This window comes from Electrona antarctica, assembly GCF_951216825.1.
Source record: "Electrona antarctica genome assembly, chromosome: 9".
NCBI classification, from domain to species: Eukaryota; Metazoa; Chordata; class Actinopteri; order Myctophiformes; family Myctophidae; genus Electrona; species Electrona antarctica.
The window spans coordinates 55,327,525-55,382,461 of record NC_136790.1 but is presented as its reverse complement, the minus strand read 5'-3'; the positions used below and the strand labels follow the sequence as shown (position 1 = coordinate 55,382,461).

Genomic DNA, 54,937 nt, shown 5'->3' with positions numbered 1-54,937 from the left:
CTAAAAAAACGTCTCGTCCCATCTCGAACCTTTGGTTTGGTTTGGGAACTTTGTTGGGCTGAAGACATGACGATGATACCCAACATTTGGTGTCTCCAAATCTCCACAGGTGGAACTGAGTGAATCTGAGTCTGATTGGAATTCATTCCAATGTCCTGTAAAGTTCATTCAACAAGAAAACTATGACTGGGACTTTTGTTTCTCTATATTCCATGCATGTGCCAAACAAATTGCGGTGCAAATATGAGTCCATAAATCAGGATGACATCACATGTGCAGTGTTTATTGACAGTAGAATTAGTAATAAAGACAGACATTGGTGGAAGCTTGTGTAGTTGCTCTACTATCACAGAAAACATTTAGAAATATGCGAAATATGCGTGCATGACACAGACAGAGAGAGAGAAAGAGAGAGAGATTATGTTTCATTTATTTAGTTTTGCTTTCATTCTCTTTTCCTCTCCTCGGTCCAAACGCTCGTTCTGCTTGAACTAGGGACGCCTCACGTTGCGAGGCATTGTGGGCTTGTAGATCAGCTATTTTCACAATCTTTGCCTCTTTCTTACAATTACATTTATTTGGCCAATGTTTAATCCGTTTTTAGTTTGTTGATTACTGCGTTGATGCAGTCACGTTTCTCTTTTTTACGGTATTAAAAAGTCGTTCAATTGTCACTTTACTGTTTAGCCCCCCCCCAACATAAGGGTCCCGACCCACAGGTTGAGAACCCCTGGGTTACAGTGCCGGTCGGTTACCGTGGTTACTACAGCGCCGGTCGGTTACCATGGTTACTACAACACCGGTCGGGTTACCAGGGCGGTAACGGGTACAGTCGCCCCTTTTCCATCTCGCAACAAACATAATTCATGTTGGTGATTATATGAAAGGTATTATCATTAATTTATCATTGTTAAGTTCACTCTGTATATCCACGGGCGTAATAGCATGATGATGCCATTACAAAACATGGGCTACATGGAAGAAATGTGTTTAATAAAACTGAATTAACTGCTAGAAGGTCCTAAATTAACTTAATTAAGCAGTCACCGTCTCTGTGTCATGTTATTCTTTCTTAATTTTAGAGTATATAATATAGAGTATATAGAGATCGACTAGTATACAATCAAATACATCTGTATACAAGATAATTTCAGAGAGGGAGGGAAATACTAAATGAACTGTTAACTACATTAAAACATTTTGCGGGGGGCGAGTTGGTAAAGGGGCGAGTGGTTTGGTATTCACCACGGCTACATGGCGTAGAGCAGGTAGCCGCTGAACACGTTGTGGTTGTGGGCGTCGTCCGACAGCCTGTAGCGGTCCCAGCGGCCACTAGGGGGCAGACGCATGTCCACCGTGTCGCCGGCGTCCAGCTCCAGGATCAGGCCGTTGGAGATGTAGACGTACCAGCTCTTATTGGTGGAGCCGGTGGGGGGCGGGCCGTCGCCGGGCCGGTTGTAGGCGTAGTTGTTGACGAGCAGGCGGTCGTTGCGGTACATGTTGATGCTGACGGCCTCCGGCTCGCTGGCCGTCGCCTTCTGCGCCGCGGTGAACCTGAAGTGGTACGCTCCCTTCACTGGCGCCGTGAACACACCTGTTACGCAGAGAACACACCTGTTACGCAGAGAACACACACACACGCCACGCCACGCCACGCACGCACGCACGTTTGAATTACCATGTTAGCCCATTTAGACCTGAGGGACGATTCTACAAAATGTCTTCTAAATCCTAGACAGTTTTCTGAAAAACCTTGTGTTTCTAATGTCAGTGGTTCTCAAACTGTAAACATTTGTTGTTTAACGTGATTAACGTGTGGCAGCGGTGGCCGAACGGATAGCGGCGCGGTCTAGATACCGGAAGGTTCCCAGTTCGAATCAGCCGTCCGACACGTTATTATTACCACCGCTGAAATGCCCTTGAACAAGGCATCAACCACTACGATGAAATGTGTTCTATGAGCAGGGCCTGGCTGGAAACAAGTTCTTGAGCTTAGCCCAGATACCCTGGGTAAATATAGTTTTCATTTCATTTCATTTCATTTCATTATTGCCACTTCAGTGATGCTTACGAAACTCGACTATACGTCTCGTTCCTGACCGCATCACTGTTGTGGCAATAATCATGTTGAACCACACCCTCGCGTGTAATGTTGCTTAAATAACCACCCACCTGAGGTGGGGTTGTATGCTTTGCCGATGTTGGTGATCACCCTCTTGTAGACCAGAGTTCCCCGGGACTTGAACGGCCCGACTAGACCGTCGTCACTCAGACCGGCAGAGAAGGCCACCTTGGGTCTGTCTGTCGACACAGGAGCACAACCATTATGATGTCTGTCTGTCTGTCTGTCTGTCTGTCTGTCTGTCGCACGCACGCACCACAACGGTTATATTATTATAAAAGGCATCAATTATTCTACAGTACTCAGTGTAATTTCGAGAATAAATAAAACTTGAATGAATATGAAGGGTGATTGAAAATGGTAAAAAAACAACGTAAAATTACCTCCGCTAGTTTTCTTCAACACGTCCAGCATGTTCTCGCTGGTGCTCAGTCTGTTCTGGAGGACTTGGACCGTTTTCTCGCTCACACTCAGTTTAGCTGCAATTTCTGAAGGAAGAAAATATATATAATGTGTATTTGTATCATAGAGATATGTGACCGCTTCTGACCGATTTTTCATGTCATATATATATATAAAAGCAGGGAATCATAGCTTCAAATTGACATATTGGTTGTTCAGTTTGACCCACCAGTTTTGGAGATATGGCTTATAGAGTAAATGTCTTACAGAGAAACAAAAAGCGAGTTGAGAAAACAGGCTTGAAAGGTTCACTTCTGTGGTCTCTAACATTACACCTAGCTACATGTTTAAGCATTTATTTCATATTTACATTTCAGCTCTGACCTTTATTTCAGACATGCTCTAGTATGTGAAGAGTCTGCCTGTGCTATTAACTCATTTTGGATAATAACAATAATAAATAAAATCAGTCTTTCTCATCTCCTGAACAGTTAGTCTTTCCGCCATGACTGTCTCTGTATCAAAAAGAGTCACATATCATTGTTAAACTGTAAAGATACAATGTGTATTTGTATCATAGAGATATGATTGTTAAACGGTGACACACTTTAAACAGCATGTGTTACAGGAACGGACGTTGGAATACGCACATCGACAGGCTGCATGGTGCTGGGCTGAAGAAACTTCACTATATATTGGATGGAGCCCTGTTGCACACCACAGGTACAACAAGAAACACCTTCTTTATTGAGAATTCTGAAATTCTCATTTCATAATTCTCAATAAAGGTATTTCGTGTACCGGTGGTGAGCAACATGGCTCCATCCAACGTCAGCCTGTGTTACATTCACAACTTCTTGGAGCTCTTTTTGAATGGGGTTTATTTTGTACAGCCAGCGTAGAGCAGCGTTTACAGTCCACATAGTTACATAGTCCATGAGCCCGAGCTCCAAAATTAGAACGTTAATTATGAATTGAGTGGGAAAAACCATACCTATATTAGATTGTTATCACCATGACACTTCCCCAAATGATTACTTACACGAAGACAATGATTTATTTTATTACAAATTTTACATTTTTAAATATGCAAATGAGGCATTATGTAGGAAAATATGCAAAATAATAGAAAAAGCTACTGCTGTGGAAGAGTTATAATTTATTAATTTACTAGGTCTAGTTTTTCCGACCAATTTTGGAGCTCTGGCTCCTGGACTAAGAACCACAAAGAACTGAACCGGTTCCCATGGCGTGGCCTCCAGGTTGTTCTAACCCGACCTCTGACCTGCGTTGTGATTGGCCGTGGGCCTCCAGGTGGTTCTAACCCGACCTCTGACCTGCGTTGTGATTGGCCCTGGGTCTCCAGGTCGCTCTAACCTGCGTTGCGATTGGCCGTGGCCTCCAGGTCTTGCTTGGCGGCGGTGAGTTCGACCCTCAGGTCACTCAGCAGGTCAGTCTGCTTGCCGGCCTCTCGCTCCACGCCGCCCAGCACGTCCTTCTGGCGCCCCACGGTGGCCGTCAGCTGCTGCAGCAGCTCTCTCAGGACCTTCATGTCGCGCCACACAATGGGCAGCGACGGCGTGTCTGAGGGGGGGGGGGGGGGACCGACATTAGTCCAGTCACATACGTTCGTAAGTTTGCTTGTCAGTGACGCTGGTGTGTACACTGCACTGTCACTGCAGTACACCATCTTCCATCTCTCTAAGTACTATCTTTGACATGTCACAACTCTTCTACTCTATGGCTCTGGATGATCAACAGTGGTATTATTATTATTCGCAAAAATGTTCGGGTGTTCTGATCTGATAGCCGCCTCCCATGCATCCCCTCACGTCAAAACAGTTCTCAATGTTTACATCTTACTTGATGAGAAGACGTGGACATATCCTTACGGAACCAGGGAGAGAAGACATGTGGACATATCCTTACGGAACCAGGGAGAGAAGACATGTGGACATATCCTTATGGAACCAGGGAGAGAAGACATGTGGACATATCCTTATGGAACCAGGGAGAGAAGACATGTGGACATATCCTTACGGAACCAGGGAGAGAAGACATGTGGACATATCCTTATGGAACCAGGGAGAGAAGACATGTGGACATATCCTTATGGAACCAGGGAGAGAAGACATGTGGACATATCCTTATGGAACCAGGGAGAGGGGGAAAACACCACGAGAGTGACGAGTGATCAGTCAAAACAGTTCTCAATGTTTACATCTTACTTGATGAGAAGACGTGGACATATCCTTACGGAACCAGGGAGAGAAGACATGTGGACATATCCTTATGGAACCAGGGAGAGAAGACATGTGGACATATCCTTATGGAACCAGGGAGTGAAGACATGTGGACATATCCTTATGGAACCAGGGAGTGAAGACATGCGGACATATCCTTATGGAACCAGGGAGAGAAGACATGCGGACATATCCTTATGGAACCAGGGAGAGAAGACATGCGGACATATCCTTATGGAACCAGGGAGAGGGGGAAAACACCACGAGAGTGACGAGTGATCAGTCAAATGTGTTCTCTCCGCAGTAAATAAATAATCTGTCTGTATGCAATCCATTATTATTTTGATTCATGCTCGTTTGAGGACAGGTAGAGAGCAGAGCATACATGTGTTTGGGAATGTTGCTGAAGGTTATGTTATTTTGTCAGCTGACAGTGACACCCAAATCAAAGAAACCATACAACGTGTATTTAATTATTTTATATCGCCGACAGTCACTCAACGCACTGCAAGGCTACACTGGAAGCATAATTCTGACGGCCCGCGGTGGAATGGACAAGTTAATTAAGAGTATGAAAACGGACAAGGCAGACCCATTACTGTTGTGGATCAAGGTTATGTTATTTTGTTATCTGACACCCAAACCGATCGGTTAAGACACATGCGTGGCCGGTTAAGACACATGCGTGGCCGGTTAACACACATGCGTGGCTGGTTAAGACACATGCGTGGCCGGTTAAGACACATGCGTGGCCGGTTAAGACACATGCGTGGCTGGTTAAGACACATGCGTGGCTGGTTAAGTCACATGCGTGGCTGGTTAAGACACATGCGTGGCCAGTTAAGACACATGCACGGCCGGTGAAGACACATGCGTGGCTGGTTAAGACTCACCTTTGGCATCCATGTGAGGTTAGGTGGTTGAAGGACGTCAGTGTTTTGCACCATACAGTTATAAGTACAGAACAAAGAATGTTTGCTTTCGCCATCTTTGTTGAAGAAGAGTCTGGGAAATTATGTTTCTTTCCTTTTATGCCCGTGTTCATTTTTAGTTGGCAAATCTAAACTAAAGCTAAACAGTTTAAAGGTATATTCAGTGATTTCACTTAATTCAAATATCACTTATTTGTTCTTATTTTTTGGATAATCCTCCCTACTATAAAGTGTGCTGAGCTCCTCCCTGTCCCCAGTGAGCCCCTGGGGTCAAAAACCCCTAGTTTCGGTTTGAGCTTTGGGTGGCAAAGCCTTCATCCAATCAGGATGAGAGGGGCCTTCCTCCAATCATGATCGAGTGGGGCGGGCATTGGTGCACGTGCTGTTGGTCTGTTGTACTTCCCCCACTGTAGAGCGTGTGCATGTGCACATCTTGTTACCGGGTGGACCAGGTTTTTTTCCAAATCACCCAAATCACTGAATGCTCCTTTAAGCAACCTAGGCAGGCCATTCAATGTTTAAATCAGAATGTCCTACTAAAAGTAAAACTAAGCTTATGTTGCTAAAAATATTTAGTTTTACTGTAATTTATACTAAAGGTTTCTAGTCTCTGAGGCTAAATGTCTGAGGTTACTGGAGGTCAGATGTTAAGGTGTGATTACCTTTGAGGGGATTAAATATGTTCATCTACAGCCCTTAATGGGTGTTGATGGTCTGATTCTTTAATCTAAATGGCTCTTTGTGTTTATATTATTGCCCTGGGAGTATCTGCTCTAATTTAGAGCCATTTAGAGGTTAGGGTTCAATGGACTTAAAAAGGTACATTTGTTTCCTCCCCTGTTTTCCATCTTTAGGATTTGTATTGTTCAGACCATGTGGAACATGTTTGATTGATTGATTGATTGAAATATGTATTAACAGTTTGCAGAATTACAGTACATTTCAAGCACAAACTCAATACAAAGACTGTTAACTGTGAGTGGACGATCCACTTAAGCATTACACTTGTTTACAAGAGGGTCCACCTTGTTCAATTCATCAAAACATTTAGAGACGTACAAATAGACACTTCTATATACCGGTAGTCAAAGAACAGAACAGGAATTCATCATAAAGGAGGTAAAAAGGGAAAAGAAACATATACAGTGAGGGGAAAAAAGGGGGGCGGTGGGGGGGGATTCAGATTCTACGGGGGCCAGTTTCGAATTGCAGCCGTCCGTAGGTGCCCCTTGAGAGCGGTTTTGAAGGAGTCAAGGGATTTGCATGTCTTAATGACTGTTGGTAGGGCAGTCCACATTTTGGTGGCATAGGAGCGAAAAGAATGTAGTCCCTTGTTTGTGCCGAATTTGGGTTGTACATGGTTTGTTGCACTCCCTCTGGTGTTGTGGGTGTGGACTTCGTTAACATTAACCCCATATTGTTCAGTCCATGTGGAACATGTGGTGTAGCCCCAGGCTTTTGTTCTGTAGAAAAGCTCTGTCAGGGGTCAGGGGTCACCAACATGTCCTACAGAGGTCAGGGGTCACCAACATGTCCGTACGCGTTCAGATTTTCTGTTTTTCACACCATTATAATGTTCTCATTTTGATCATAACACCCACTATACTGAATGTCAATCTCCAGGTTATGAGTTGAGATGTAGTTATAACTGTATATAATGAGTTTTACACTATATCATCAATCAAAGTAGGCTATATACCACTGCCGATCTACAAGCTCACACCTCGACGAAGTTTTGCGTCTTTTGCTAGTGCTGTAATCAATTAATCATTGCGTTCACACGGGAAGATTGCAGTCTACCATTCATTGTCAAAGGAAGCCGCTAGTGGATGATCATCAGCAACGGAAAACACGGTTTGTTGGTCGCGTCTGTAAACGGTCAAATTGTCACCAAATGGAAGCATAGGATTAGGAGACACACACACACTCTCTCCGCTCTAATTCCGCTGAGTTCTCGTCTGAAAAGCAGGGCTGGACTGGGTCAAAGGGCTAACATTTGGCCCAAAAACATATTAAAGCAATGTGGGCGTCCCATTCTTTGGGCGGCCCATTGCCCACTGGACATAACGTCAGTCCAGGCCTGATAATCACTGACGAGTTTGCAAAGCAGTGCTTCGAACGCTGATGTCATGTTGTCCTGTTTAACTTCCAATGTGATATATCCATGCCGATCGTGTTTACGTTTTCAACTCTTTGTCCTGGCAGAAGTGTTGTCCTCTTTCAAGAACTCTACCTCTTCGCTAGAACAACATATTTTCAGATGGGGGTCGGCGGCCAATTACATATCATTTTTGGGGTCCCTGACATGAAACAGTTTGAGAACCACTGACATAGAAACATGAGGTTTAACCCTGTGAGAACCACTGATATAGAAACATGAGGTTTAACCCTGTGAGAACCACTGATATAGAAACATGAGGTTTAACCCTGTGAGAACCACCGATATAGAAACATGAGGTTTAACCCTGTGAGAACCACTGACATAGAAACATGAGGTTTAACCCTGTGAGAACCACCGATATAGAAACATGAGGTTTAACCATGTGAGAACCACTGATATAGAAACATGAGGTTTAACCCTGTGAGAACCACTGACATAGAAACATGAGGTTTAACCCTGTGAGAACCACTGATATAGAAACATGAGGTTTAACCATGTGAGAACCACTGATATAGAAACATGAGGTTTAACCCTGTGAGAACCACCGATATAGAAACATGAGGTTTAACCCTGTGAGAACCACTGATATAGAAACATGAGCTTTTTCAGAGAACTGTCAGGATTTAGAAGACATTTTAGTCGAATCTGGTCTGGTCTCAGTCCTAAATGGGTTAAGTAAAGTACTCGAGTAAATACACTCAAAGTTACTTTACACAGGCCGGTACAGTATGTGTACGGTACGGTACCTGGTTCGACCTCGCCCTGTCCCTCGTCCTCGTCCAATCGGCTGTCTCCCTGAACGCCACACATCACACACAGCAGGAGAAGGAGCAGCGCTCCGCGATGGCGAGCCGTCATTCTTGGAAGTCACGTCGTCGACGCAGAACAATGTTCTGACGATGTTCTGACGCAGAACGATGTTCTGACGAGGTTCTGACGAACGCCGGACCGAAGGAATGAATCCCGGAACGAATGAATCCCGGAACGAATGAAGTCAAGTCGATGCCCACAACGATGTTCAGAATGAGTTCCCGGAACGAATGCGACTCAATTTATTTACTTCCCCCTGCATGGAACAACACTTGTCTTTTCATTGGACGGAGTTTCTGCACCTAGCATTTCATTGGTCGGTTCATGGGGAGGGGACAGGAGGGCAAAGCACACAAGGATTAACTTTGTTGTGTTTTTTTGGGGTGGGACTAGATATTTTGGATCATGCTTCCATTAGACGAGGGATTAGGGGATTAACCCATTTTGGGCGGGAACCCCTTTTGGTGTTTAAAGCATTATATTTATATAGTTATACTTTAGCTATTGAAAAATAGCAGATCTATAAGCTCATAGCGCGGCACCGAGTGCCGCGCTACGAGCTTGTAGGTCTGCTATTTTTGAAAAATCATGAAAATGTGGCACTGAACCTTGAACCTTGAATATTCTTTCAGAGCGAACGTTTTTTTAACTCAAATCTTTGCTTCTGAGGGGTTCCCTGGAACAACATATTTTCAGATGGGGGTCGCTGGCCGCCAATTACATCATTTATCATTTCTGGGGTCCTTGACATGAAATATTGAGCACCACTGAATATAGAAACATATATAGGTAATAGACATTTTTAAATGTCGACGTCGGGCCTAAATGGGTTAAACGGGATTAAAAAAAAAAGAAAAAAAGATTAATTTCTGTCTAGATTTAGCTCTGCCGTTTTATTATTGTCTTCTGGGAACACTGGAAAGTGATCGTACAGCAGAATGCAGGAATGGTTATCGTGCAGCAGAAAGCTGGAATGTGATTCGTGCAGCAGGCGTATTATTATTATCATAAGATCATTATTAACACTATTAAACATTAACATAAGATTATTATCATAAGTCTAAAATGACTACGTTTTTAAAAATGCCTTATTTATTTCTGTTTCCTTTGTATTATGTTTATTTTCTTTGTATACATTTTGTATATTTGTTTCTTTTCTTAAAGGCTAGGCAAAATAAGCTTCGGCTTCAGCCTAGACCTTTTCGGTGCTACCCCTTTGTAAAAAAAACTTTAATGCAAATGATGAAACTTAACATGTAAATGTAAAGCACCGAAATAAACTATTCATTCAATGTAGATGTGACGTTGTCAAACGGCACATGGAATGTCCTGCCATTGACAGTTCAGTAGATTGTCAGAACATTGTCAGTAACAGAACACCGTCGGAGAGAAAGGGGCGGGGCATTTGATATTAATTCTATTCAGATTCCCTGAACAGATAAATAAGAGTTCCTCTGATGGACACTTGCTTTCAGTAGCAAAGCAGTAGAAATAAAAAGGGAAGAAAAATAAAAACATGCATTTTCAGAAAGAAGAGATCAGCAAAGCGTGCATGAACAGATTACAACTAGCCTAGTGTTGTACAGTAAAATACTTATTTTTATTTTCCACTTAAATGTACACTGTATGATTAAACTGCCACATGCAGTGCAAAACAACAATGATAATACTGTATGCCATTTAAAAAATAAATAACCATCTATAAGCAATAAGCATAATTATCTCCCTCTAACTTACACACACAAACATTCTCCATACTGTACTTCACATCACCGATGATGCTGCAATAAGAGCTTGTTCAGAATATGATTCATATTTATTTTATATGAAAGGACAATTTCAACCTATCTTCATATAATTGGTCCTCACTAATGTTCATGATAAAACAGCACATTTGTTTTTCCTACTCAGTCTGTGTCATAGGAGGGCTGTGGGCAGTTCAGAAACCAGTCTGTGTCTCATAGGAGGGCTGTGGGCAGTTCAGAAACCAGTCTGTGTCTCATAGGAGGGCTGTGGGCGGTTCAGAAACCAGTCTGTGTCTCATTGGAGGGCTGTGGGCAGTTCAGAAACCAGTCTGTGTCTCATAGGAGGGCTGTGGGCGGTTCAGAAACCAGTCTGTGTCTCATAGGAGGGCTGTGGGCGGTTCAGAAACCAGTCTGTGTCTCATAGGAGGGCTGTGGGCGGTTCAGAAACCAGTCTGTGTCTCATAGGAGGGCTGTGGGCGGTTCATAAACCAGTCTGTGTCTCATAGGAGGGCTGTGGGCAGTTCAGAAGCCCGTCCACCAGTGGCATCATCGTTGAGCAGATTTGTTCTTAAAACAATATTTAAATACCGTATATATTTGGATTTGTATTATCGACAGAACGATGGCTTCCATTATAGAATTGTAACCTTTCAGGAATAGAAAGCTTGCGGTTTCTATTATGTGCTATTTTTTTTGTTTAGTTGTTTGGTATTAATGAGTACCAATTATAATGAAGATAGGTTGAAAAGTGGGTGAAGTGCTCCTTTAGATATGTGTCAATAAAAGAGCATCAGGTCCAGAACAATTTATTTTCCTCCAGGGTAGAACCGCTTCTGTTCTGTTTTCCCCCCCAATAGCAACATCGCATTATATCCAATATATAATAATTCGAGGGCCTAATATTCCCACATATATCGTATCGTGAGGGACGCATATCCAGAGCCATCTAATAGAAGAGTTACGATATTGAGGGGGCAGATACCGAGCGCTCAAGCGCTGTTCATGCAGCCTGAAAGGGGGACAAGCTGGAGTTGGAACGCTGTTCATGCAGCCTGAAAGGGGGACAAGCTGGAGTTGGAACGCTGTTCATGCAGCCTGAAAGGGGGACAAGCTGGAGTTGGAACGCTGTTCATGCAGCCTGAAAGGGGCACAAGCTGGAGTTGGAAATACATTGTTTTCAACGAGGGCGGCGCAAATAAGAGCTATTTTAGGCATGTATGCAACACGACAACTGTTTTAAAGATATCCGATATCTAACACCTAATTTCCGATACCAATATCATCCGATATCAAGCGATACCGATGTATGCCATCATGGAATTAACACATAATGCCTAATTGTTTTGTGCGATGTCCCCGGTGGATGCATTCATGAATGTAACAAGGTTTTCCCAAATAAAAATGAACATTATTATAAATTCGGGAGAAATGAACATTAATGAAAACCGAAAATAAAAAACGATAACGGTATTTTCCGATTTTATGCAAATATCGGCAGATAATATCGGGAAGACATCCCTAATTCTATGAATACCGCAAAGCAGTGATCCTATGAATACAAAAAACATCTGGCTTGTTCCGAAGCAGTGATTCTATGGATACAAAAACATCTGGCCAGTTCAAACATCTGGAAAAGCAGTGATTCTATGGAAACTGAAACAAACAGAGCAGTGATCATTAGCCAGGTTATAATAGTACAGTAGCTAGCACACAGTAGGCGATAACATTTTCACTAAAAAACACATTTACTGTCTTCTCATCCACACTAGAAAACACCTCGACCGTGAAGTCAATGCCCAACATATAAAGTTAAAATAATACTACATTGTGTGTCAAATAGCGAAAATGAAAATGAAAATAGCAAATCTCAACAAACCAAAAAACACAAATAAAAGCCAATGCACAAGCTCACAATGCGTTGCAATGCGTTGCATTGTAGATCAGGCTATTTTCAGTGATTTTAGAACATGGTTTTGTGTCGCTATTATTTGGTGATCACATGCCCAGAACAGGATGTTTTTAACATTGTGTCCCGGTATGGGAATCTCCCTGTACTGTACTGTACTGTACTGTACTGTACTGTACTGTACTGTACTGTACTGTACTGTACTGTACTGTACTGTACTGTACTGTACTGTACTGTACAACCTCTCGTCCCTGGCCTCTGTGTCTGTGTGTTAGGCTGCACAATAGTGACACTTGGTGGTGACAATATGCTATTTCCGTGCTCGGACCCAGGTACCCAGCCACACACATAGCTGTCTATAGGAGTGGTTGCACCACTCAACAAGGTCATCCAGGTAGTCAACCAGGCTAGTAAAATCACTGGAGACAATCAATTGCAACTTCAGGACATAATTATACAACCCGCTCCATAACCAAAAACAACTCCAGGACATATTTATACAACCGCTCCATAACCAAAAAAGGCAATTCAGATTTAGAATATAGACTATACCGACCCTCTTCGCTCTGAATTTGATCTTGAGGCTTAGGGGCGATTCATACTCCTATTTTAGAGCCGAATAAAAGTGGGTTCGTCTCTGTAGAGCCTACAATGTGGCGTCATTTGAGGTTCGGGGGGGGGGGGGGGGGGGGGGGGGGGGGGGCGTCCTAAAGTCGGCTCTTCGGTGCTACTGAAACTTTCTGACGAGCGGAAATCATTTCGGCACTACAGCGGTAAAATAGGAGTATGAATCGGCCCTTAAAGTGAGATTAGCTAAACAGAACGGTTGATACGAGACGTCGTTTGTGCCAATACTGCTGTGGACGTTTTAAATAAGAGAAAATGTTTCAAATAGTTCCACCTCCTGATCCCCACAGACCATGCGGTCACTGTTTTATTATGGGAATGCATTTTACAGTATCTGAATGCCTCTGTGTATTTTATGTAATGTTTTTACATAAAATACATAAAATACCTATATATTTCCACCTAGTGTTCCTTCTCATCTTTATTATTAGCTTCTCTGCACTGGCTCACTGGCTCCTGTGAGCCAAAAACAAATACAGAGTACACTTTAACATCCTTCTATTCACCTACAAAAAAACGCTTTATCAGTAGCTTTGCGGAGTTCCGTCTCTCCGTCCGTATGAAATGCATGTCCTTAATCTACTGTATGCATTCATATCTGCTCTACTGTATGCATTAGTGTACATATGTCACTAACTTTCTTCTTCTCTCTCTCCCCCCCCCCTCTCTCTCTCTCTCTCTGGTCAGGCTTCTTGACCCTGCTCTGTAACGTAAGGTTTCGTGAGATAAACTTTTGGTTCTGAATTGGGAAGACAAAAAAAAAAAGACTGCCAAAGCAGACAACCAGCAACACTCCACGTTGGAAGGATATCCTTATAATAAAATGCCTGCACTCAATAAATGTCCTTTTCACTCATGTATTGACCTCTGACGAACAGACGGCGCTGTCTGTTTCATCATGTGAAAAGGACATTTATCGGGTGCATTTTCTGCTTTTCGTTATGATTTTTGGGAAAATTGGTTTCACTTGACGTGTCGACGGTGTCGTGATCCTCAGACCTCCACGTTTGTCTCATCGTCAATGTTCCGTGTAATATTGAGATTATACAACAGTTACCCTTAAAACTAAGACAGTCGCTAAAAATCATATTGGGACGTATCATTCAAAGGTCTTCAGATGGTTGTAGAGGGCCTAGTAGTGTATCATTAGATGGTTGTAGAGGGCCTGGACGTAGCGTATCATTCAAAGGTCTTCAGATGGTTGTAGAGGGCCTGGGCGTATCATTCAAAGGTCTTCAGATGGTTGTAGAGGGCCTGGACGTATCATTCAAAGGTCTTCAGATGGTTGTAGAGGGCCTGGACGTATCATTCAAAGGTCTTCAGGTGGTTGTAGAGGGCCTGGACATATCATTCAAAGGTCTTCAGATGGTTGTAGAGGGCCTGGACGTATCGAATCATTCAAAGGTCTTCAGGTGGTTGTACAGGGCCTGGACGTAGGTGAACACACACATGGGGTCTGGCTTGTTTCCCATCTCCAGCATGTCGTCCACCTCGATGAGTCGTATGCAGTCTGCCTGGACCCTGCAGGACGACAACAAACACCGCCGCCGCCGCCGTCGGGAGAACAACAACAATGTGAAACTGGGGAGGGATTTTAATCCGCTCCACGTTTTTACATGCGTGTGTGTGTGTGTACGCGTGTGCGTGCGTGCGTGCGTGCGTGCGTGTGTGCGTGCGTGTGTGTGCGTGTGTGTGCGTGTGTGTGCCTGTGTGTGCGTGTGTGTGTGTGTGTGTGCGTGTGTGTGTGTGTGTGTGTGTGTGTGTACGGGCTTCCGTCCAGAGTTCAGACAGATGTTAACAGGTGCGTCTTTACAGAGCCAAACATAACGGCCCTCGTTCATCTAAGCTTTCGATCACTTTCTGTATAAATCAATCAGGTGGCATTTATCAGATTGATTAATTGATTCATTGATTCATTGATTGATTAGACAGAAATGTAAAATCAGCAGAGTAGAGTCAGGTGGTATTTATCATTCAGGAGGCATGCAAGTTACTATAGTAGGGGTGTAACGATGTATTAACTGCATCGAAAAATCGATTTTAATTTCAAGAATCGAAGTATATCAAAATGAAAACGGCAACATTGACTATGTATCGAATCGTTTTGCAATGCAAATAATTGATTGTATCAATACTACATTTTTGTGCGTGGTATTTAGTATTTTTTAGAAGAAAAAAGAAAAAGAGGGTTTAATTACTTAATTTAAAATAATGTCAATGTATTTAAATAGTTACTGTATCGATTTCAAATCATTGAATCGTATCGTATCTCCATAATGAACCCATATCGTCCATGTATCGTATCGTCAACCATGTATCGTATCGTCAACCATGTATCGTATCGTCAACCATGTATCGTATCGTATCGTCAACCATGTATCGTATCGTCAACCATGTATCATATCGTCAACCATGTATCGTCAACCATGTATCGTATCGTCAACCATGTATCGTGATACGTATCGTATCGCTGTTAAAATGTATCGTTACACTCCTACAAGTTACTCTACAGTAGACTAATTTAGATTAGATTAGATAATTAGTGGAGAAAGCCATCTATAGGTTGTGTTGTTGTTGTTGTTGTTGTTGTTGTGGTTATTATTATCATTATTTATCATTATTATTATGATGATGATTAACTTACTCTACGGTAGAGAAGCCCAGCTCCAGGTTGCGTCTGCGGTCAGCAGGGTTCAGGTCGTTGTAATCGAACTCCAGAGGGAAGAAGGAATGGACCAGAGCACAGAACGCCATGCCGTCGGCCCAGCTGGACGAGTAGTTCTGGATGTCAATGTTCTGGAGGAGGAGGAGGAGAGACAACAGAAGTTCTGGATGTCAATGTTCTGGAGGAGGAGGACAGACAGACAGACAGACAGACAGACAGACAGACAGACAGACAGGGGACTAAACATAGTCCATGCTTTCAGCCTCTCAGAGACAGTAAAAGCCAGCCCACCCTTCAGTGACCTCACTCAGCTGCGTACCATTTAGGCATTTAGCTAAATGCTCTCATCCAGAGAGATTTACACGTGTAAGGCCAAGAGTGAGCAGAGCAGGCATGATCCCTCCAACACAACAACAACACAGTCACAAAGAGCAGAGCGCACACAGAGAACACAACACTGTGTCTTCAACGTAACTAGGATACCATGCAGGCAACATCACAATGCTCTAGTATGTGACGAGTCTGCCTGTGCTATAAACTCAACAGTTTTTTCCTCTGGTGACAAGCTGGAATTTGTGCAATGGCAGGCTCTCAGTCAAATCTGGTCACATATTATAGGAGCACAGTAGACTGCATTGTGACAGTACCGGTGCGTAGTGGAGGGTGAGGTTTGGCACTGTGCAGTGGCTGAGAGTCGTTTACTATAAAAGGACAAAGACTTTTTCGTGAGTTTGAAAGCTAAAAAGGAGAAAGACACAGCGAAGCAGGCGAGTGACTTGATACGCAATACCACCAACTACCACAATATTTCACTTTTTTAAGTAAGAACAATGACTTCCACAGCTTGCCAAGTTTCCAGAAATGGAAAACCTGTTATATTTGATTCCCCTTCGATGATGACACTGGTAGGCAGAGAGAGAGAGAGAGAGAGAGAGAGAGAGAGAGAGACCATTCCAACATGAAGTGACCTACCTGGTAGCCGATGGTCTTGGAGCGGCACCATTCCAACAGCATCTGTTTGATCCCGCTGGCGCTGGAAACCCCGAAGCTCTGCGAGCGCTTCAGTTTGGGCTTCTGGCCCGGCTGGGTTTTGGGCCTGTTGTTGGAAGACAAAACACAAATCTGCTGCCTTGACCTGGAATACCGACGCACCGCCATTTTGACACTGATCTCTAACCATTCTAACCATAACCCTTACTAACCATTATTACATGGCTTGGTTGAATGCTTGATTCTGATTGGTCAATCGCTGAATTCAGCGGTGTGTTATTTCTTGAGAACAGACCACTCCGCTCTATAACAGACCTCTGCCTAATCAAACCCTCGGAGCACCAGCTGCGCCCAGCTTGATTTACTGCCGTTTCCAACATGACAGCCATGTACACACACACACGCACGCACGCACGCACGTTTAGCTGTAAATATCATTTACAGCTAAACATTGCTCTCAAAAATGTTTTTGAAAACATTTGAGCGAGAAATAGACGAAGCAGTACCCGAAAATGGATTCTATTTGATCAACTCACTTCCTTGTTTTCTGACAGTGCTGCAGCCCTGCAGCTGTGCAGACGCAGCCAGCGCGACACGTCTTATGGAATACTCGTTTTGTTGTGTTTTGGGTCAATGTATTAATTTTTGTTAGGTAGCCATGTAATAATTGAGTACCACAGACGAATAACAGTCTAAGTCCACACTATTGATCCATAATATATAAATGATAGATAAGGGTTCAGGACAACGAGGCCTTTTCGTGGAGGGGTCAGTCTGAAATTTGGACTTAGACTGTTTTTCGTCTGTGGTACTCAATTAAGCGGGACAATATTTGGCTAGGTGGTCGTTGTCGGGACATAATTGGGGAGTTTAACCACTCCAACTCCCGACAATGAACGTCACCACCTAGCCAGATATTATCTCTTACTTACTAACCATTACTAACCCTGCCCCCTAACCCTAACTAGGGCTGTCACGATTACAAATTTAAGTTGACGATTACTTACAGTCCAAGCTCTGTGTTGGCTCTCTCAAACAGAGCCCGTCGGGCCTGGGTTCCGTTGGCGCGGGGTAGAGTCTGGGACTTCCCTCCTACGTCCAGACTGTCAGCCTTGTTCACCTTTCTGTTGACAAGTTGGCACAAGGAAGTCAATGCCAACAACAGCTCTGATGCATGTGTGATGCCCGGGCTTCAAACTCAGGTCTCCCGCATGAAAGTCCAACATCTTAACCAGGTTCAGGTTAATTTATTTGTTCGTCCCCGGGGATCTTAACCACTAGACCAAAGGGATATCCTTATATGGACTGGGGGAGATATTAGACTTTTGAGGCCATCAGACTGAGGCTAAGGCTAAAAAGATCACACCCGTGTGAACTGAGTTTTTATCCTGGCTAGTAGACCTAATGTCCTGTCAGAATCACCCTGGCTAGTAGACCTAATGTCCTGTCAGAATCACCCTGGCTAGTAGACCTAATGTCCTGTCAGAATCACCCTGGCTAGTAGACCTAATGTCCTGTCAGAATCACCCTGGCTAGTAGACCTAATGTCCTGTCAGAATCACCCTGGCTAGTAGACCTAATGTTCTGTCAGAATCACCCTGGCTAGTATGTCCTATCAGAATCAGTTGAGAAACCAAATAATCCAATTTTGTCCAACCTGAGAGGAATTGTTTTACTTTATTTACTGGACTAAATGCATCTTACTGTAGGATTCATTATGTAATGCATCTTATTGTAGAATTCATGATGTAATGCATCTTACTGTAGAATTCATGATGTAATGCATCAGGATTCATGATGATGTAATGCACCAGGATTCATGATGATGTAATGCATCAGGATTCATGATGATGTAATGCATCTTACTTGTCAAAGCTGGGGGAGAAAGATGTCTTCACCGGCGTCTTAGAGGGGAGTAGATTCATGTCTGCAGAGAAATGTAAATACAGAGAGAGAGAGAGAGAGAGAGAGAGAGAGCAAATTTAAAGGAGGAGAAACACTAAAACTATGACGACAATGTGCATCGACTAAAATATCACTGCAGAATATGAAACGAGCTCCCGCTTCAACCTGTGACATGCGCGAGCGAAGGATGCGTATACTGTAGGCGAGTCCATGGGATTCAACCAGGAGAGAAGGATGTGTGTATACTGTAGCCTTAGATATAGACAGAGTTACGCAAACTGCGTTCACTTCATGGGGCTTCAGTCCAATGGAGGCTCTCCTACATAGACTTCTATTGGTTCACTTCATGGGGCTTCAGTCCAATGGAGGCTCTCCTACATAGACTTCTATTGGTTCACTTCATGGGGCTTCAGTCCAATGGAGGCTCTCCTACATAGACTTCTATTGGTTCACTTCATGGGGCTTCAGTCCAATGGAGGCTCTCCTACATAGACTTCTATTGGTCACTTCATGGGGCTTCAGTCCAATGGAGGCTCTCCTACATATAGACTTCTATTGAGAATGGGGACAACCAACTGGGACAAGTCCTGGACCGGAAGTAGGCAGACATGCATTGGACTCAGGGCAACAGCCCAGCTTTAATGATCTTAAATCCCTTCATTTTAGATTGTTTTGTAGTAACAGTAAAACATAAACATTAAAGAGACTTTAGTTGTTACTGTACACTACTTTAAAACAGTTGTCATGTTGCACACATGCTTAAAATAGCTCTTATTTGCGCCGCCCTCGTTGAAAACAATGTATTTCCAGCTCCAGCTTGTCTCAGTTCAGACTGCATGAACTAGCCTGGCTAATAAGCCAGACTAATATCACACAACACTGTCGCGGTATATCAGTCTGGGCTGGCTCCACTTGGATTTCATTTCCCGGGGAACATTTTCTCTTCGATGCAATTGGTCAGAGCTACTGTCAGTCAAAGGTCTCAAGCATTGAACGTCACTGTACCAAAGCCCGCCTATATTGCATACCGTGTCCCGATTGGTCCGACCTGTTCTCTGCTGTAGGAAAGAGGCGTGCTACTGAGCCTCGCCAGACCGTAATCCGCTGGTAGGCAACTTTTTTTTGCCAACGGCTGATTCGGTCTGGTTTATTAACCAGGCTATGCATGAACAGCACTCGAGCGCTCTGGGTTTCTGCCCCCTCAATGTCGTAACTCTTCTGTTAGATGGCTCTGCTGTAGACGAGTCCATGGGATTCAACCGGGAGCTTGTTCACATGCGCCCAGGCGCCTATGCACAACTTATAGCTTTTTAACTGCATTTTTTTCTATTTTATGCATGAGCCCCTCGGTCGATCGTTCAACTTTGACTATAGTTTCTTACCCGAGGCTTGTGGGAAGCTGATGCTCCTCTTCAGTCTGGGGCTGGGTGACGACGCTACAGAGACCACAAAACACACACACGGTCAACAGTAGCTCAGCCTAAACCTAACACTATAAAAACACACACACGGTCAGCAGTAGCTCAGCCTAAACCTAACCCTAACACACACGGTCAACAGTAGCTGAGCCTAAACCTAACCCTATGAAAACACACACACGGTCAGCAGTAGCTCAGCCTAAGCCTAACCCTAACACACACGGTCAACAGTAGCTGAGCCTAAACCTAACCCTATGAAAACACACACACGGTCAGCAGCAGCTCAGCCTAAATAACCTAACCCTATACACAAAACACACACACGACTTTAAAGAGATTTTTAATACCTAAATAAAATAAATAAATACAAAATGAGACCATTACTGTGTCAAAAGTAGTCAGCAAACTATAGGCTACATACATTTTGGCCAAAATGTCAAATATATGAAAGAGGCAACAACTGTGAAAATAGCTGATACGCTTCTCGTCTTGTAGATCGGCTGTTTTCAAATGTAACGCCTCGACTACAATTCCAAGTGCTTGTCAGCGTGGGGGGTCCCCAGTTCAAATGGGATTATTTTGGGGGGGCTCCCCAGTTCAAATGTGATTATTTTGGGGTGGTCCCCCGTACAAATAATATTTTTGGGGGTCCCCCACACATATGATACTGTTATAGCTGACAGGGTTTAGGCAAATTTTACGTCATTATATCTTTTCATATAATAATCAATTAAACTGATTATAGATGGATTATACCTGATTTAAACGGGTACTCCCCAGGTTTGACAGGAGGGGCTTGTTGTGATGTCATGTGGCCAGGGGAGAGGGGAGGGGCTTGTTGTGATGTCATGTGGCCAGGGGAGGGGGAAGGGGCCTGCTGTGATGTAATGTGGCCAGGGGAGGGGGGAGGGGCTTGTTGTGATGTCATGTGGCCTGCAGGGGAGGGGGGAGGGGCCTGCTGTGATGTCATGTGGCCAGGGGAGGGGGGAGGGGCTTGTTGTGATGTCATGTGGCCAGGGGAGGGGAGAGGGGCCTGCTGTGATGTCATGTGGCCAGGGGAGGGGAGAGGGGCCTGCTGTGATGTCATGTGGCCAGGGGAGGGGGGAGGGGCTTGTTGTGACGTCATGTGACCACCGGGAGAGGGGGGAGGGGCCTGCTGTGATGTCATGTGACCACCGGGGGAGGGGGGAGGGGCCTGCTGTGACACCTTGTGTGCCAGGGAGGGAGACAGAGCTGGCATGATGCCACCAGCAGGGGGTGCTGTGGTGCTGGGTCTGGTCATGGCAGTGAGAGGCAGATAGGGCTTAGAGTCACTCTGATCTGAAATGGGGAAAAAAAGTACTCAAATTAATGTTTTACTTAAAGCTGTTATAAGCAATATTTTTGAGTGGTGTAACCACTCCTACAACTGGCTTTTTTGTGCAGAAAAAATGAGCATGGTTGCTATGTTCACCCTGTTGTAACGATGTAATGAAATCACACCCGGGTGAACAGGGTGAACATAGCAACCATGCTAATTTTTTCTGCACAAACAAAGCCAGGTAATGAAATCACACCGGGTGTGATTTCATTACGTCAGACATGATTTCATTACGTCAGACAGACCTTACACCACTCAGTTCACACGGGTGTGATTTTTTTCGGTATTTCTCAAAATTGTAATTCACCTACAGCTAAGCCCCGCCCTCTCCCACTTGGACACTTTCGGCCGGACTCATGCTCGATAAGAACCCGGCTCGATATCAAAGAAATCACACCCGTGTGAAGTGAGGGGCGCTCATATATTAAAGTCTAACTCATGTTGATTAGGTCATGTAAAACAAACGGTGCAAACACAAACATTTAATGTCATTAACAATAAAGAGACAATTATGACGTAATGAGGCACATTAGGACGTAATGTTTCCCTTTCAGTGCCTTTTTCAAAACAAACATTGAACTAAAGACAAACATTAACCTGTATATAGGAGGGGCTAAGCGCCCCTCAATAATAATAATAATGGCCTGGGTCAGCGGTCCAGGCACCTTGGCTGGTAATCCAGTCTGGCAGTGTGCCACGGGTTCGACTCCCGATCCCGACGGCCTTTACTGCATGTCACCCCCCCATCTCTCTCCCCATTTCCTGTCAGCCTACTGTCTGTCCCTCCATAAAAAATATAAAATAAAGGCGAAAGCCACAAAAACATTTAAAGGAATTCAACTTTTTCAATTTCTTTTGTGTTTTTGGGGATCTCATATGTGTTTTCTATCCCCACAAATAACTGATCAATCAGGCTTTCATATCATATATAGGTGCTTTAATAGAAATCAGCTCAACTGATTTTGTCCTCATTGTGATGTCATCAATGTCACCCTACTTTGTATAATTCCTCCTCTTCTTCAGTCTTCAGTTCCAAATTTGCATTTCCACTTTGTTTACAATGTCCACCATTGTTGAATTTCCAAGCTGGCATGGAATGGAAACAAGCCTGGTTTTATCTAGCATCAGTATTATAATGACTCAAATATTAAATAATCTGCATATCAGCACCCCCACCGCCTCAGGACATTGTGGTACTGCAGCTAAAACTGCTTTCAAAGTCCAGAAAGAAATTACAGGGCCTGGTTATATCAGAGTGGTGATTGAGGCTCAAACCATTAGAAATAACTTTGAGGGACATAGACAATATGATATTAAATATTAAAAGCAGTTTTAAAATGCATGTTATTTGCGCTTAAAGGTATATTCAGTGATTTGACTTAATTCAAATATCACTTATTTTTTCTTTTTTTCTGGGTAATCCTCCCTACTATAGAGTGTGCTGACCATATAAGGAGTTCCTCCCTGTCCCCAGTGAGCCCCTGGGGTCAAAAAACCCTAGTTTCAGTTTTGGTGGCGGGTGGCAAAACCTTCATCCAATCAGGATGAGTGGGGCCTTCCTCCAATCATGATCGAGTGGGGGTGGGCCTTGGTGCACATGCTGTTGGCCTGTTGCACTTCCCCCCACTGTAGAGCGTGCATGTGCACACTTTGTTACCGGGGCGGACTGGGTGGTTTTCCAAATCACCCAAATCACTGAATGCTCCTTTAAAACAAATAATAATAACAAACTCCATCCCTAGTTACAACCCATGTTTAGACAGACGTCTTAATATCCGACTACTGCTCCAGTGTCTTGCGCTCTCGTAGTTGTTATTAGCTGTCATGAATGGATGCTAACGGGATGTGATTTATTGCGGCGCATGCCCCGCGCCTCTGCTCTGAAGACCTGGGATGCCGTTTATACCACTGTGCTCTGCGCGTTTATGACCAGTCAACTTTATAGCAGTCAGCGTTGCATTCTGTACAGTACAGTACGTCTCTGTCTGAGAGACAGTACACTCAAGTACCGTGCTGGATAAGGGCCACAGGCGTAAAGACGACCTTACCTTAACTCTGTCCAAAGCTTGCCAGAGCCGTAAAAGGCGAGTTTTGTTTAATCCACGTTAATCAGCGATTGATTCGCATCAAATTTAACATGTTTTTAGCTAGCGCCGCCAGGCCGTGACCACGTAAAAACGGCCAAAGTACAAGCCGTCTTTATATGCATTATGGCTCATAATCTGCAAAAAATGCGATATTCGTGCTAAAAAAAAGCGATTTGCCAAATGGACCTGGGGAGCGGGTGGACACTCCGGCCCGGGTTTGGTGACTGCCGTGAGGGGGAGATGGGGCAGGACCCCGGGGGCCTCTGGGGCGGAACGTTCCTGGATTACTTCAGACACCGGCTCCTCGAGTCCAGATGGGTCTGCTGAAATGATTGATTGAGTGATTGATTGATTGATTGATTGATTGATTGATTGATTGATTGATTGATTGATTGATTGATTGATTGATTGATTGATTGATTTGTATGGACCTTTGACGTAAGAATACCCAAAAAAAAAAAAATATATATATTTCACGTGGAAGCCAAAAATAGCGAAAATAGTAAAAATAGCGACCGACGCACCGTCCCGCGTGTTTGACGTCGACACCGTTGCCTGGGAGACACTGGCGCTGACAGGGGCGTGCACGGCCCCAAGAGGGGCGTGCACGGCGCCGACAGGGGCGTGCACGGCGCCGACAGGGGCGTGCACGGAGCCCACAGCCTCAGATGTTCTCTGTTCCTCCTCACTCCCGTCACAGTCTAGCTGGGAACCCTGCTGTGCACTGGAGGAACCACCTGCACACACACACACACACACACACACGCACACAGATGCACGCACACACACACACACACACACACACACACACACACACACACACACACACACACACACACACATATCCATAGCCAGTCAGTGGATGTGTGTACTTGCATATGTGACCCACCGTGAATGGGAGACATCCAACGTCATTGGATTTGTTATTCATTTTCGAATCTCAGAGTGTGGTGCCATCCAGTGCAGTTTAAGCAACATGATCACAACATGGTCTTTATACCCGTTAAGAGTCATAGATTTGTTTATTGTCACTCAACAATCAAACGCAGATCTATGAAACACTGCAGTGACCTTTAACCTTTCAGCTGCTCTTGAGAGAATGGACTGGACAGATGTGACTGTTTCTGACCCAGGCTAATTCATTGATTCTCATGTCATGTGAAAGCAGGGAATCATAGCTTCAAATTGACATCTTAGTTGTTCCGTTTGACCCACCAGTTTTGGAGATATGGCTTATAGAGTAAATGTATTGCAGAGAAACAGCGAGTTGAGAAAACAGGCTTGAAAGGTTCACTTCTGTGGACTCTAACATTACACCTAGCTACATGTTTAAGCATTCATTTCATATTTACATGTCTTCTGTGGACTCTAACGTACACCTAGCTACATGTTTAAGCAGCTACATGTTTAAGCATTTATTTCATATTTTCATGTCGATTTCAGCTCTGACACTTATTTCAGACATGCTCTAGTATGTGAAGAGTCTGCCTGTGCTATTAACTCATTTTGGATTAAAAAAGAAAAATATGAATTCAGTTATTCTCCTCTGGTAAAAAGCTGGAGATTGGACGATGACAGGCTCTCAGTCAAATATCTGGTCATGTATGTAATATGTATGATATATGTATCATATATGTGACATACTAGAGCATGTCTGAAATAAGTGTCAGAGCTGAAATCGACATAAATGCTTAAACATGTAGCTAGGTGTAATGTTAGAGTCCACAGAAGACATGTAAATATGAAATAAATGCTTAAACATGTAGCTAGGTGTAATGTTAGAGTCCACAGAAGTGAACCTTTCAAGCCTGTTTTCTCAACTCGCTGTTTCTCTGCAAGACATTTACTCTATAAGCCATATCTCCTAAACCTCAAACTGAACAACCAATATGTCAATTTGAAGCTATAATTCCCTGCTTTCATATGACATGAAAAAACGAAAATTAAAAAAATCCAATGGCAATCCCTCAGTCAAATGTAGTCGCATATATAGAGGATGTGTATGGGATGTGTGTACCGTGCTCTCTGCCAGTCCCGTTCACTGTAGCGTCTTCTCTTCTCACCTCCTTGGCCTCCACACCCTGTTTAGATAAACACACCCTGTTTAGATAAACACACCCTGTTTAGATGAACACACCCTGTTTAGATGAACACACCCTGTTTAGATAAACACACCCTGTTTAGATAAACACACCCTGTTTAGATGAACACACCCTGTTTAGATAAACACACCCTGTTTAGATAAACACACCCTGTTTAGATGAACACACCCTGTTTAGATAAACACACCCTGTTTAGATGAACACACCCTGTTTAGATAAACACACCCTGTTTAGATAAACACACCCTGTTTAGATAAAGATAAACACACCCTGTTTAGACAGACACACCCTGTTTAGACATACATGTATAATCGTCCTCAGGTCTAAATGTGTTAAGACACTGTTAAGAGGTTTGACCTGAATTAGGCTACATAGGTATATATTGTAAAATCAAAGTTAATTTAACCCTGAGAGTGTACAACTATGGGTCCATTTGGTTCCATTTGTATACACTCTCAGAGTTAACAGACCCATAAGTAAGTAAGTAAGTAAGTAAGTAACAATCAGCTTAAAACAAAGTAGTAAAATAATGCAAGAAAAAATATATATAATCAATACTCAAAGATTAAAACAGAAACTAAACGAACAGACCTGCAAAGGAGATCAAGTGACAACATGGGAAAAATGTTTACGGAAACAAAAAACGTTTTTAAACTGTTTCTCAGAGGCAAGGGCAGAGCATTCCACAAGGTAGGAGCAGGCACTGCAAAGGCCCTATCACCTTTTGTCTTTAACTTGGTCGCCGGGATTTTTAAGAGACCTTTATCCGAGGACCTGAGGGGTCTCACGTTATCCTTAGGGGTTAAAAGGTCGAGGATATAAAGTGGGGCCAGTCCATGAAGTGCCTTAAAAGTGGTTAACAGGATTTTAAAATCTACTCTGGCCTTGATGGGTAACCATGCATCAAGGCCAGAGTAGGCTAATAAGGGTCCATTTGGTTCAAAACTATATCATTTAGCTGCATGGGGACCCCCTGGAACTCCCCTCAAGGACCCCTGCAGGGGGTCCCCGGACCCCACTTTGGGAACCACTGGTTTAGGATTTTAGAATGTCTCCCCGGATGACATCACGGATACGGATGACATCACGGATATGGATGACATCACGGATACGGATGACATCACGGATGACATCACAGATGACATCACGGAGGGAGGGCGGTTCCCAGTGCGTGCGACGGAACAGCTGCTCTGCCCTTTAACAGGCAGACAGGTGACGTTATGCGTGTCGGACCGTGCCCCCCCCATCTGGGGAGCTGGGAGGGCTATTTTGGACGTCCACATAAAAGCGCGTGGGGCTCTTTCCGCTCCGCTCCGCTTACGTCCCAAGATAGACACCACCCCCCGCCCCGGTAGACCCTAAATATAAACTGCACCCCCCCCCCCCCCCCCCTGAGCCCTGAGCCCAGTAACAACACCCTCCTCCCCCTAGCCCAGCCCAACCCAGCCGCTGCCCTGCAGTTACCCCCGCATGGAGGAACACAACATCCATCACCATCAGAGAGTGGATTAGATTAATACATGGAAATAGTTAGGACAGGCAGGCAGGCAGGCAGGCAGGCAGGCAGAGAGAGGCAGGCAGGCAGGCAGGCAGGCAGGCAGGCAGGCAGAGAGACAGGCAGGCAGGCAGGCAGGCAGGCAGGCAGGCAGGCAGAGAGACAGGCAGGCAGACAGGCAGGCAGGCAGGCAGGCAGGCAGGCAGGCAGGCAGGCAGGCAGGCAGACAGACAGACAGACAGACAGACAGACAGACAGACAGACAGACATCACACCTAGCCGTTAATAGCAGATTTGAGAACGGATTAATCACATTATAAATATCATCAGTTGTGCCGATTAGTGATTAGACAGAGTTTTGTCAGAGCAGCAGCATTATTGGCTTATAGGCAGTGGTTCCCAAACTGTGGTGCGTGGCGTGCACCCCCTGTGGTGCGTGGCGTGCACCCCCTGTGGTGCGTGGCGTGCACCCCCTGTGGTGCGTGCACCCCCTGTGGTGCGTGGCGTGCACCCCCTGTGGTGCGTGCACCCCCTGTGGTGCGTGCACCCCCTGTGGTGCGTGGCGTGCACCCCCTGTGGTGCGTGCACCCCCTGTGGTGCGTGCAATATAGCCTATCCAGCATATATATGCCATATTCAGGTGTGGATAAATAGGAAATATATGTCTCTATATAGCTTATGCAATTTATATCTCCATGTTGGGGGGTGCATCAGATAGGTCGGGAGGTAACAGGGGGTGCGTCAGATAGGTCGGGAGGTACATGGCCAAAAAGGTTTGGGAACCGCTGGCTTATAGGGATGGAACATAAAGGGCAGGTGTAAGCTCCTTTACACACACACACACACACACACACACACACACACACACACACACACACACACACACACACACACACACAGTCACACACACACACACACACACACACACACACACACACACACACACACACACACACACACACACACACACACACCTTCAGGTCACGCCACAGGGCCATTACGCAGAAGGCTGCCAGAGCAGAGGACCGCAGTATGTTATGAGGGATTAGCGCTGGATTGATGGGCTGTCCAGTAGCCACTTTATCCACTTCAATCAGCACATCACAAGCACAGAAGACGCGCACGCTCGCGCGTGCGTGCGTGTGTGTGTGTGTGTGTGTGTGTGTGTGTGTGTGTGTGTGTGTGTGTGTGTGTGTGTGTGTGTGTGCTTTCACCTCTAGTGACTTTTGAGGGGCGCTAGCCCCTCCTATATACAGGTTTAATGTTTGTCTTTAGTTCAATGTTTGTTTTGAAAAAGGCCATTGACAATGAAGAGAATATTTACGTCCTATTGTCTCTTTATTGTTAATGGCGTTTAATTTGTGTTTGCACCGTTTGTTTTACATCACCATTACATCACCTAATCAACATGAGTTAGACTTTAATATGTTACCGCCCCTGACTTCACACAGGTGTGATTTTTACTAGTCGACTAGTTGCCTAGTTAACTAGCCGACCAGTCGACTATGTTGTATAACTACCTAATATGCAAAAATAATCTTTGTATATTTAAAAACTGTACATTGGTGACTATAACTTTTAAAATAATGTAATAAACAAATAAGCTCTGTTGTAAAAACGAGTTTCTTCCAACTTAGAACTATTGCTAAGATTAAGTCGTACCTCCCCCCCAAACAGCTCGAGATGGTCATCCACGCCTTCATTTCCACACGAATTGATTACTGCAATTCTCTGTACACTGGTATCGACCAGGCGTCACTTAGGCGCCTGCAGTTAGTGCAGAACGCAGCTGCCCGTCTTCTCACCGGAACCAAAAAACGAGACCACATCACCCCCAGTTCTGGCCTCTCTCTCCATTGGCTCCCTGTTAAGTTCAGAATAGATTTTAAGGTGCTTTTATTTGTTTTTAAATCACCTCACGGTCTCTCTCCCTCCTACCTCTCTGACTTAATTGTGCCCTACGCCCCATCTAGAGCGTTAAGGTCTATTAAGGCTGGTCGAGTTCACGACTAGTAAGAGGAGCAGGGGTGATCGTGCTTTTGCGGCTGCGGGCCCCAAACTCTGGAACATGTTGCCCCTCCATATTAGATCTGCCGAGTCAATTGGGGCTTTTAAATCCCTCCTCAAAACTCATCTGTTCTCCCTCGCCTTTAACTGCACCTGATTTACCTGTATATTGATTTCCTGCTCTGTGCTATTGTATGCTCTGTTTTATATTTTATTGTCTCTTTTCATTGTTTTATATTGCTATGCTCTACTGTCTTGTTTCACTCTGTTCAGCACTTTGGTCAGCTTTGGCTGTTGTAAATGTGCTATACAAATATATATTTTTGAGTGGTGTAAACCACTCCTACAACTGGCTTTGTTAGTGCAGAAAAAATGAGCATGGTTGCTATGTTCACCCTGTTCACCCGGGTGTGATTTAATTACGTCAGACATGATTTCATTACGTCAGACAGGCTATATTACACCACTCAGTTCACACGGGTGTGATTTTTTTATAAGTGCGTCACTTAAGGGGGGGGAAAGCTGCCGGACCGGGGTGACATCATCGGGGAGGAATGCTGGCTGGCAGGGTGTGTGTTTCAGAGCGCTACTGTTGGGCCAGCAGCAGCGTGGTGGAGCCCACACGGAACATGACAGGACAGGACAGCTGCTCTGGGACGAGCCAAGGTATTACTGGAGAGGCTTCATCTCCACCGTGGGGCCTTTTAGATGGAACTCTAACTTTCCATCTGCACCGTGGGGCGTTTTAGATGGAACTCAACTTTCCATCTGCACCGTGGGGCCTTTTAGATGGAACTCTAACTTTCCATCTCCACCGTGGGGCCTTTTAGATGGAACTCAGCTTTCCATCTGCACCGTGGGGCCTTTTAGATGGAACTCAGCTTTCCATCTGCACCGTGGGGCCTTTTAGATGGAACTCTAACTTTCCATCTGCACCGTGGGGCCTTTTAGATGGAACTCTAACTTTCCATCTGCACCGTGGGGCCTTTTAGATGGAACTCTAACTTTCCATCTGCACCGTGGGGCGTTTTAGATGGAACTCAACTTTCCATCTGCACCGTGGGGCCTTTTAGATGGAACTCTAACTTTCCATCTCCACCGTGGGGCCTTTTAGATGGAACTCAGCTTTCCATCTGCACCGTGGGGCCTTTTAGATGGAACTCAGCTTTCCATCTGCACCGTGGGGCCTTTTAGATGGAACTCAGCTTTCCATCTGCACCGTGGGGCCTTTTAGATGGAACTCAGCTTTCCATCTGCACCGTGGGGCCTTTTAGATGGAACTCAGCTTTCCATCTGCACCGTGGGGCCTTTTAGATGGAACTCTAACTTTCCATCTCCACCGTGGGGCCTTTTAGATGGAACTCAGCTTTCCATCTGCACCGTGCGGCCTTTTAGATGGAACTCTAACTTTCCATTTCCACTGTGGGGCCTTTTAGATGTAACTCAGCTTTCCATCTGCACCGTGGGGCCTTTTAGATGGAACTCGGCTTTCCATCTGCACCGTGGGGCTTTTTAGATGGAACTCAGCTTTCCATCTGCACCGTGGGGCCTTTTAGATGGAACTCAGCTTTCCATCTGCACTGTGGGGCCTTTTAGATGGAACTCTAACTTTCCATCTCCACCGTGGGGGCCTTTTAGATGGAACTCTAACTTTCCATCTCCACCGTGGGGCCTTTTAGATGGAACTCAGCTTTCCATCTGCACCGTGGGGCCTTTTAGATGGAACTCAGCTTTCCATCTGCACCGTGGGGCCTTTTAGATGGAACTCAGCTTTCCATCTGCACCGTGGGGCCTTTTAGATGGAACTCAGCTTTCCATCTGCACCGTGGGGCCTTTTAGATGGAACTCAGCTTTCCATCTGCGGAACGGATCAGAGCCGAGCCGCAGTGACGAGTTTCTTCTTCTTCTTCTTCTTCTTCTTCTTCTTCTTCTAGTTACAAATATAGTTCAACCAGTGACGGGGGGCCGCGGGAACCAATGGAACCAAATGGACCCTATAAACTCTCAGAGTTACAGACCCATAATGGTCCATTTGGTTCCATCTCAGAGTTACAGACCCATAAGGGTCCATTTGGTTCCATCTCAGAATTACAGACCCATGATGGTCCATTTGGTTCCATCTCAGAGTTACAGACCCATAAGGGTCCATTTGGTTCCAAACTAATATCATTTAGCTGGGGGACCCCTTGGCACTCCCTCAAGGACCCCTGGGGGTCCCCGGACCCCACTTTGGGAACCACCGCCTTACATGGTGCAGTCCAGTCCCATCCGGCCCGTCCGTCCATTCCTGGGTTTATTTCCAACCAGACTGTATTCATGTAATGGCTATTCTTAACTGCAGTGATATCAGTGCCTTGCATTCACTTAAAGGGACACTTCACCCGTTTTGCAAAAAACAAATATATATGTTAATGCCGTTTAGAAGATTTTTATAATATGTGGTTTTAGATATTTTAGATTTTAGCAGTGAGCCCAGTGTCTCTGATGTCATGGACTTCCTGGACTACAATTCCCATAATGCTTTGGTGCACTGCTCCTCCATGTGGATAGGGGGGAGGGGCTGTCTTACTGAGACAACATGTAGTCCAGGAGATGTTTAGAGAACCACTGATTTAGGATATAGAAGGAAAAATCACACCTGTGTGAACTGAGTGGTGCAACTCCCCTCTCCCCCTGCCTCTCTCTCTCTCTCTCTCTCTCTCTCTCTCTCTCTCTCTCTCTCTCTCATTAGCAGGCAACAGTGCAGCAGTATCTACAGCGCCACTTTTGCCCCTACTGGTACTCTAAACATAGTAACATAGTAACATAGTCCCATAGTCCCATAGTCACAGTGCTGTTCCTTGGAGTGGTTGCACCACTCAAAAAAACCAACAACAACAAAAAAACGTGTGGGATTAAATGACTCACATTGACCTGCAGGGCGGCGTATCGCTTGGTCCTCCAGGGTGTGGGGGTTCCGGAGTCCGCCTGGGTGGCGGCAGGACCCATAGAACCGCTAAATCCAGTGGGACCAGTAGTGGGGACACTAAATCCAGAGGGACCAGTAGTGGGGACACTAAATCCAGCAGGACCGGTAAGTCCAGTGGGACCGGTAGGACCAGTGGGACCGGTAGGACCAGTGGGACCGGTAGAACCAGTGGTACCACCACCACCACCACCAGCAGCAGCAGGACCTCCAGAGCTCAGACTGGACTCCGTGAGCGAGGCAGACGCACCGGAGCCGGACAGAGTGACCCGTGGGCCGCTCTCCTCCTCCTCCTCCTGCTCGGCGCCGCTCCCTCTGGCGGTGCTGCGCACCTCGGCCTCCTCGGACGCTGCCGCGTGTCCGTTCTGCACGCCGCGGCCCCTCACCTCGTACTCCTCCTCATCCTCCCCAGAGGGGGGCGCTGTCATCCTCTTCAGGGGCTGCGTCGTCCTGGGCGCTGCAGGGCTGTCACCATCACAAGTTGACCATTAATCGTCACACAAATTGATTTGAAGGCTTCAAATATGGTGAAAATAGCAGATCTACAATCTCTCAACACGACGCGTTGAGAGCTTGTAGATCTGCTATTTTCGCAATTTTTGTCCAAAAGTGTCCTCTTACGGGATTTCAGCCCCTGCCTCTATGACACTCTCTGCACATCCCTGCTTAAATGTGCAAAGAAATCACTTTTTTAATAATTCCACTTTCCAAAAACAAAAGAAAAGTAGCGGAAATAGCTGATCTACAAGCTTACAACACGTCACGAGGTCACGCGTTGTAAGCTTGTAGATCAGCTATTTTTGCAATTTTTGAAAAATGAAAAACGAATGACAACTAGTCGACTGTACAACTTCGACTATCTCAAATAATTACGATCCTTTTAGGGCGATGATGAAGACGACGTCATGCTTGCGATCATGCCCTTATGGTCAGCCCAATATGGGCTAGCACTCATTCATCTCATCAAAAATTATTTTACTTCAAAAAAGATTGTTAGACTAGCAACCTCCTCAGATCGATTTGAATCATCTGCTCCTCTTTTCAAGAAATTAAACATTTTGTCTGTCTCTGAGGTAAATTCTCTACAGATATGTATATTTGTGTACAAATGCATTTATGACTATCAAAATCTTCCAAATGGGTTTAATTGTTTATTTTCTTTTAATTCAAATATCCATTCATATGCCACACCTCAATCCAAGGACCTGCACATTATTGTCGTTTATTACATGGCTTGGTTGAATGCTTGATTCTGATTGGTCAATCGCTTAATTCAGCTGTGAATTATGTGTCGATAATGACCGCTCCGCTGTATAATGACCGCTGCCTAATCAAACCCTCTGAGCACCACCAGCTGCGCGGCTGCGCCCCGCTTGATTTACTGCCGTTTCCAACATAACAGCCATGTAAACACACACACTAGTGACACACAATGTAATTTACAGCTAAACATTGCTCTTAAAAATGTTTTTGAAAACATTTGAGCGAGAAATAGACGAAGCAGGACCCGAAAATGGATTCTATTTGATCAACTCACTTCCTTGTTTTCTGACAGTGCTGCAGCCCTGCAGCTGGGCAGACGCAGCCAGCGCGAACTTATGGAATACTTTTTTTGTTGTGTTTTGGGTCAATGTATTAATTTACGTTAGTTAGCCATGTAATAAGCGGGATAATATCTGGCTAGGTGGTTATTGTCGGGATATAATTCACCTTCAGGGAGTGTAACCACCTCGGCTTCGCATCGGTGGTTAAACTCCCTGTCGGTGAATTATCTCCCGACAATGACCACCTAGCCAGATATTATCCCTTACATACTTCCCTTAGGCAGTTCTCAATAGGATATAGAGGGTCTACTCTTTGGAATGCTGTTGATTCTAGACTGAAAAAACCTCCATCTCTGCTAGTCTTTAAAAGCAAACTACAAACAAATACTCAAAAAGCGTAGTAGTTTAATTCACAGTTGGCTACATGTGTGAGTAGATCTGCAGATGAGTTGTTATTATGTTTTTGTGTTTTTATATTTGAATGAATTACTGGTATTGTTTTGTTTATATTTAATGTCTGATTCTTCAAAATAGGGGAAGTTCTCGATAAGCCTTTTGGCTTTTAACTTCTCCTGCACAGTATTAATATGCATGCATTTCTTTTTCCTGTTTAAACCTTTTTTATGTGCCAATAAATAAAACCTAAAAAACCTAAAACCTACCCGGTCGTCCCCGTTGTCGCTGTGCCGGTCGTCCCTGCAGTCACCAGGCCGTCCACCAGGGCGGCGCCGGTCACCCCCGCAGTCACCAGGCCGTCCACCAGGGCGGCGAGAGCGTCCAGCCGCGCCCTGAGCTGCCGGTTCTCCTCCTGCAGCGCGGCCACGGCCCGGCCTAGCGGCTCGGCGCAGGCGCGGCACGCCTCGGCCACGCGGCGCTCCGTGCGCTGCTTGAACGCACTCACGTCCACGTGCACCTCGTGCACGGCCGCGTGCAGCGTGGCCTCCAGGCGAGACACCGTGGACGACGTCGTCTCTTCTTCGCCCGAATCGACGGCGGCGGCGAAGGCGGATCCGACCGGATCCGGATGGTCCATGGCGGCAGGGGGGGGGGGGATTCCGATGGGATGGTCCGGGATGATTTGCCGCTCACTCACATTCACCGGATCACTGGAAAGACCGGGTGACTGGATCACCGAATCACTGGAAAAACCGGGTCATTGGATCACTGGAAAAAACAGGGTCACTGGATCACTGGAAGAACCGGGTCACTGGATCACCGGATCGGGTATGCAGCAGACACGTGGACAACCTTGGGGAAGATCCACTATAAAACTATAAAACATACAAAAGAACAGCTTTAAAAAACAAGGTTGTAAATTATAATAATAATAATAATATCTAATAATAATATATAATAGTAATAATAGTAGCCCCGACGACCTCACATGCATACAGTATGCACAGGCTCAACTTATGTAACTTAGATAGCACTTTATGTAGACTTAGATATATAGCATTTTTTACCAGACTTATAGCATTTTATATAGACTTAGATAGCATTTTATGTAGACAGCACTTTAAAGAATATATGCATAGTTTCATTATATAGATATTCCACTGTTAAAAAATAAAATAAAAAATGTAATGTAATATTAAACTTTATTTAAATTGCACGTTTTTAAACAAAGTTGCCAAAGTGTTTAACAACGTCAAATCTAACAGTGAATCATAAAATCATGAACAAATGTAATACAGCAACACAAGCAACACCAAATTACAGTAGTAAGTGAAAAACAGGGAGTTTAAACAGCTTGTCTATAATATATTTAAAACAAATAGATTTAAATGTGTTTCTGGAGCTACAGTGTAGTACCTGAGGTCCGATAGGAGGCTGTTCCAAGAAGACATAACATGCAGTAACCCCAGCAGAGCGCTGTTAAATCTGTCCGCTTTGGGACGACACTCCTGACGGTAACCCTAGATCCCTGCCGTCCACCAGCCGACTCCGTCAGACAGTCCACCAGCCGGTCAGCCAGCCGTGAAGCCAAGCCAGGAGAACCGGAGGAGTTTCCAAGTTTAGGAAGAGGTTCCTAAGTTTCAGCCAGCCAGCCAGCCGTCAGTCAGTCAGTCAGTCAGTCAGCCAGCCGTCAGTCAGTCAGTCAGCCAGCCAGCCAGCCAGTCAGTCAGTCAGCCAGCCAGCCAGCCAGTCAGTCAGCCAGCCAGCCAGTCAGTCAGTCAGTCAGTCAGTCTGAGTCAGCCAGTCAGCCAGTCAGCCAGTCAGCCAGCCAGCCAGTCAGTCAGTCAGCCAGTCAGTCAGTCAGTCAGTCAGCCAGCCAGTCAGTCTGAGTCAGCCAGTCAGTCAGTCAGTCAGTCAGTCAGTCAGTCAGTCAGTCAGTCAGTCAGTCAGTCAGTCAGTCTGAGTCAGCCAGCCAGCCAGCCAGTCAGCCAGTCAGCCAGTCAGTCAGTCAGTCAGCAACCAGGCAGTGGGACGGGCCCCAATTTTCTCCAGTGCTAAACCCCTTATCCCAAAACGTATTATTATTATTAATTTTTTTACCATTTTATAAACCATATTGAAATTCTTCAACAATAGCCGATCTGCATGGTGACGTTGTGAGCTTGTAGATCTACATGGTCACGTTGTGAGCTTGAAGATCTACATGGTCACGTTGTGAGCTTGTAGATCTACATGGTCACGTTGTGAGCTTGTAGATCTACATGGTCACGTTGTGAGCTTGAAGATCTACATGGTCACGTTGTGAGCTTGTAGATCTACATGGTCACGTTGTGAGCTTGTAGATCTACATGGTCACGTTGTGAGCTTGTAGATCTACATGGTCACGTTGTGAGCTTGTAGATCTGCATGGTCACGTTGTGAGCTTGTAGATCTGCATGGTCACGTTGTGAGCTTGTAGATCGGCTATTTGAACTATTGAAAAACGTTTTTTTCAAAATAGTATAAATAAAAAGGAAAAGAAGTTAAGAAGTTTAGGGATAAGGGGGTTTAGCAAAAATAGAGTCCTTGGTTCGTACAGGCAGGCAGGCAGGCAGGCAGGCAGGCAGGCAGGCAGGCAGGCAGACAGACAGGCAGGCAGGCAGACAGACAGGCAGGCAGACAGACAGACAGAAAGATTCCTGGCATCTCATTAAAAAGTCCCATGTAGATAGCTCTTTCAACGTCTCTCTCTCTCTCTGATCTCTCTCTGATCTCTCTCTCTCTCTCTCTCTCTCTCTCTCTCTCTCTCTCTCTCTCTCTCTCTCTCTCTCTCTCTCTCTCCCTCCCCCCCCCCCCCCCTCGTCCAGATAGACACGTGGCTGAGTTTATTTATAAGTCCATGTTGTTCCACAAGGACCACAACACACACACACACACACACACACACACACACACACACACACACACACACACACACACACACACACACACACACACACACACACACACACACACACACACACACACACACACACACACACACACACACACACACACGTCTCACACACACACACACACACACACACACACACACACACGTCACACACACACACACACACACACACACACACACGTCACACACACACACACACACACACACACACACACACACACACACACACACACACACACACACACACACACACACACACACACACACACACACACACACACACACACACACACACTAACCTAAGGCAGGCAGGCAGGCAGGCAGACAGACAGACAGACAGACAGACAGACAGACAGACAGACAGACAGACAGACAGACAGACAGACAGACAGACAGACAGACAGACAGACAGACAGACAGACAGACAGACAGACAGAGTGTGTGCTTGCGTGCCTTTGAATGAATGATCTTTGTATCCATTTGGTATATTTTCTGGCGCGCCGTGCATGTGTCATGAGACTCGTATCCCTTACGGGATTATTCATGAGACACCAAAAACATCAATAAACAACATCACGTGCACTTCTTGGAAATGGACAAGTGAAGCGTGTGCGTGCGTGCGTGCGTGCGTGCGTGCGTGCGTGCGTGCGCGCGTGCGTGCGTGCGTGCGTGCGTGCGTACCAGTGGGCCGTGAAGCTCTGCTCTAATAGTGTAGAGACTAATAGTAAATTATGTCATGCAGATGTTTTAACAATAATTTACCTCTTGAGAGCGTAGAATGACACTTCGGCGTGTTTTCAGCTTGCTACTTTTTTGCTGCTTTTGAACAATAATTTGCCGAACCGAGCCCTCCCGAGGGCCCTGGCGCTAAACACCTATAATCAAAAGGCTGAGTGCATGCGATTCACGCGTGGCACGTATAACACAGTCAAGAACGACACATGTGTGTGTCTGCGCTGTCACAGCCCCCTGTAGCCTCATGGCCTACTCTGTCTCTGTCCTCACAACACAGCCCCCTGCAGCCTCATGGCCTACTCTGTCTCTGTCCTCACAGCACAGCCCCCTGTAGCCTCATGGCCTACTCTGTCTCTGTCCTCACAGCACAGCCCCCTGTAGCCTCATGGCCTACTCTGTCTCTGTCCTCACAACACAGCCCCCTGCAGCCTCATGGCCTACTCTGTCTCTGTCCTCACAACACAGCCCCCTGCAGCCTCATGGTCTACTCTGTCTCTGTCCTCACAGCACAGCCCCCTGTAGCCTCATGGCCTACTCTGTCTCTGTCCTCACAACACAGCCCCCTGTAGCCTCATGGTCTACTCTGTCTCTGTCCTCACAACACAGCCCCCTGTAGCCTCATGGTCTACTCTGTCTCTGTCCTCACAACACAGCCCCCTGTAGCCTCATGGCCTACTCTGTCTCTGTCCTCACAACACAGCCCCCTGTAGCCTCATGGCCTACTCTGTCTCTGTCCTCACAACACAGCCCCCTGTAGCCTCATGGCCTACTCCAGGGTTCCCCAATAGGCGGCCCGCGGGCCATTTGCGGCCCGCGGAGCGCCCCCTGGCGGGGGGGGGGGGGGGGGGGGGGGGGGGGTCCCAGATATAAATGGCATTAAATGGGGGTCAGTAGCCTATGCATGTCGAAAATGAATTTTCAGGGCAAGACCTCGACCTCACGCGTGCGGACTCGGCCCCCAGCCTGGTACCCTAGTCAAAATATGGCCCTCGAGGAAAATTAATTGGGGAACCCTGGCCTACTCTGTCTCTGTTCTCACAACACAGCCCCCTGTAGCTTCATGGTCTACTCTGTCTCTGTCCTCACAACACAGCCCCTGTAGCTTCATGGTCTACTCTGTCTCTGTCCTCACAACACAGCCCCCTGTAGCTTCATGGCCTACTTTGTCTCTGTCCTCACAAGGCCTGCAGGTTGGGGAATAGAGAGTATGCACATGCATGATTTTCCCATCAGGACACGCCCCCCTCACCTAGACTGAGTGGTAAAACATTGAGCAGCATGGAGTGTCCAGGCTGCGTTCGAATTCATTCCCTATGCCCCATATAGTGCACTACTTTGGGGTTCCGCCATTTTGTTATAGTGTCCGAATATGTAGTGAGCATTTTTGCACCCTAATGTAGTGGACTGAAGTATCCCACAATGCACCGGGAATTGTAGGGACCATCCGATGGTCACTACAAAAACACAGCGAAGCAAATCTGCCCCATAATGCATTGCGCAAGCTCGCTCTTGAGTGCACATGCACGCGTTTGCGCGCGCGTGCGCTACTTCTGCATGCATGCGCTTATTGCGCTCCAACTCAGAAGAGGCAGAAGTTGAACCAGCGAAATAAATCAACACAAATGTACTTTTTAAACTTTCGTTTCCCCTCTCTTTTCTTCCCTGGCGGATCTCGAAGCTACAGATCTCGAGACAAATGATCTGTGCATTTATTTGCAATTGTTTTGTTTTATTTATTTATAATAAAACAATTCATTTGCAATAGTATTACTAATCTGATTCATTGTATCACCCAGGCCCAGCGCAGAGGAATGAGTTGCTTGCTGTAGAAGGCCTTATATTTTAATAGTTTTTGGATTAAGGTTGGTGAGGTTGTAAAGCTATGTGCTAAAGTCCAATATATATTTTGTACATGCATGTGAGACACATTAATTGTGTCTCCGAACATATGTTTTATTAATATTAATTAATTCCTGCCATTAAAAAATATATGTTATCTAACATTATTTCATTGAATTGCGCTAAATACATTAAAACTTCATTATGTAGGCAGTAATTTATTGGACTGCTGTTTCTGTTAACGTCCGTATTGTGAGCAGAGCTTGTAGATCGGCTACTTTTGGTAATTCTTTACCAAAAGTACCCGATCTACAAGCTCACAACACGGACGTCGCGTTGCTTATAGATCGGCTATTTTTGTCGTATCCCCCCCCCCCCCCCCCCCCCCAGGATTAGCGGGGGTTCATAATCATGCTGCTGATATTTTCATATTGTCAAGGTGGTGCACTGTTTTCATATTGCTGGATAATGGATATAATATTAATTTATTGATAATAATCATAGGCCTATGTTATTTTAAAAGAATAACCTTTTTAAAAACTTCATAGAAAGAGGAGGAACTTAGATAGAAAGAGGATAATTCAAGCTTTGTTGGTGAGTTAGACAGGACTTTTCTGTTTGGATGAATGAGCTGTCGAGGCCAGAAAGTAGTTATAGGTCCGCGGGTTCATGTACTTTTTATTTGCATTGTAATCCTAGGGTTTTTTCAGATCGCCTCATAAAGAACTGTATGAAAAATAAACAAATCATCCCGGCCGTTTCACTCATTTGGATATGAATAATCAACTGACTACAAGAAACCAGTCAAAACGCTGCTGCTGAATTTTCGCTAGGAACAGACTGTATCAAATTAGTGACTGCAGGCTGTCACCTCCCTGCAAGGACAGTTTGTTAAATTATTTTTAAATTCATGGATGAATAAAGAAAAAATAGGTTAATGAAAATATGTTTGCAGCAGGCATTTAGGCCTATATGTCTATGATAAAAAGGTTATTATCAATAAATTAATATTATATCCATTATCCAGCAATATGAAAACAGTGCACCACCTTGACAATATGAAAATATCAGCAGCATGATTATGCCGTACCCGGGTACGGCAAAAATAGCCGATCTATAAGCAACGCAACGTCCGTGTTGTGAGCTTGTAGATCGGGTAGTTTTGGTAAATAATTACCAAAAGTAGCCGATCTACAAGCTCTGCTCACAATACGGACGTTAACAGAAACAGCAGTCCAATAAATTACTGCCTACAAAATGAAGTTTTAATGTATTTATCGCAATTCAATGAAATAATGTTAGATAACATATATTTTTTAATGGCAGGAATTAATTCATATTAATAAAACATATGTTCGGAGACACAATTAATGTTTCTCACATGCATGTACAAAATATATATTGGACTTTAGCACATAGCTTTACAACCTCACCAACCTTAATCCAAAAACTATTAAAATATATTCTACAGCAAGCAACTGATTCCTCTCCTAACGTCATGCGCTGGGCCTGGGTTATACAATGAATCAATTAGTAATACTATTGCAAATTAATTGTTTTATTATAAATAAAATAAAACAATTGCAAATAAATGCACAGATCATTTGTCTCGAGATCTGTAGCTTCGAGATCCGCCAGGGAAGAAAAGAGAGGGGAAAACGAAAGTTTAAAAAGTACATTTGTGTTGATTTATTTCGCTGGTTCAACTTCTGCCTCTTCTGAGTTGGAGCGCAATGAGCGCATGCATGCAGAAGCAGCGCACGTGCGCGCAAACGCGTGCATGTGCGCTCAAGAGCGAGCTTGCGCAATGCATTATGGGACAGATTTGCTTCACTGTGTTTTTGTAGTGACCATCGGATGGTCCCTACAATTTCCGGTGCATTGTGGGATACTTCAGTCCACTACATTAGGGTGCAAAAATGCTCACTACATATTCGGACACTATAACAAAATGGCGGAACCCCAAAGTAGTGCACTATATGGGGCATAGGGAATGAATTCGAACGCAGCCTGGGTGTGCTCTATTGAACTTCTTCATATGGCCCATAAGTCTTTGCGTTTGTGTGTGCATAAGTTCCTCTTTCTCTTGCTGTGTTGCCAGTTTTGCAAGAGAAACGAGTGACTACAGGTCTATGAAAACAACCACAAATGAAAATAGCTGATCTACAAGCTCACAGCGACACATTGTGAGGTTGTATATCTGTTATTTAAAAACACATTGAGAATAAATCGAAATATATTGAATATTTTTTAAACATTTTAATACAAAAGGCACAAAATATATGTTTTTGTTATTAATATGGGGTTCCTTGATGTGAAGAAATGTGGAAGCAAGCCCAAACTAGAAAAAGTGCCCTTCTGGGCACAGGTCTCCACCAGGAGGATAGGATTGTGTGTGATGTTTGGCAAAATGTTTAGGAGTAATATAAACATGTTTATTTGTTTGTGTGTGTGTGTGTGTGTGTGTGTGTGTGTGTGTGTGTGTGTGTGTGTGTGTGTGTGTGTGTGTGTGTGTGTGTGTGTGTGTGTGTTTGACGCGACTTGGCCTGTTGTAGCGCCACCATGAAGCTGATTTGAAAACTGTCAAGTGGCATTTCTTCCTCAGCCTAGTAGTGGGAATATGCATGCAGTTTCACCGCAATCAGACGCTGCGTTGCGGAGTTGTGGCAATTTGTACAAAACGGGTACAAAACGGGCTACTCCTGAAAACTTTAGAAGCCAATCGTAGCCAATCAGGATGGATAATTATGAGAAATCAAACAAATCACATGACTATGGAGAGCATGTGTACCGATTTGCGTGAAATTTGGATAAAATCTGAAGGAGTAATATTAGAAAATGTGTTTTACATATGTCGGCCTCCTGGTGGCGCTATAAAGAGCAGATGTGAAAAATTCCAGGCAAAGGTTTTTCCTTGGCCTCTAGGGAGTGTGCATACATGGTTTTACACAGATCGGTGCAGTTATAGGTAAAAACACAAATCGGCCAGTTATAGCGCCACCATGAGGCTGAGTTGAAAATATTCAAGTGGCATTTCTTCCTCGACCTAGTGGGAATGTGCGTGCAAAATTTCACGGAAATCGCACCATGTGTTCATGATTTGCAGCATTTTGTTTGAAACGGAGCACTCCTGCGAACTTTGGAAGCCAATCTTAGCCAATCAGGATGGCGTCTGAAAAATCTGAAAGACCCGTTTCGTTGAATGGCTCTAGAGAGACTGTGTACCAATTTGCGTAATGTTTGGACAAAATCTGTAGGTGTACAAAACATCAAAACATTTGTTTTGCACAAAGCGGACTCCTGGTGGCGCTATAACAGGCCAATGTGAAAACTTTGGGGCAGAGGTTCAGCTCTGGCATTCAGGGAGTATGTGTGCAGAGTATGGCTGCGATCAAGCCAACGGTGCCAGAGATTAGCTGTTCACAGACGGACACACGGACGGACGGACACACGGACGGACACACGGACGGACGGAGTGCAAAACATACTCTCTCCCCATGCCTTCGGCCTGGTGGAGACAATAAGCAACTACTGTATACCTACTGTATACTTTAGAATCAAGCCCCAAAAAAACATCAACCAGCAACTATTGCTGCATTGTACAAAATCAAATGGTCCAATGCTGACACCTAGAGGTAGTTTTCAGTAGTGGAGCTAAACTGTCACTGCAGTGACCAGTGACCATAAAAGGGTGAAGCCGACTGATGAGTTTGACAAGTTTTATTCAGATCTCAACGTGGAAACTACAAAGAAAAACGCATAAAATACACACATCAAACAACGCATAAATCAATAAACCATACAAAACAATTATCAAAATGGCAGCATAGAACATAATACGATACACTTTTCCACAAATATTAAATACATAACCACATAAGTCCAACAATAAGACCACTAACAGTGCAAGCAAAAACAATCAGAAATGTACCTTGGGAACCATAGACAACAGACATGGACCGAACAAAACGCTAAGCAATCCAATAACTAGAGATGTCCCGATACTGTATCGGTATCGGGAGAAGTATCGGATCGGCCCTTATTTGTCATATCGGGTCATATCGGTATCGGTGAATATGCCAGTCTAACCAGAGATCCGTACACAGGGGTAAGGGGTTGACACTATGGCAGGTAAATAAAATGTTGGGACATGTGGAGTTTGCTTTGGAGTTGCCCAAACTGCAAGTGCACATTTGAGTGAGGAGTCTGCTATAAACACAACACGAGATATATAGCTAGGTAGCTATAAACACAACACGAGATATATAGCTAGATAGCTATAAATCCCAACACGAGATATATAGCTAGATAGCTATAAAACACAACACGAGATATATAGCTAGTTAGCTATAAAACACAACACGAGATATATAGCTAGATAGCTATAAACACAACATGAGATCACAACACTGGTATCGGTATTCGGTATCGGCTAACACAGGAATTGAGGTATCGGGATCGGATCGGAAGCGAAAAAAGTGTATCGGGACATCCCTACCAATAATAAAACATATTTTTGAAAATACTACGTTCCATACAGTGAGTGCAAAAAGAAACAAGTAATACAAAAAATAATTAATGAAATAACGTAATACAATAATACAAAATAATGAAATAATAATCATGGCGGTATAATGGCAAATGTATACCGATAGTAAGAACATACAACTTCAAAGTAATAAGACTCGTTGCACGTTTCAAAACTGGGAATGTTGGAAAGGATTGCAGTCTGTAGGGGGCGGGGCTTTAAACCCATTCTGGGCGGGAACCCCTTTTGGTGTTTTTAAGCATCGTGTTATACTTTAGCTATTGAAAAATAGCAGATCTACAAGCTCATAGCGCGGCACCGAGCGCTGCGCTATGAGCTTGTAGGTCTGCTATATTTTTTTTAATCGTGAAAATGTGACGCAAATCTTTGAATATATATTCTTTCAGAGCAAACGTTTTGAACTCAAATCTTTGCTTAAAAACTTCACATGGGGGTCGGCGGCCAAATACAGATAATTCTTGGGGTCCTTGACATGAAAAAGGTTGAGCACCACTGACACAGAAACAGAGGTTTTTCTGAAAACTGTCATGATTTAGAAGACATTTGTTACCAAATTCAATAGAAACCATGAGGAGCAGTAAAGTAAACCTGAGTGAGTGTTTAATTGGTGTCTTGTCTTGAAGGAATAAGAGTTAAATGAGACCAGATGTGACTGAGAGCCTGTCATCGTGTAGAGAGCGTTGCCAGACTGTTGCCTCTCGCAATTTCCAAATGAGACCATCATACAGTCTGGAGCAACGGAAGCTCTGATCACGAGTAAAATATAAATGCTTCCGTCATACAGTCTGGAGCAACGGAAGCTCTGATCACTAGTAAAATATAAATGCTTCCGTCATACGGTCTGGAGCAACGGAAGCTCTGATCACGAGTAAAATATAAATGCTTCCGTCATACAGTCTGGAGCAACGGAAGCTCTGATCACGAGTAAAATATAAATGCTTCCGTCATACAGTCTGGAACAACGGAAGCTCTGATCACGAGTAAAATATAAATGCTTCCGTCATACAGTCTGGAGCAACGGAAGCTCTGATCATGAGTAAAATATAAATGCTTCCGTCATACAGTCTGGAACAACGGAAGCTCTGATCACGAGTAAAATATAAATGCTTCCGTCATACAGTCTGGAACAACGGAAGCTCTGATCAAGAGTAAAATATAAATGCTTCCGTCATACAGTCTGGAGCAACGGAAGCTCTGATCATGAGTGAAATATAAATGCTTCCGTCATACAGTCTGGAGCAACGGAAGCTCTGATCATGAGTGAAATATAAATGCTTCCGTCATACAGTCTGGAGCAACGGAAGCTCTGATCATGAGTAAAATATAAATGCTTCCGTCATACAGTCTGGAGCAACGGAAGCTCTGATCATGAGTAAAATATAAATGCTTCCGACATACAGTCTGGAGCAACGGAAGCTCTGATCATGAGTAAAATATAAATGCTTCCGTCATACAGTCTGGAGCAACGGAAGCTCTGATCATGAGTAAAATATAAATGCTTCCGTCATACAGTCTGGAACAACGGAAGCTCTGATCATGAGTAAAATATAAATGCTTCCGTCATACAGTCTGGAGCAACGGAAGCTCTGATCATGAGTGAAATATAAATGCTTCCGTCATACAGTCTGGAGCAACGGAAGCTCTGATCATGAGTCAAATATAAATGCTTCCGTCATACAGTCTGGAGCAACGGAAGCTCTGATCATGAGTAAAATATAAATGCTTCCGTCATACAGTCTGGAGCAACGGAAGCTCTGATCACGAGTAAAATATAAAGCGGAAGTGGAGCTACTTCCGTTTCGTCTTTACAGTCGCGCACATTTATCCTATTATGAATAGAAATAATCTCTAAGCATATATAGCTTGTTGCTTAGCAGAAAAGGAAATACAAAAATAAGCTTTTAAATATTTTAAAAATATATTTTCGTGAACGGAAATGGCAGCTTCCTTACTCGGATTTCAGGAGCTGTAGGTCCAGACTCTATAGCATTTGAAGATTGTGGAATAGGCTACACGAGACTATAGTCATCGTGCAACCTCTAGCTTTTCACCAGAGGAGAAAAACTGAATTTATTATTATTTTTGAATCCAAAATGAGTTAATAGCACAGGCAGACTCTGCACATACCCAGAGCATGTTTGAAATAAATGTCAGAGCTGAAATCGACATGTAAATATGAAATAAAAGTCAGAGCTGAAATCGACATGTAAATATGAAATAAATGCTTAAACATGTAGCTAGGTGTAATGCTAGAGTCCACAGAAGTGAACCTTTCAAGCCTGTTTTCTCAAATCGCTTTTCGTTTCTCTGTAAGACATTACTCTATAAGCCATTTCTCCAAAACTGGTGGATCAAACTGAACAACCAATATGTCAATTTGAAGAAAACGTCCCTCAGTCAAATTTGGCCACAAATGTCAGAGCTGAAATCGACATGTAAATATGAAATAAATGCTTAAACAAGTATCTAGGTGTAATGTTAGAGTCCACAGAAGTGAACCTTTCAGGCCTGTTTTCTCAACTTGCTGTTTCTCTGTAAGACATTTACTCTATAGTGTGTACCAAAATCTCCTGGAGGGGGCGTCAACATATGTGTCACGTGGTAGCGGCCGCCATACTTGTTGGCTTGTCTGGTTTGTTTACATTGAGCGACTATCCAGTTTGCTTGTATACGTTCTTTTTTTTAAACTGACCTCACAATGGTGCAGACTTGCTGAGTAAATAAGTGCCACAGCAGGTCACGTCGAGGGAATGAGCCAGAAAACGGAATTATATTTTCAGCTTTCCAGCATGGAGACAGCATCAAGGAACCCAGATTGACGAGTTTACAAAAAGACGTAGAATGGCTTGGATCTCGGCTGTACGGCGCACGGGCGCAGAGACATAACGTTCAACAAAGTATCTAAGCACAGCCGTGTTCTTCTTCTTCTTCTTCTTTTAGTTTCCGGCAGGCTGTACACTGGTATGTGTAATGCTGCCCTCCTCAGGCGATGGGAATACTATCTCTTACACTTTGGAGTATAGATCAGTGGAGTGGAGATAATTCAAGACTATCCGTCCAACACTTTGGAAGTCTGCCCCTGGAGTAAAGATAGACTTGAAGGAGAATACTTCAAGTCCCTGGTCTGCCAGTTCCAAAAACATCTGCTGCCTCTCATGCCTATATCTCTCACATGAGAACAGTACATGGTGTACCGTCTCTGTCTGCCCACACTGACAGAGCCCATCCGGGTGTTTCCCTATGACTTTTAGACAGCTGGCCAGGCCACAGTGACCCAGTCTCAGCCTGGTCATAACAACGTCGTCCCTCCTCCCAGAGTTCATGCCCGTATTCTTTTTCTTTATCGACGGTTGTATGGCATAGTACTGCCTCCCCCTTTCCTCCTCTGCCCACTCCTTTTGCCACTGGCTTCCTAGTTCCTCTCTGCATATACTGAAGCACTCAAGCTTTCCTAGCCGTACCCTCAGATCTATTCTTTCTTTTCCTAAGGCTCTCTTGGCCACTAGGTCAGATGTTTCATTGCCTTCGACCCCCGAGTGCCCAGGCACCCACAGAAAGACAACCTGGCAGCCCATTTTCTCCACCCTGTACACACCACAGGTAACCTCCCAGATTAGGTCGGAGCGGGCTTTTGACACCCCACCTCTCAGTGCCACCAGGGCAGCCGCAGAGTCTGAGCAAATTATGCTCCTTGCCGGTTTGACCTCCTCTATCCACCACATGGCCCATAGAATTGCCAACAGTTCAGCTGAGAAGACTGACATGTTGTCAGATATGCGGACGCTCTGCTGGATCTGGTGCCCCTCCACATACATTCCGAACCCAGCTTTCCCGGATACTGGGTCCTTGGACCCGTCAGTAAATATTGTCACCCACTCATCCTTGAACTGCCCTAGGTGCCTGTGCACAAGGTCACTTGAGAGCTCTTCTTTCCGGCCCAACAGGGACAGGTCCACCTCTAGCTCAGGGAGGAACCAGAAGGGAATAGGGGGCCGTACCGCCCAAACAATACTATCCTGTTCCAGGCCCGTATTAACTGCCAGCTGCTTTATACTGTGAAAGAAGGTGGCTTTTCCCTCATTTCCTACGAACTCCCAACACTCGTCCAAAATACACTTTGCTGCGGAGCTATACTGGAACCCGCTTAGCTTGACCCAGTAGTGCAGTCCCAACTTCTTCCTCCTGTTATTTAACGGCACCTCCCCCATTTCCACCAGCAAGGCCGGGATAGGGGTAGTTCTGAAAGCTATATATATATCATTCGCAGGGTCTCTCTCTCGGCCCCCCAGTCACTGCCTGCTAGGCAGCGGAGGATGTTGTTTACTTTCTCACACTTGCACTGCACCCTCTCTATATGTGATTTCCATGTCAGCCTCTCATCCATCCATAGGCCCAGAAACTTGAAGACCTCTACTCTCTCAAGGGGGTGGCCATTCATAATGAGGTTCACGGCTGGGACTTTCCTCTTGAACCCAAACACCATGTACTGACTTTTAGCAGAGGAGATCCTAAATCCCCACTTATCCGCCCACTGCACAACTTTGTCTAAGGCCTCTTGGGTTTGCCTGTACAGGTACCCAATGTTTTTCCCCCTCCTCCAGATGGCGCCATCGTCTGCGAATAGCGACTTACCAAATCGATTGTCAACCTCTTTAAATATGTCATTTATCATGACATTGAAGAGGACTGGGCTAATGACTGAGCCCTGGGGGGTGCCATTTTCAATATTCACTGTGTCTGATAAGACTCCTCCCACTCTCACTTGGATAGTCCTGTTGTTGAGGAAATCCTTGATCCAATAAAACATCCGGCCTTTAATGCCCGCCCCATGAAGTTTAATCAACACCCCCTCCCTCCACATTGAATCGTATGCCTTTTCGATGTCCAAGAATACCCCCACTACTGCCTCCTTATTAATAAACGCCTTCTTAATGTCTTGGTCTAACACAACTATGGACTCCATCGTGCTTCTCCCGACCCTGAAGCCATTTTGGTAGTTTACGAAAAAATTGTCACCCTCTAGGATGTGCACCAGTCTGTTTGTGACCATTCTTTCCATCACCTTGCATAGCACGGCTGTTAAGGCTATTGGCCTGTAGGACGATGGGCACGATGGGTCCTTTCCTGGTTTCAGGATTGGGACCACTACAGCGTGCTTCCATTTTTGGGGTAAATTACCTGCCTCCCATGTGCGGTTACATAGGGCCAGGATTTCCTCTAGTACCAGCCCGTCCAGTTGTTTAAGCAATGCGTAGCTAATTCTATCTTGGCCTGGGGTGGTGTTTGCCCCTGCCTGCACTGCATCCTTAAGTTCCTTTAGGGAGAAGCATGCATTATACGGGATACCCTCTTCACACACATGACTTAGTCTCCACTTCTCTATTTCCAAGGCTTCCTCTCTCATCCTCAGGCACTTTTCTCCTAGTGACTTGGAGTTATGCACATCCTGGAACGTTTGCACACACATATTTGCTTTTTCCTTGCTATTTACTGCTTCTCCACTCCCTTTCTTCAGTACTGGCATTACTGACCTCACAGTTTTTCCGGACATCCTGTGAATTCTAGCCCAGACCTCCCCAGCCGGGGTGTCCGACCCTATTGTCCCACAGAAGGCCCTCCAACATTCCCTTTTGGCACTCTTAATTGTTTTCCTTGCCACTGCTCTACACCGCTTATACTCAGTTGCCTTTGCCTGGGTAGGCGTCCTACGCACAGCTCTGAAAGCTTGTTTCCTCTGCCTCACTGCCTCGTCACATGCCTTGTTCCACCATGGTACTATGACTCGGCCTTTGGGAGCCGCTTTGCACGGGATTGTTGCCTCTGCTATGCTAAATATCAATTCACATAAAGTCTCATTGTGCTCATCAATTGTGTCTTCGCCGTTGACTTCCCCTACTCTGGCCTCTGTGACCTCCTTAAATGTTCCCCAATCAGCCCTGGCTAAATCAAGCCTTTTGATTACATATGCAGGCTCAGTGATCAGCGCCCTTCCGAACTTACTCATTTCCCATTGAATGGTCCTCCAAGACCTCCCACTCCCCTACTCTTCCTAAGCTTGGTGAGGCAAGGGTTAAGTCTAAGCAGGATGCTTTACCCGTTTTAATGTCAAACCGGGTTGGTCTGATATCATTCATGATAACTAGATTACTGTGATCCAAGAGATCCTCAACTACATCCCCATTTGCATTTTTTTCTTTACTGCCCCACAGGGGGTTGTGCGCATTAAAATCACCTGCCCAGATAGCAGGGGAGCCAGCCTTATTTGCTATTTCTTCAAGCTCTGGCAACATTAGAGGCTTGCATGGGTTGTAGAAATTCACAATACTTATCCTGCCCTTAGCACTCCATACATCCACTATTATACACTCAGCCGGTACCTCACACTCTTTAAGTTTATACTGTAGACCGCATTTAACAAATGTAGCACACCCACCACCTTGTGTCATGTCAGGTCTATCTTTACGCAGGCCTACATATCCTGGTATAACGAAATCAAGGCAGGGTTTGAGCCATGCACAGCCGTGTTTGTTCACGACATTTTCCTTGTCCTTGTAATGTATTTGGGCCCGACGTTCTTTCTATCCATCCTGGTGTTGGTTCACTATGTTGACGCCGCCCTCCTCTTGGTGACGTACACGTTTTCACACGCTATAGAGCGTTGCAGTCCCGCCCCCTACCAGGGCCCAGGAAATGTTTCTCCGTTCATTTTCCTCAGACTTTTCAAAAAGTATTTATTTAAAGACCTTTTAAGCCTCGTACAAAGCCAACTCGAGTTGTGACAAATCATGACAACAAACAAAAGAAAAAAAACGGCAGGTTACAACACTTTTTGTGTTGTTTTTCTTCTTTGTAATTATTTGTTTGGTCCAAAATATTGTGTTTATTGTCATGATTTGTCACGACTCGAGTTGTCTTTGTCCACGGCGTAACCGTCTTTAAATAAATACTTTTTGAAATGTCTATGAGGGAAAAATGCATTGGGAATCATTTCCTGGGCCTGGCGTCGTCATGAAAGGGGGCGGGACTGCTACTCTCTATAAGCCATATCTCCAAAACTGGTGTGTCAAACTGAACAACCAATATGTCCATTTGAAGCTATGAAGCTATGAATATGGAGGCTTAAATATCAGTTCCAGTGCATGTTCTTCTTACATGTACAGGTCCCCCCTGGGGACCCCCCCCTGGGGACCCCCAGAAAAGCTCTGGCCGCGTCTCGCAACCCCCCGCCCCGCCCACCTCTCCACCACCAATACAAACTGACCGCTACAATAACCTTAATAATAGCGAAAATACATCATAAATAAATACTGAAACCAGATATAATCCTTAAGGAAGGTTTATGCATGTTACTGTGTGTACTACTACTGTATGTAAACTGTTCATTTACATTTTCCTTTTTTTTTAATATAGCCTAATCTGGGAACCGTGAGAAAAAAAAGAGATCTACAAGATCAAAAGATTCTGCTATTTTCAAAAAAGATTTGTACACATTTGAAAAGGTGAAATGGAACATTCTGCACAATGAGTACTTCCATTAGTGAGTACTTCCACAACGAGTACTTCCAAATCTTTGTACTACAGCTTAAGTACTTTCTACTCAAGTACATTTTGAATTCCGGGCTTTTACTCGTACCGGAGTATTGCTGCAGTATTGATGCTGCAACATATATAACTAAAGTAAAAAAATAAAAATAAAACACTGAGTACTTTTTCCACCATGGCTATGATGATGTCACAGTCTGCTGATGATGTCACAGTCTGCTGATGATGTCACAGTCTGGTGGGCTCTGGCTCGTCGTCGCTGTCACAGTCACTGCAGTTACCACAGCAGCACTACAGGGGGAGACAGAGGGCAGACCATCAGAGACGCTGCTAAATAAATGGGTGAACGCACGCACGCGCGCGCGCGCGCACACGCACACACACACACACACACACACACACACACACACACACACACACACACACACACACACACACACACACACACCAACCTGGACTCCAAACAGTCTCTGCATTAAAGGGCGTTTGGGAGGGGGGAGGGGCTGACGTCTCCAGTCAAGGTCAGAGGTCAACGAACCATCCTGATAAAAAACATTCAGATCGGAGAAGACCTCTGTCTCTATCATCTGGAGAGAGAGAGAGATATTTATTACATTACAATGTAATAAATATAATAATATAAGAACCGAATATTTTAATAGATTTGAGTTGTTGATCCCAAATTTTAAAGAGCTACATGACAATGACAAACAACTCATTGTATTAGGAGAAGGACCTGCAGCACATCTGGCTGCACAGTATGTGACTGCATGTCACAAAATGAGGGACACATAGAAAAAATATACAAAATGTGACTATTATCTTGACACGAACCATCTCGACACACACACACCACGGACACATTTAATACTGTACATTTTGACCGGTATGACAGTATTTTCATATTGTATTGTGAAAGTTAATGTTCTATTTGCTTGTTTTCTGTTAACCAGGCTTTTCTCTCTGTCTTAGGTTGTGACCAGCATGTGTGCGTGCATGCGTGCGTGCGTGCGTGCGTGCGTGCGTGGGTGTGTGTGTGTGTGTGTGCGTGCACCTCATTCTGCCAGGGTATAGACACGCAGCCCGTAGAGAAGTTGGCGTAGAGCAGCTGGTCTTTGTCCTCCAGATGGACTCCCTTCACTGAGGAGAACTGCTCTATGTCCAACACGTCCTTACAGTAGATGGACTGAGACTGGAGCACGCACACACACACACACACACACACACACACACACACACACACACACACACACACACACACACACACACACACACACACACACACACACACACACACACACACACACACCGAAAATGAATACGAAAATTGCAGAGTCAGTGTCCAAGTGTCCTTGAGCAAGACTCTGAACCCCTGATTGCTCCTGATGTGCAGGTTGGTGCCTTGCATGGTTTCCTCCGCCATCTGTGTGTGAATGTGTGAATGTAATGCACAATCTATGTTAAAGGTGTGTGAATGTGTGTGTGCGCGCGCGCGTGCGTGTGTGTGTGTGTGTGTGTGTGTGCGTTAGGGTGCATCAAAATTTGCAAGTTTAACCTCCTGATCTGTTCCTTTGATAAAATGTGCCACTTCATGTTTTAAGAACATGTGCAAAATATTTGTTCAATATATGGTGATTTACAGGTCCAACGCAGCATGTCAAATTTGGGTAAAAGTGCAATTTTCGGTCCTTTTATAACTCCCATTTTATATTAACATAACACGTAAATTCATCAAGTTTACAACAAATAGTTTTTGAGAAGATGTTTTTGGAAAGAGCTAAATGTGTTTACTTAAGAATAAACATTACATTTTCATTTAAATCATCACTGAAAAATGTTTGAAAATGGAGTCTTAGTCCTTCACTGTGTTCATGTTCAACTGGCGCTTGCAGCAGCTAAGATTGGGCTGCTCACAGCGATAATGCTCAACTGCTTGCAGGACCTCTGCAGATCTTGCTCACTCTTCACTGCTGCCACAAACTGTTGTGAGTTTGACCCCATGCTCGGCGCAGTCATTGACAACGTTGATAGCACACACATTCACCAGTCACCACACCTGCCTGGAATGATAGCCCAATCCTCTACATTGAGTGAGATAAATGCTGGATCGATCTGCAGCCGGTGTATACCGAACCAGCAGTCTGGGTTGGCAATGTTGGACAGCCTGGTGGTCGGCGAGAGGACTGGAAACTTTGGCTTGCACCAGTGCCAAAGCGCTGCTGTTAGCATGGGAAGATCATCCGGCTTGTTATCCAAGATGGCATCCGCAAGTACACGTCACTCTTCAGCTGGTACGTTGGTGTTGAAGAGTGCCAGGGGCAGCATCTCAGCAGTCAGGTACCAGAGGTGCCTCTCCAGTGCTTTCATGGCTGATATTGCAATGCCCTCATCAACAGACTTGTAAGCAAGTGTGCAGGTTGTGGTAGAGTGTGAGGTCATTCCATGCAGCATCTACGGCCGAGTCTTATGTCACTGGCTACACGGTTGAAGATCACACCAATGCAGCAGCAGGCTGCCTTCATGTGTGCCCAGATCACAGAGTCGGGCAGTAATTGTGAAATGATTTCAGCATCATACACAACAGTAGATCGATCACAGCGCAAGTGCTGGAGGCTGTCAATAAAGAACACCACAAGCAGTGGACACCAACTCTTATGTGCACCCTGCACTGGGACGGCAAGTTGACACCGACGCTAAGCAATGTGCGCCAGTTGGAGGAGCGTTTGACAGTGGTGGTTGGAGATGCAGAGCAGCTGAAATTGCTTGGCGTGCCAGCATATACAAAAGGGTAAAGACGAGGTGTGTGTAGAGATCATTGCCAGGCTGACATGTAAGCTACTGCAGGAGTGGTGCTGTGCCGACCAGATTGTCAACATGGCATTTGACAACACTGCATCAAACACAGGCCATCTCACAGCAGCCTGCATTGCCATCCAGCTCTCACTTGGTAGACCACTGCTCTGGCCCTGTGCCAGCATCACATTGGTGAGGTGATCCTCAGCCACATTTTCACTGGCCTCAAGGTGGAGTCCTCACGCTCACCAGAGGTTACCTTGTTTAGGCATCTGCAGGATTGCCGCACAAATACAGTGACCCATTGTACCGCTGCATTACTGCCAACGCCGAACAACCGTTCCTGGGCAGGTTACGTGCTGAACGTGCTTTACATAGATTGTGCATTACATTCACCCATTCACACACACATTCATACACCGATTGCAGCGGAAGCCATGCAAGGTACCAACCAGCACATCGGGAGCAATTTGGGGTTCAGTGTCTTGCCCAAGGACACTTCGACATGTAGACAGGAAAAGCCGGGAATCGAACCGCCGACCCATGGATCATTGGACGACCTGCTCTACCTCCTGAGCCACAGCCGCCCAGAGGTGCCAGCTGATGAGCGACGTGCACTTTCGGATGCCATCTTGGATCACAAGTCAGATGATCTTCCCATGCTA

At 45.0% G+C, this 54,937-nt stretch overlaps 3 protein-coding genes across 3 annotated transcripts in view; all 3 read right to left on the bottom strand.

Moving 5' to 3' along the window:
• Positions 1 to 1,250: 1,250 nt before the first annotated feature.
• Positions 1,251 to 3,341, bottom strand: LOC306930072 (complement C1q-like protein 4; the record flags this gene model as incomplete). Its single annotated transcript, XM_079510815.1, has 4 exons — positions 1,251 to 1,594; positions 2,173 to 2,301; positions 2,506 to 2,610; positions 3,326 to 3,341. 4 exons carry the CDS (start codon positions 3,339 to 3,341, stop codon positions 1,251 to 1,253), a joined length of 594 nt encoding a protein of 197 aa, XP_079366941.1.
• Positions 3,342 to 14,153: 10,812 nt separating this feature from the next.
• On the bottom strand, positions 14,154 to 35,419 carry LOC306930071 (uncharacterized protein). Its single transcript, XM_079510814.1, has 13 exons — positions 35,299 to 35,419; positions 34,149 to 34,757; positions 32,336 to 32,407; positions 31,885 to 31,972; positions 25,391 to 25,454; positions 23,898 to 24,110; positions 20,683 to 21,246; positions 19,891 to 19,944; positions 18,470 to 18,530; positions 17,611 to 17,727; positions 16,586 to 16,709; positions 15,593 to 15,744; positions 14,154 to 14,469 (listed from the first exon to the last, which is right to left on the bottom strand). The coding sequence occupies exons 2-13, from the start codon at positions 34,517 to 34,519 to the stop codon at positions 14,343 to 14,345; spliced, it is 2,007 nt and encodes a 668-aa protein (XP_079366940.1). The 5' UTR covers positions 34,520 to 34,757; positions 35,299 to 35,419; the 3' UTR covers positions 14,154 to 14,342.
• A 16,288-nt stretch (positions 35,420 to 51,707) lies between these two features.
• Positions 51,708 to 54,937, bottom strand: part of grk6 (G protein-coupled receptor kinase 6) — a gene marked incomplete at its 3' end in the record, with an annotated part of 25,111 nt that continues 21,881 nt past the window's right edge. Inside the window, exons 15-17 of the mRNA XM_079510813.1 lie at positions 52,534 to 52,671; positions 51,932 to 52,066; positions 51,708 to 51,770 (exon numbers count right to left, since the gene is read on the bottom strand). Coding sequence (XP_079366939.1) covers positions 51,708 to 51,770; positions 51,932 to 52,066; positions 52,534 to 52,671 — 336 coding nt within the window. The remainder of the gene's footprint in view (positions 51,771 to 51,931; positions 52,067 to 52,533; positions 52,672 to 54,937) is intronic.

Bases quoted from the DNA above. Each gene is read 5' to 3' on its own strand.
- LOC306930071 (XM_079510814.1), bottom strand. From the start codon at position 34,519: ATGGACCATCCGGATCCGGTCGGATCCGCCTTCGCCGCCGCCGTCGAT. The intron at 25,455-31,884 runs GTGAGTCATTTA...TTATCTAAACAG, and splicing joins ACGCCGCCCTGCAGGTCAAT to GGTGTGGAGGCCAAGGAGGT. The intron at 19,945-20,682 runs GTATAATCCATC...TGGTCTCTGTAG, and splicing joins GGAGTACCCGTTTAAATCAG to CGTCGTCACCCAGCCCCAGA.